Here is a 60,948-nt window from a genome sequence, read left to right on the forward strand (position 1 = left end):
TTTTTCATGTATATAATCAAACAACATATTGTCATGTATTCATTCATTCAGTTTTCTTCTCAACATTATGTGAAATACAACACTCTCTCTCTAGCTTGATGTTTGGTGTATCAATGGAGTTTGATTAGCTCACTTTTATCGGTATACAGAAAAATATTATTCATACGACAGTTCGACAATATTTGTTTGCTCGGTTTAAGCATCTTTTAAGTGAAAGTTGATTATACAGTATTAAAAATATAAAGATTCTTGCAAGTAAAGATAGTTATAGACCACTATCTCATGGATTTAAATTGACGTTACTGCCGCAAATCAATCCAAAGAAATTGGAGAAAATAGTCATTAATATAACTCTGCATGGATTTGAGTTCATACGTCCCGTCATGATTAATATCCGTATTAAGGACAAGGATATACTCTCAGATATTTTTTTCCCCATACAAAATTTTATATATATATACATACACACACACATATATAAGATCTTAAACTCCATGTTTTATATATAATATTATTTTTATCTTTATATATATAGATGTTGAGTCATGTTTTTGGTTGCTTGACATATGTGGTTGACATCAAAACTGTAAGTGGCGAGTGGAAGAATAGAGATCTAAAAATCGTGACAGATTAGCAAGTTATTGAAAAGTTGCTTTACATCGTTAATTACATGTATAAATTTATTTTCTTTTTTTCACTCATGAATTATAATCCAATTTTGCAATTTTATATATTAATATTGGTATTGCATTGAGATATTTTTAATTTAAAATTTATTTTATTCCACAAATATTAATTTTGATTCATTAATGCAATTTTTATAGGCCGCCGCAAATTTATTTTATTTTATAAATATTAATTTTGAATTATTAATATAATTTTTATACACCGTCGCAACGCTCAGCTTCTCAACTAGTTTAAAAATAATGGATTGCAATGAAGTAGGACTGGCCTCCGTAGTTGAAGATGGGACTAGTTCGAAATCCTTTGTATTAGTTTCTTCTTTCGAGACAAATTTATATATGGCTTAAATACTCTCCGGCCATGCAAGTTTGGCCCGAAATACATACAACCAGCTTCCGGTAGATGTACATCCCGACCATAATTCCTTAAAAAAAATCAAACCGGAGCTGAGTGAAGTACAGTCGCTTGAAAAGAGAGTGAGCGTGGGCAGGGGGTAGGCGAGGAAGATGCAATCGTGCAGAACATGTTGTATTATCTTTTCTTTTTTTAAGGAACATTGTTAACGTCTTATACTGCTGTGCACTGTGAAAATTTATTTTTTGGGTACGGAAATGCGACACATACTTTAATGCTCTTTTAAAAAATAAACTTAAAATTTGTTTAAAATAATTTGTTTCCATATATAAATTTAAAATCTTGTTATTTGAAAAGATACTTAAAAATTTTGAAATTTATTTTACAGAAGCATTAAAGTATGTGTTCTGTTATATATTATTTTTATTCAAAAAATGATATTTTAAAATTTCAATTTTTTTAGGACCATTAAAGAATGTGTCCTGATCTTTATGTGACATGATTTTTTTGTTGGATTAAATATAATATATATTTATAAGATGAAGCAATTAGTTTTAGGGGAAAATTAAATGTACACAATTGTACAGCCCACTTTTACGACCAACAAATCGTGATCGTTGGTTGGGTGTTGCGTACATCAGTGACTTAAAGTCACTGATCATTGACTTTATATCACTGATGTCCCCTCCATAATTCCTTTTCCTATTATATTCTTACCGCAATAATAACAACAGTGAGTTCAAGTCTCTGATGGTGTATACATTAATAACAACAGTGAGTTCAAGTCCCTGATGTGTACAATGTTATTTACATTTTTACTAAATGATCCATACTTACGGATGTTAAGGTCTAAATGTATCAGTGATATTAAAGTTGACGATCCGTATGTTTGATTATGGGACAAATGCCACAACAGCAAAGCTTTAACATAAACCTTTCTCTTATATTACAGATCAAGTTTAAGACTTTAAGGTAAAGACGGTGTCTCTTTCTTTCCCTCGTGGAATAGGCCCCACAGCTCCTCCTCCCACTTTTCCCCAATTGTTCAAAACTCAACTCCCTCCCCCTCTCTCTCTCTCCCCGATACTGATTCTTTGTGCAATCGCCGATTCTCTCCGGCGTCTTTAATCGCCGATTCCGATCATCTCGCCGTCAATCCATCTCCATCTCCGGTTCTGCCGCCACCAGTTCCTAAACACCACAGCAGTGAAAAGTGAAGGGGATTTCAAGTCAGATTGTTCTCATTTGTTCGTAAGAATTTTGCCGGGTTGTCTTTAGATTCTGATCTCCTTACTCGTCGGAATTCCGATCTGATGATGTTTTACGGGCTTTATTTTAAAATCGGTAACATCATTCTTTTATTTTATTTGTATTCAAATTCTCTCCGCCTCTTTGGAAGGTACATCTTTTTATGTTTGTTCTTGTTTTTTGTTTGTTTTATTAGTTTTCATATTTTACTATGATAGTAGATGTACATGTGCAAGTTTATTTCTCTTCTCTTCTGGGTTTTTTTGGGTGATTGGATTCTTTTGTAAATTTTGTTGAAGTTTGTTCGGATTAGGTTGTGAATTTTGTTGAGGTTAGTAGCCTATGTTTTTCTAACTTGTTTTGTCTTGGCCAAATTCAGTGTGGTTGGTTACAAAATAGTCGAAAACGGGGTTTTGTTTTAATATTCTATATGTATTCTTTGTGTTCTCGGTAGTTCTTGGCTCATGTATGTGTTTAGTGTGTGTTTGATCTTTCAACATTATAAGTTTTATTTTTTAAAATTGTTTTTAGTTGCATGTACGAATAGATTATTGATTTGTTTTGATTTGAATAGATTATTGATTTGAATATTAAATCTCTATAATTGGTGCCATCTTTAATTTTATTTAATTGGCTTCAATAGTAGTAAATGATATATTTAATTTTAGCTATATTAAATCTCTAGTTGAATTGCTTAATTTGTGCTAATTTTTTGAATTTATTTGACTTGTTTGATTGATGATGATTTTTGAATTTTTGTTTACTGAGTAATTGCTAATATATATATTTTCTAAATGTTTTAAATTCATTAATTTTATTTGACCGTAATAAATTCATATTATGGTGAGATATTACATTAAGTAGTGATTGACTCTTTTAAATTGAATTGATTGATGTCATAATTTTTTTATAAATGATTTAATTGTTAATTGTGCCTTGATTGAGGCGAATTTGTACCATTCATGGGTGGCCATAAATGATGGCGTATATTTTGGCTTGTAAGAAGCAATCAAATATTTTTTAATTATTTTAGTGTCTAACCAAAGATCCTTCTTTGGTTAGACTTTTTTCTAATTTTTCAACTCCTGTAATATAAACACACACTTCTGAAATACTTTATTATTGGATATATTATCCTTTATAATTTTTAACTTATATAATTTTGTATATGAACTTATCTTCTTTTTTTTCGTGTGTTTTTTTTTGCAGGATCCTTGGGAGGTTTAAATGGGTATTTTCCTATCAGACATTAAAGCATTATTATCTAAGCGTCCGGAGATATCTTGCATGTCTTTCGGTTAGATGATAATCTTTTTTGAATGAATGAAATTCCCTGTAGCGGCTTATTGTATCTCGAGATACAACTCATCTACGAGTATGTAGACCCTGACAAAAAAAAAAGTATCAGTGATAGTATATGAATTTCAGAAGAAAAAAAATAACTCTATTTGTATTGAGATTTTAGCAGTCAAGTAGTAGTTTGTTTGACTTGTACTATTATCGTGTACTTTATCATGTATTGCTGTTTATATTTTTTAAAAAATATTGATCAATGATCTAATCGTACGGATGCGAAGATGTATAAATTTTGATGCTAATTAAGAAGAAGTTTCAGGAAAAAATAATTATATTTGGATTGAGATTTCAGCAGTCAACTAGTGTTTTGAGTTGTACTAGTATCTAGTGTTTTATCATGTATTACTGCTTACATTTTTTTAAAAATATTTCTGGATGATCCAACCGTACGGATGTAGAGATTTATATATTTTGATGATATTAAAAATTGTTACATATTTGATGATGTCACAGGTATCTAACTTGTTTATTGATTTATTCTCTTATACCTGTGTTTGTCTTGGATTGTGTTCTCTATATTATCATATATAGTGAGTTTATTCGGCCTAACAAGTGGTATCAGAGCGAGGTTTGTTGATATACCTACAGTGAGATCTTAATCACACAATCATGTCTGAGAAATCACAAAACAGTAGATATGAGTCTCTTAGGGTTCCGGTCCTCAGGGCATCTGAATATTCTGTCTGGAAAGTAAGAATGATCATGTTTCTGGAATCTACAGATCCAGAATATCTGGATAGAATTTATGATGGTCCACACATGCCAACAAAGCTCTCTGTTGCAGTGGGAGATGAACCCCAGAAGATGATTCCTAAAGAGAAGAAGGACTATACTCTAGAGGACATCTCATCTATCAGTAAAGATGCAAAGGTGAAGCATCTGTTGCATAGTGCTCTGGACAATGCTATGTCCAATAGAGTAATTGGGTGCAAAACTGCAAAGGAGATATGGGATGCTTTGGAAGTCAGATGTCAAGGAACCAAAGCCATCAAAAAGAACAGAAGAACCATACTTACTCAAGAGTATGAACACTTTGATTCAAAATCTGGTGAATCACTGACTGATCTTTATGATAGGTTTGTCAAGCTGCTGAATGACTTGTCTCTTGTGGACAAAGAATATGATTTGGAAGATTCAAATTTTAAATTTTCTGCTTGCTCTTCCTGAAAAGTGGGATTTGAAAGTAACCACTATAAGAGACAATCATGATCTTGAAGAGATGTCTCTGGATGAAATTTTTGGAAGGTTGAAAACTCATGAACTTGAAATGGAGCAAAGGAGCAAACGACATGGTGGGAAACCCAAACTAGTTGCTCTAAAAGTTCAAGAAGAATCAACTGTGAAAAGCAAGGGAAAAGCTCATGTCAAAAAGTTTGATAATGAGTCATCAAACTCTGATGTTGACTCAGACTCTGATATGCCTTCAGACTCTGATGACAGTGATACTGAGATGATGCAGCTGGCAGCACTGATGGTAAAAAGCTTCAAGAAGATGGCTTACAAGAACTTCAACAAAGGGAAGAAGTTTTCAACCAAAGACAGAAACTCTGACAGAAAGGTCTTCAAAAAGAATGAAGGCAAAGAAGAAAAATCTGGAAAATCTGATAAGTCTAAGTACACCTGCTTCAATTGTGGAGAGAAAGGCCACTTTGCAACTGAGTGCAAGAAAGCTAAGAAAGAAAAGGAACAGGCCTTCATCACAAAGAAAGGAAGCTGGGCAGACACATCAGAATCAGAGGATGAAGTCAACTATGCCTTGATGGCAAACATGGACAACAGCACTGAGACTGTTGAAACTAAGGTACCTCATTCCACTCTTGCTTTTGACACTGAAGATATAACTGAGTTAAGATTGTTTCTTAAAACTCTGCATGTTAGTTATAGAGATTAGACTTTAGAAAATGAAAGACTAAAATCTGAGAACTTAGATGTCAAGAAAAGGAATGATTATCTTGAAAAGGAACTAGTTCTGATGCTAGAAGTTCAGAAGGAAAGAGATGACTCTATCTTTATTAAAAATGAACTCTTAAAGAAAAATGCTTCTCTTGAAACAGAACTTGTTAAGGAAAGAGAGATAATCAGAACTTGGACTAACTCAGGAAAGACTACTCAGAATATCTTAGAAAGTGGAAACTGGAAGAAAGGGTTAGGTTACTCTGATAAAAATGAAGCTGAGTCATATAAACAAGAAACCATTAAAATTGAAAAACCTAGGGTAGTTCCAGTAAGATTTGTTGCAGAATCAAAGACTCAGGACAAATCAAAGACTGATACACCTAAACAGGTTAATATTGGTTTGATGACTCAGAAACAGCTTAAGCATAAGCTCAAGGAGGTTAAGAAAGAAAACAGGATTAAGGAACCTAAGAAAAATAGAAATGGAAAGGTTGGAATAAACAAAAGCAATGGTTATATGCCTATTCCAAATGCTCCTAGAAAAACTTGTCATAATTGCGGTAATCCTAATCATCTTGCTTCTTTTTGCAGGAAAAATAAGGACATAAATGCTATGTCTCCAAAATCAGAAGTTAAGACTAGGAATACTAGATTTAGACCAGAGAATCCTTGTTTTCATTGTGGTAGTTTATGGCATTCCATTTACACTTGTAAGGAATACCATAGTTTATATTATGATTATTATGAATTAAAACCTTCTTTGAGGAAAAAGATTGATTCTCCTAGTTCAGCATCTGTTAAAAAGTCTGTTAGCACAAACTCTGATATAAACTCTAATAAATCTTCCGCTGCTAGTGTTAACAAACTTAACAAGAACAAAGGATCCAAGCAAGTCTGGGTCCTTAAAACTAATCATTAGTTGTGTATGTGATTGCAGGGCAACAGGAAAAACATCCTAGTTCTGGACAGTGGATGCTCAGGACATATGACAGGAAATAAAGCCCTGCTATCTGACTTTGTGGAGAAGGCTGGCCCAAATGTTTCTTATGGAGATGGCAACATAGGGAAAACTTTGGGATATGGCAATATCAATCTTGGAAATGTCATCATTCAATCTGTAGCTCTTGTCTCAGGACTTAAGCACAATCTGCTGAGCATAAGTCAAATCTGTGACAGAGGATATCATGTCAATTTCCTAGAAGAACACTATGAGGTCATTAGCAAAAGAACTGGAAAAGTTGTTCTGAAAGGATACAGACATGGAAACATCTATGAAGCTAAGCTATCTTTAAACTCTGAAAGCTCTGCAATCTGTCTACTTGGCAGAGCTAGTATTGAAGAAAGCTGGAACTGGCACAAGAAATTATCTCACCTGAACTTCAATAATATAAATGAGCTTGTGAAGAAAGATCTTGTGAAAGGACTTCCAAAATCAGTCTTTACTCCAGATGGACTCTGTGATTCCTGTCAGAAAGCAAAATAGAGGAAGTCTTCCTTCAAAAGTAAAACTGAGTCCTCAATTCTTGAGCCATATCATCTGCTGCATGTTGATCTTTTTGGACCAGTAAATATAATGTCCATTGCAAAGAAGAGATATACTCTGGTCATTGTTGATGAATTTACCAGATATACATGGGTATATTTTCTACACAGCAAGGATGAGACACCATCTTTATTGATTGAGCATGTCAGACAGTTGAACAAAATCTCTAAAGATGCAGTAAAGATCATCAGAAGTGATAATGGCAATGAGTTCAAGAATTTTAAAATGGAGGAGTTCTGTAAAGCAAATGGCATTAAACAGGAATTTTCAGCACCTGGAACACCTCAACAAAATGGTGTTGTTGAAAGAAAGAACAGAACTCTGATTGAAGCTGCTAGAACCATGTTGGAGGAAGCAAAGTTACCAACCTACTTCTGGGCTGAGGCTGTGCAGTCTGCCTGTTTCACACAGAATGCAACTCTGATTAACAAACATGGGAAAACTCCATTTGAAATGGTTAAAGGCAGAAAACCAAATCTCAAATACTTCCATATTTTTGGATGTAAATGTTTTGTTCTGAAAAATCATCCTGAACAGCTAACCAAATTTGATTTAAAAGCTGATGAAGGAATTTTTGTTGGTTATCCTTTATCAACAAAAGCCTTCAGAGTTTACAATCTGAGAACAAGGGTAATCATGGAATCCATTCATGTGTCCTTTGATGATAAGAAAATTACTGGAATGGAAGATTTTGAAGATCATGAGCAACTGAGATTTGAAGATGAAGATACATTCTCTGATTCCATAAACTCTGACTCTGACACAATATCAGAGCATGTCACTTCTACTCACCAACCTCAAGCACATGTTGAGGGGGAGCACTTTCAAGATGAAAATCTGGATGAAAATGTTGCAGACTCGGCAGAAAACACAAACTCTGATTCTGACTCCTCAAACTCTGATCACTCTGCATCAGAGAATCAGGAGAACACATCTTCAGGGGGAGCATCAGAAACTCAGAATGCTCATGGAGATAGCATGAATAATGGGGGAGAGGCATCAGAGAACCAAAATGATAACCTAACAAGTGATACTGGCATGGATTATGGGGGAGGATCTAGTTCCAGGAATCAACTGCCACATGAAAGAAAATGGACAAAGTCTCATACACCAGATCTGATTATTGGGGATCCAGATGCTGGAGTACAAACCAGAACTGCAACAGCAAATGAGTGTTTATTCCATTCATTTTTATCTCAGACAGAACCAAAGAAAGTGGAAGAAGCTTTAAAGGATGCAGACTGTGTAACAGCAATGCAGGAGGAGTTAAATGAATTTGAGAGAAATAAAGTCTGGACACTTGTATCAAGACCAAAGAACAGATCAATTGTTGGTACTAAGTGGGTTTTTAGGAACAAAACAGACAGTGATGGTGTAATTACAAGAAATAAAGCCAGACTGGTAGCTAAGGGATATTCTCAACAAGAAGGAATTGACTATGATGAGACCTTTGCCCCAGTTGCCAGATTGGAAGCAATCAGAATTTTCTTGGCTTATGCAGCACACAAGAAATTCAAAGTGTTTCAGATGGATGTAAAGAGTGCTTTTCTCAATGGGGAGCTGGAGGAAGAGGTATATGTTGAACAACCTCCAGGATTTGTGGACACAAAATTTCCAGATCATGTCTACAGATTGGATAAAGCACTGTACGGACTAAAGCAAGCACCAAGAGCATGGTATGAAACTCTGGCTCAATTTCTTTTGGACAGTGGTTTCAACAGAGGTACAATTGATAAAACTCTATTTTATCTCAACCATGGTAATGATCTGCTATTAGTTCAAGTCTATGTAGATGATATCATTTTTGGGTCTACTAATTCTAAACTCTGTGAGAGATTCTCAAAGCTTATGCAGTCCAGATATCAGATGAGCATGATGGGAGAAATGAGCTATTTTTTGGGACTTCAAATCAAACAGACTGATGAGGGTATTTTCATTAATCAGTCTAAATATACCAGGAACCTGCTAAAGAAATTTGGCATGCAGGATAGCTCAGCTGCTACCACTCCAATGGCAACTGCCACTAAGTTAGATAAAGATACTGGTTCACCAGTAGAAATCACTAACTATAGAGGTATGATAGGCTCACTTCTATATCTGACTGCTAGTAGACCTGATATCATGTTTGCAACCTGTCTCTGTGCAAGATTTCAAGCAGATCCAAGAGAACCACACCTTGTAGCAGTCAAAAGGATTTTCAAATATCTCAAAGGAACAGTTGAGATGGGACTCTGGTATCCCAGAGAATCAGACTTTACACTGATTGGTTACTCTGATGTAGATTTTGCAGGATGCAAAATAGACAGAAAAAGTACAAGTGGGAGCTGTCAATTTCTAGGAGGAAGATTAGTTTCTTGGTTCAGTAAGAAACAAAAATCTATCTCCACATCCACTGCAGAAGCAGAGTATATTGCTGCAGGAAGCTGCTGTGCTCAGATTTTATGGATGAAGAATCAACTACTGGATTATGGGTTAACTCTGACTCAAATTCCTATTTATTGTGATAACCAAAGTGCTATTGCTATGACAGGAAATCCAGTACAGCACTCCATGACCAAGCATATCAGCATAAGGTATCATTTTATCAGAGAACATGTGATGGAAGGAACAGTAGAGCTTCACTTTGTTCCAACAGATCAGCAGTTGGCAGATATCTTCACCAAACCTCTGGCTGAAGCAACATTTACAAGGCTTGTAAACGAATTAGGGATGATCTCTGGTCCTCTCTAAACTCTGATACATTGCATGATACTATATCTGTTAGTTTTTGTTATTATAAACTTGATCTACAACTGCATCTGTTATTCTCTGATCTAGACTCTGATGATTATACTCTGATTTGATAAACTCTGATATTTAAACTCTGACCCGACAAACTCTGGTGACTTGAATTTTTCATGATGAAAGATACTCCTGTGAAGAATATGTTGCAAATTCCTGAATTAAGTCATAAACATCTCTAAAGTCTGATTTTTGTGATATTACAGCTGTGGAAACTTCTGACACACAACACATGGTTTAATTTGCTACTTAGACTGTCTTACTTCTTAAATATTAGACATGTAGCAGTTTTGCACCCAATTACCCTATTAGACATTGCATTGTCAAGAGCACTGTGCAAAAGGTGTTTCACCTTTGAGTCTTTACTAATTGACAGGATGTCCTCAGGGGTATAATCTTTCTTTTCTTTTGGAACCATCTTCTGAGGTTCATCAGCAAGCCCAACAGAGAGCTTGGTGGGCATATGTGGTCCATCAAAGATCCTGTCAAGATATTCTGGATCAACAGAGTCTAAGAATATTATCATTCTCTCTTTCCAGACTGGATATTCAGATGCCTTAAGGATTGGAACTCTAAAGGATGAAGCTTGTGATTTTTCAGACATGATTGTGATTAAGATCTCACTGTAGTAATCTTAACAGAGCTGGCTCTGATACCACTTGTTAGGTCCTATAAGTTCACTATATAATCTGATATAGTGATCACAATCTGTAACACAGTAAGACAATATAAGAGATTGAAAGTAATAAACTCTTATATTCACAAAGCTTTAATGGTTACAAAAACTCTCTCAGTGATTTATATTGTATCACTAAGAGCTGCTAGGGTTCTTAACAATGTACTCGATAACTCTACTCATCTAGAGTAACCCTAATCTGTGTTTATATAGACACAGTTACAAAATCAATCTCTGATTTGATATCCTACAAATCTGCTATGAATTCTATCAATCAAAGATTGCTCCAGTTTTCTGTTTAGTTTCCATAGCCAGTAAATCACTCCTCCGCTTCTATCCTTCCTTGAAGTATATCCGCTTCTGAGCTCTTTCCACGTGTAAACTCTGATGAATCTTGACTATGTAAACTCTGGTCAGACTTTATCAAACTCTGTCAGACTTTACTAAACTCTGTCAGACTTTACTAAACTCTGATCAGCTTCCAGATTAAACTCTGATGATTCCTGTTCTAAAACAAACTTTAAGAACATTAGTAATCATCAATTATATCTAACAATTATTATTTAAGAAATTTGACAATCTCTGTGACATTAGAGAATTCATGTAAACACACACCTCACTCCACTTCTGTGATTAACAATTTTTCTTTGGCTTCGGGTAATTTTTGACTGGAGTTAAATAAATATTTGCAAACTCTGAGGAGCAAGTGTCATTAAGACCTTGAATATTTATCTCTCATCATTACAAGATTCTATGATCACTCTTTGATTTGTCATATTATAAGACATTTATTTAAACTCTGGTCAATGGTCAGCTTCTGATCGAAGTCCGAGTTAAAATAAATAATTCTTTGTTCGAGTAAATATTAGTCTTTATTATCAAACGGTATAAAATCCTTTTGCATTCCTGAGTGGAGAAAAACACGGTGCATAATTGTTTTTATCTCGGAAATTGGTGCACAGTAATACATGATTACACTCCACCAACACGCTTGTCATGATTACACTCCACTACCACTTACTCTGACCACTGTGTATCTGCCACGTGCCCCACTAACGCAGAAATCAGATTTTCGTGTATACACTCATATATATATCGATTTTGAATTTTTAACTCTTCACTTTTCACACACGATTTTTACTCTCTCTCTCAAACCCTCTTCTCATTTTCTCTCAAACATTTTGTCAAACAACATACCTGCATAACCTCAAACTCTCATTTTCTTTTCAGAAATCATGTCGACAACTGCTTTCGAGTTCAATGGAGCAAAGTTTGTCACCAACAACTACTCAGCGATTCTGGATAACGATGAAGCACCCAAGGAGTTTCATCTTATTCAAGATTTCTTGGCTCACAGTGAGCTGATGTATGCTCTGACTCAGCCAGAGCTAATCTCTCCTTCTCAGGTTCTCACCCTCTGGAGGACAGCAAATTACGATGATGGAGGTGAAAATGGTTCTCCATCTCTCACCTGCAATTATGAAGGCCAAGAGTATGTTGTCTCACCAACAACCATTAGGAAGGCTCTTCATCTTCCTGAAGAAAAGAAATATGATGCTTCAGTACCCACTCAGACTTTGCGTGACATGATGATCTTTCTTGGGTATTCTGCAAGCACAGACAAAATGGGGGAACTTAAGCGTCCACACCTCTGCAAGGAGTGGAGCTTCTTCTATGACTGCATAACCAGGGCTTTTGGTAACAAATGCAGCAATTTTGATGCTATTCCCATCTTCAGTCAGCAGATCGGGTATTTTCTAATCCACAATCTCAAATTTGATATTGCCACATCTATATTGAGATTTATTGGTGATAGGAGAAAAGAAAATATGAATATTGTCTATTATTCAAGATTTTGTCAGCTCATATTTTCTTACTGCTTCCCTGATGTGCCCCTTCCTGAAAATGAAAATGAACTCCCATTTAAGATCACCAAAAGAGCTTTTACTGATCTGATTAAGAAGGATAGTAAGAAGAACACTGTACCTGTATTTGCTATTCCTGTGACTGTACAGGATAAACTGAAAATAGCTTTACCTGACAAGTATGAAGCCTTATTCTCTGATGAGAATATCCCACAGCCTCCATCTCCTGCTCATGAACCAATAGCAAAATCTGATCCCAAACCAACCTCTGGTTCTTCTCAACAAGGACCAGTTGAAAAATCTTCACCAAAAAGGATACTCAGATCCACCAAATCCCCAACCAAACCCTCCCCTCCTCCCAGAAAAAGAAGATTTCTACAGCAAATTTCAGATTCTGAATCAGAAGAAGACATTCCTCCTCCTCCACCAGTGTTCGCAAAAATCTACACGCAAGCGCACGTGATCATAAGTAATATATTTGTTCGTTCCCACAGAGACTGGTGAATTAAGAATACGCACCTATGCAACAATGTATGATCAAATTTCACTGCCACGACAATTAACAAGGATGGGTTCTTTTATACTAATAACTAAATTTACTAATCAAATTCAGAATAGGAAAACACATGGGATTCTAACTTCATTATCGAATTCATCTAGAATTGAATTTACTGATTAACATGCGACTGTTGATCCTAATCAGACAACACGAAAGTAATACATGCCAACTCTCGTTGCACACATATCATACCAATCAAAATCCGCAATTAAGACAGAAATCTCATGGACACCAACAAGGCTCAGACCCTATATCTCTATAGCGGTAGTGTAAGCAGAGAGGTTTAAAAACAAGTCGTCTATCGTGATTACACAGGGTGATAAAAATAGTTCAAGTCTATCACAAATTATGTTTCATTCACATAATCCTATGTTTACATGGCATAGTTCTGAATTCAATCATCCACTCTCGCTTCAGAAAGAATTAACAAACAACTTAGAAGTTAGCTGCGCTCCTAAGAAGAATAAGCACGGCTCATGCAAAGAAATCAACGTACGTCGCAAGATCAAGTAATTAATATTCGTTACTAGACTACATCGATAAATCCATTAGAATCCCATGAAGGCGGTTAGTTCATAATCGAACTAATCGACATCATGGGTTCTAATAAAAACATGATAACTAAAAGACAAGAATTAAACGGAATAAAAATGCTTGAATTAATAATAAAGATCACACGTTACAGATTTGATGTTCACGATCTCGCTTGAAACTGTCACTTCCTCGCGAAGAACGATCTAATACAAACTGATATTGTGCTTGAATGATTAAACTAAAACTACGATATTGTTCTCTACTCAACTACTTCTACGAGGCTAGGGTTTTACACACGAGAAATTAAATTACATTGACCAAGTCAACCGGGCCTCGACCGCTGCGAAAATCCGTCAGAAAAGCTCCAAAAATCGGCCCGGGGCACTTCTGCTGGGCGCGGCCGCGCTAAACTAGCGCAGGCGCGCTAGTGACAGCAGAAGGTAGCGCGGGCGCGCTAACAAGTAGCGCGGGCGCGCTACTGTCTGTCATGGTGGCCCTGTTTCTTCGTTTCTCGCTCGTTCTCGCGTGCATGTCCTTCCTCGCTCTAGTACCACTTCCGTAGGTGATCACGGTTGCATTTAGCATATGCAACAAGCCCTTTAAACCCCTAGATAGCTCTAGTGGACGAGTGTGCTCTCGTGAGGGTTTGTAGAAGATATACCCACAAAATCCCAAGTCGCGATGAATCCACAATTCTCTATTCTTGCAAATAATGCACCAAAACCAACCTAAAATGATAGAAAATCACTTCATCACCTCAACTCGTGACCTGCACAGAAAAACAATAAAAACACATTAAAAGACACTAAACACTTAAGTACAACCAACCAATTTAAGTGGAAATGAAGGCCTATAAGTGCGTATAAATACCACTTATCACACCCCCAAACTTAAACTGATGCTTGTCCTCAAGCGTCAACGACACTATACAATAATACAATGCAATGCATGAATGCAACTACTTGATGAATGAGTGAACTATGAAGTAATTGCCGTGCCAATTATAATACCTCAGATTGTGCTAATGTTCTCGAGTTTCATCTCTCTCGCTACCAAGTCAATTACTCTTCTATTTACAAGTGTGGAGTGCCAGTGTGTGCAAGCATGCTCTTTTATTGAGACAAGACAAAAACTACTACTCCCACAGAATCCCAATCAAGAATCGTAAAAGTTTAAAACTAACACCCCGTCACTCAAGTCCAACTAAAGCCAAGGTCCCAAAGAATATCCACACCCTTCTATTTTATTACCTATATATTTTTTTTTCTATTGGTGATTAATTGCTTGGTCTAAGGTCAGAGCGCTTCGCAGTGTAAATGCGTTACGAACACCACAAGACTTCACACACCAATTATTCACTTTATTCTAGTGGTTTATATTAACTGTGCAATGGTTGAGATCCCTAAAGATTTATGCACTAGTACCCATGTAGCGAGTGTTGGGTCAACAATCCCAAACCACGAAGGGCTTTAGGTTGTTAGGCACAAAGTCCCCTCAGACTTAATTACTCGAGTACTAATGAGCTCAACCTAGTTAATTATACCACTTATTTTTCTAGTGAATTTATTTACTACTATATTTTTTTTTATTTTTTTTTCTTTTTTTTCTTTTTTTTTCTTTTTTTTTTAGAAAGGCATATCTACCCCTCAGTTCCCCCAAACTTAAGATTTACAGACCTAAGCTGAAGGGTGCTCAATTCAATCCTAGAATTCATGGAATTTCGTCTAAATCCTATCTCAAGAACATATGTGAATTACAATTTCCAACACAAGCAATTTTCAAGTACTAACCTAGCATTGCAATTGAAACTACTAATCAAGAACTACGCACATAACTCATCATAGGCAATTAACTTGGCTTAACTTCATAATTCATGCAAATGCTCGTGATACTAACTACGACAATAAATAAAAAAAATGAGAAAAATAAAAATAAAAATAAAAAAAAACATGAGAAAACATAAAATAAACGTGAACTACATGAACTAACTAACACATGCAATAAAATATAATATATGCTCTTCCTTAGATTACCACCCCCAAACTTAAAATTTTCAATGTCCCCGTTGAAAGTGATAAAAAGGCTAGAGCACCCACATACCTACTCGGAGTCCGAGTCCTCCCCCTCCTCTGCTGGAGGTGAATCAGGTGGAGGATACTGCATCCCTGCTCCGAATACTGGCCATTGAACTGTGACCCCCTGTGCCTGGAAAGCACTACCTAGAGCCTGTGTCAAGTCAAACGCAAACCTCTGGTGGATGTCATGCATGGTGTCCATCCGTCTCGCTAGTCGGCGATAATGAACATCTCCCATCGGTTCGGAGCTCCTCTCCGTCTGAGAAGTACCAGCTCCAGAAGCTCTAGTCTGCTCCCTCCTCACAAATGCTGGACGTCCCCCTGGCATCTCATCATATATGTATCCGAGGCCTCGAGGGTGGGGAACTCCTCCATCCCACTCTGTCATCCGACTGATCGCCGAATGATCAATAGGTGTTGCCGGCAACTGTAATTGCTCGTTGGCTGGCCAACGAACACCACTCGATCTACAGAGCTTCGTAACAATTGTGCCATATGGAATGGCACCAGTGGTTCCTCCCTGTAAGAACCTCAGAATCCCCTGATGAATAACATGTCCCAGATCAATATACTTGCCCGAGACAATCCCAAAGAGCAGAATAGCTCTATCCACTGTCACCTCATGCCCATGTGAAGATGGCATGATGTTAGCACAGATGAAGGCGTTCCACGCCTTCGCATACCGGTTCAACGCGGCTGCTGGAAACGAAACATGTGCCGGCAAAGGAGGTGCAGTCATCTTCCAAGTCGTGTCCGGCACACACATATCATACACCAACCGCTCAAGATCAACCGGATCATCATCAAACCGACGTTTAGCACGCCCGATCCTCTCAACAACCCAATCTTCTTCATTACGGCGCTTGGCACGCCCCCCAATCACTCTACGGATCGCCTCCGCACTATAATCCACTCGGATTCCCCGCACCACCGTGAATCCATCGCGATTCTCCTTGGCATTAGCATAAAACTCTCGAATAATAGCCAAGGGAACCGCCTCCGGAGCCTCGCAAAAAGACTCCCAACCCCGTTCTTGAATCATGTTCAAGAGCTCACCATCTTCCGCCGTGGGTAAGAATCCCCTCTCCTTAACTATCGACTTATTCATAAGCCGTTGAAACTCGGTTCGTGCACCATCGGAAGTGAATTCAACCTCACCCATCGAGGAAGAATCGCTAGATGTAGGGGCTTGGGTGCTTGGTCCTTGTGATCTTCGAGCTCTTTTGGGTGCCATTGATAGAGATTTAGAGTTGCAAGAGGTTTGTGTGTAGTGGGTTTGAGAGATTTGATGGTGGTTATGTGTATGGATGTGTATATATATATGTAGGGTTTATAGAATTATAATAGGAATTGGAGATGGGTTTTGTGTTTATATAAGGATATGAGAGCTGAGTTAGGGTTATAGAGGATATATTTCGGGCTAGGCATGCAAAATTAGGATTGTGGGCTTTTAAAAACGAAAAGAAAATATTTTTGGGAGAAAATTCGGACTCCTGGGCAGTCAGTAGCGCGGCCGCGCTAAGTGTAGCGCGGGCGCGCTGTTCACTTTAGCGCGGGCGCGCTGGACACTAGCGCGGGGGCGCTAGTGTCTGACACCCGGGGCCAAAATTTCTCGATTTTTGTGTTTTTGAGGTTTACAACGGTACAAAAAGGTTCCAATGCGCGGGTTGCCTCCCACGAAGCGCTTGTTTAACGTCGTTAGCTCGACGTGAAGTCCAGAATTAATCCGATTCCGAAGAAGTATCCTGTGGAGGATACCTCGTTCCATAACCAAACGAATCCCAAGTAACATTAACATCTAGTGCTAAGAATGCTTCAGCAAGAGAGTCCGTTAATATATCAGCAAAGCGACCAATTCGTTCTTCCACCGCGTCAATACGCCTGATTATCCTTCGGTACTGTGCTTCATTCAATGTTGAATCAGCAGGTGATTGAATTACAGATTGGTTACTCGCATTGGTAGAGAGTAGAGGACAAGTGTCTCCACATGCATTAGAATTTGAGTCTGAGTGAGCTCTAATTCTGTGCCAATTAGTCATCTGAATTTCCTGAGTGACTTCGACCGCTTCATCATCCTCTGATTCTTCCTCTTTTGGAATTTTCCACTTTAGGTCTCTGTGCTCAGCCGCAGCCAGGTTCTCTATCAGTTCGTAAGCATCCTCGAAGCTTTTGCTCCACAAGTTTCCTCCAGCTGCCACGTCTAACTCTGCTCTACATTGATCATTAAGACCCCTGTAGAAATAATGAATTGCAATTCCAGGAGGCATGCCATCTTCATTGAGATTTGCGAGAATCTTCTTGAACCGGTCCCAAGCTAAGCAAAGATATTCTCCCGAGAATTGAGAGAATTTACTTTCGGTGTTTCTGATAGCTGATACTTTAATTAGAGGATAAAACCTGGTACAGAATATTTTCTCCAACTGGTTCCAGCTATTAGTAGTGTTTGCCGAGAGAGATAGAAACCACGATCGTGCTACATCACGTAGCGTGAACGGAAAGAGTCTCAGCTTCACCAGATCCTTAGGTCCTGTGACTGTACAGGATAAACTGAAAATAGCTTTACCTGACAAGTATGAAGCCTTATTCTCTGATGAGAATATCCCACAGCCTCCATCTCCTGCTCATGAACCAATAGCAAAATCTGATCCCAAACCAACCTCTGGTTCTTCTCAACAAGGACCAGTTGAAAAATCTTCACCAAAAAGGATACTCAGATCCACCAAATCCCCAACCAAACCCTCCCCTCCTCCCAGAAAAAGAAGATTTCTACAGCAAATTTCAGATTCTGAATTAGAAGAAGACATTCCTCCTCCTCCACCAGTGTTTGCAAAAATCTACACGCAAGCGCACGTGATCATAAGTAATATATTTGTTCGTTCCCACAGAGACTGGTGAATTAAGAATACGCACCTATGCAACAATGTATGATCAAATTTCACTGCCACGACAATTAACAAGGATGGGTTCTTTTATACTAATAACTAAATTTACTAATCAAATTCAGAATAGGAAAACACATGGGATTCTAACTTCATTATCGAATTCATCTAGAATTGAATTTACTGATTAACATGCGACTGTTGATCCTAATCAGACAACACGAAAGTAATACATGCCAACTCTCGTTGCACACATATCATACCAATCAAAATCCGCAATTAAGACAGAAATCTCATGGACACCAACAAGGCTCAGACCCTATATCTCTATAGCGGTAGTGTAAGCAGAGAGGTTTAAAAACAAGTCGTCTATCGTGATTACACAGGGTGATAAAAATAGTTCAAGTCTATCACAAATTATGTTTCATTCACATAATCCTATGTTTACATGGCATAGTTCTGAATTCAATCATCCACTCTCGCTTCAGAAAGAATTAACAAACAACTTAGAAGTTAGCTGCGCTCCTAAGAAGAATAAGCACGGCTCATGCAAAGAAATCAACGTACGTCGCAAGATCAAGTAATTAATATTCGTTACTAGACTACATCGATAAATCCATTAGAATCCCATGAAGGCGGTTTGTTCATAATCGAACTAATCGACATCATGGGTTCTAATAAAAACATGATAACTAAAAGACAAGAATTAAACGGAATAAAAATGCTTGAATTAATAATAAAGATCACACGTTACAGATTTGATGTTCACGATCTCGCTTGAAACTGTCACTTCCTCGCGAAGAACGATCTAATACAAACTGATATTGTGCTTGAATGATTAAACTAAAACTACGATATTGTTCTCTACTCAACTACTTCTACGAGGCTAGGGTTTTACACACGAGAAATTAAATTACATTGACCAAGTCAACCGGGCCTCGACCGCTGCGAAAATCCGTCAGAAAAGCTCCAAAAATCGGCCCGGGGCACTTCTGCTGGGCGCGGCCGCGCTAAACTAGCGCAGGCGCGCTAGTGACAGCAGAAGGTAGCGCGGGCGCGCTAACAAGTAGCGCGGGCGCGCTACTGTCTGTCATGGTGGCCCTGTTTCTTCGTTTCTCGCTCGTTCTCGCGTGCATGTCCTTCCTCGCTCTAGTACCACTTCCGTAGGTGATCACGGTTGCATTTAGCATATGCAACAAGCCCTTTAAACCCCTAGATAGCTCTAGTGGACGAGTGTGCTCTCGTGAGGGTTTGTAGAAGATATACCCACAAAATCCCAAGTCGCGATGAATCCACAATTCTCTATTCTTGCAAATAATGCACCAAAACCAACCTAAAATGATAGAAAATCACTTCATCACCTCAACTCGTGACCTGCACAGAAAAACAATAAAAACACATTAAAAGACACTAAACACTTAAGTACAACCAACCAATTTAAGTGGAAATGAAGGCCTATAAGTGCGTATAAATACCACTTATCAACCAGCAAAGAGACTGAGAAAGAAAATAAAGCCAACCTCTATTACTGATCTGACTGTGGAACCACCACAGTCAGAGGATCCTGAACAAGCTTTAATTCCATTCTCTGATCAATCTGCAGAGCCACTATTGATTGAACCTATTTCTGCAATGCCACTTGATACTGCTGCAGCTGACAAACAAATGTCAGAGTCAATCTCTGATCACAATGATCAGATAGAAGGAACCAAGTCTGTTGAAGAAACGATTGCAGCTGATACTGATATATCAGAAAAACCCTCTGATGCACCTAGTAAATCAGAGGATGCACAAATAGAAATGGTACTCCAGTTAATCCAAGATTCTCTGGTTCAACCTGATGATATTGTTGCAGCTCCTGCTCAGGAGATTCCCATGGCTGAAAACTCTGAGGCAGCTACTGAAGCTCTAGAGTCACATACTCTGAGTGTTTCTCTTGCAGACATTGATGATGATGAAGGAACAGAAGTCACATCAACCCCCATTCAAGCTCCTGGTATACACTCTATTATCTCTGAGCCAGTCAGAGAAACTACACCAGAAAGGGTTGATTCCCCAGTTAAGACAATGTCACCAGTCAGGGAATCCACTCCTTTTATAGCTCCTGCAGTTCCAGGTTCTCCACTTCCATTCTCTGAGCCTGTCAGAAGGAGAATCTGCCACTTGTCTTATAATCACAGGATGTGCAGAACCATGTCACCTTCTGTTGAGGACAGACTTACCTCTATTGAAGCTACTCAGGTTTCAATGAATTATACTCTGGCAGATTTGAGTGCTTCTGTGGCACAACTGATACAGGTTCTCACATCTGCTGATGTCAAAAAGGGGGAGAAAACATCCAAAGACAAATGCAAACCTGATCAGCAAATGAAAAGGAAAAAGCCAGATGATGATGAGGAAGAAAAAGGGGAGATGAGCAAACAGCAAAAGCTGCTGCAGATCAAAGAAACAAAGAAGAACAGTAAAGAAGCAGCAAGCTCTGATAGACCACCCAGAGAATCTCAAAAACAGAAATCCTTGGAATTGACTGTTGTAACTCAAGCTCATAGTATAAGGAAAGCAGTCAGAGATTCAGATGCTGTATCTAAAGAGATAAATCTTGTAAGCTCTGAGGTGGAAAAGAAGAAAGAAAAATTGGTTGCTGAAGCTGAAAAGTTGATTGAAGCTGGAGACCCTGAGTCTCAGAAATTTTGTCAAACTCTGAAGTTCAGAGGCAAAGAAACCACTCTTTTCTATAAATCTCCCTCCTTGCAAGCAATTGATGAAGCCATGGCAAGGAAAATCTTTGAAAAAGAAAATCCAGGAGTAGATATTGAGGCCATCAGACTTGAAGAAGAAAGATTGGCTGCTGAGAAGAAGAAGATCAGCAAAACAAAATCTGATGAGCAAAGACAGATTACTGATTCCTCTCAGAAACAGAAGATTCCAAAGCAAAAGGGAATAGTAATCAGTGAGGTAAATTACACTGATATCAATAGACCAAGAACCAGATCTCAAACTCAAACTCTGTCTGAGTCTGACTCAAAAGACAAAGGAAAGAAACCAGTTGATGTAGTTCTCCCAGTTCCTACTATGCCAAAGAAGTCAATAATTACATTAGCACCAGAGAATCCTACTGAGAGGATGATCAAGCTGAGCAAGAATATACACATAATTGCTAATGTCTCTGATCAAGCAGAAGAAAAGGAAGCTGAACTGGTCAGAAGAAGAAAAGGTGAATTCAAGTCAATTTCTGAGAAAATTTTAACCTCTGACATTGCTCAAGTTAAAGTTCCAGTAACTGAAGAAAGGATTGAAGACACTAAAGTTTCCTGGTTGAAATTAAACACTGAGAAGACCCAAGATGATCTGAAGAAGAAGAGTTTATATGGGAGTCTTGGTACAAATTTATACAAGGAAAGTGTTAGGTCCAGAAACGATTGTAGAAGGGGGGGGTTGAATACAATCGTCACAAAATAATCGCGGCGGAATAATCTGATCGGAGTTTAACTTGTTAATCAGATTTTAATTAATTAATATAACAATGTTTTAAGTCGTTATATAATTAATAAGGTTCGTTTTAATGTCCACTAAAGTTCGTAGAATAAATTCGACAGGATGTATTCTAGTTTAGTGATTAAAACAACCGAGTGATCAAAGCACAGAAAACTGTGGATATAACGAATAGCAAGTTACAAACAACTTGAAAGTTTACAAAGCTTTGAACAAGAACAAATGAAGAGGTTGAAGCCATATTTATAGGCAACACCTTGAACTTGTATGACAATCATGGTATGACCATGCTACAAAGATCAGTATGACAATGTGAGCTAATGTCATGCTACAATTGAAATCAGTATGACAATGTGAGCTCATGTCATGCTGCAATCGGAATCGGTATGACAATGTCAGCTAATGTCATACTACAATTTTCGGTATGACAATCCATAGTATGACATATGACTTGGAGGTTAAGTTTGGATCAGTATGACAATGCAAAGTAATGTCATACTACTTAACTTCGGTATGACAATACATAATATTGTCATGCTAAGCCAAATCGGTATGACAAATTGTAACATTGTCATGCTACACAATTCGGTATGACAATGTGCTTGTCATGCTACACAATTCATTATGACAATGTGCTTGTCATGCTACACAATTCGGTATGACAAACCAGGTGCGGTATGACAATCTATATGATTGTCATACCGTGCCCAAAATCAGTTTTAAATAGATTTTCTTTAATATAATTAATTCAATAATTATTCACTTAATTATATTAATCATATAAATTCATAAATTAAATTAATTCAAGTGTGAATGAATTTAATAAATAAATTACATAACTTATATAATTATTTGAGATGTGAATAAATTAAAAGAATAATTATATTGAGCACAGCCTTCAGCAGCAGGTCTTCTGACTTCCTTTAACAGATCTGATTCTTTGTCTTGATTGAACGACCACCTATTGTTGATGCAGAATATTTAATCTGAGTAGCTGACACACAAATGTACTGTCTGGTTCATCTGTATCTAGCTGAATCAAATATTCTTTAACAATTAAACATTGGAGAAGTGGCTTGTTCGTCGAGTCTTTGTCTTCGTAGTTCTTCTTCATAAGTAGAAATAGTTTGGAATCTTCTGAATAAATAAAGTATTAAAACTTTATACCTTCTGGACTTCTGGACGTGCTACAAAATATTATGTGTACACTGAGGCTTGAACATATTAATGAACTTCTTTCAGTGGTGTGCAGCAGCATCCTGAAATTCTTCAGACATATGATTTTAATAAATCACTTGACGTTCTTCGTACGGATTCCTTCAATAGTGCTTGCTAATTTACTTTCTTTCTTATCAGAGTTGAGTTAATACTCTTAAATACAAATAGGCTTAACATATGCCTTTCAATCTCCCCCTATTTGTTTGTTAACATAACATGCAAATTATCGAGAGGATAACTCAACTAACTGATAAGACAAAGGATTAAACATGAATTGTAAATAGCAAAAAGTTTCTGGTATTTCATTAGACATTCACCAGAATTCAAACAAGTACATTAGATTACATAAGGATGTTCTTACTGAACATATATTACAATTTCCTTAACAAATCTAAAGATCAACTTCTCCTTCTTCGATATCTGAACTGTGAAGGACAGGAGTTGACGGTTCTTCTCTGGTTGGCACTTCAGATGTAGTGGATTCACCACGCTTCTTTCGTTCTTTTGCCAGAGCCAGTTGATGAAGTACTTCCAAATCCACAGGGTCTTCGCGGAAGTCTGATGGCTGAGATTTTGTAACATTTTTCATCCTTCGAAAGTATTGTGCAACATTCTTTCGAGTGCAGTAAGCAAGAATCACATCATCAGCATCAGACTTAGCTTTAGAAGCAAAGCCCTTGGTTCTTAAAAGAGTGGAGGCAAGAGCAAGTTGTTTAGCTGGATACTTTGGCAAGGCTTCTTCGTTGAGATAGACAGTGCTGAAGATCTCCTTGTGAACGAACTTAACACAGTAAGGATTCCTGACAACCTGAGGACTGTTGAATACAGCTTGTTCCAGCAGTTTGTCACGAAGAAGTTCATTCAGGTTGGAGCTTCGCCTAACCTTGTTTCGAAGCACCCAGAGCTCAGATACAGAGAATGATTTCAGAGATTCGACAGATAGTCTGAAAGAACCATTCCTCTGTGTATAGACAATTAGCTCCCATTGCTCTAGCAAATTGTTGACCCCCACAGTCACATAATTTAATTCCAAAGCAAAGGCATGCATAAAGACATCCTCGTCAGGGTTTACCTCTCTAAGATCATAGATCAGAGATAAGAACTTGTTGTCGTCGAAAGGCTCCCTTTGAGGTCCATTAAAGATTCTTCTTGCAATGTCCCAGCTTTTTCCTTCTTTCCTCCTTATATCAAGATTCTTCTGCTTGAGTGCAGCATCATAGATTTTCTGTTTCTCGATCTTGATTTGTTCTTCTGTGATCAACTTGTCCTCTAGAAGTTTTTGGAAATCACGAAGCTTACGCTTCCTAGCTTCATTTTCAGCTTTGAACTTCCGGACATTTTCTTCGTGTTCAGGATCAACAGGTTCTTCATCCTGGAATAAATAGCTCTCCTCAAATTTACCTTCTTCCTCTGCTTGACGGTAAGTAGCATCGAAGACGTCATCATCATCCATGTCTTGTGGAAAATCATCATAATTATCAGAATTGAAGACATCCTCAGATTGATGTAACGGCTCCTTGCCTTTTGACTTTCCAGAATTGTCAGGAGCAGATTCAGAAGTATTCCCTTTGTTGCTTTGATTTGAACTATTTCCCCTGTCACCTTTGTCTCCATCTCCTCTATCTCTTCTATTCTCCCCCTTAGTTGAGGGATCCTCTCTGGAGGTATCAGCATCTGACTTTGAGTTCCTGAGGAGGTGATCAAGTTTACTGTTGATATCATCAAATCTTGACATATAAAGAGCATGGTTAGATCTCATCTCGACAGCCAACTCATGTATTTCTTCTTTAAGCGCATCCCTGGAAGAACTGGATGGCCTTTCATCTGCTTTCTTTTCTAGGGTCACCAACTGTGCACCCTTTAGTTTCTCATTTTCTGCAATCATTCGGGCTAATTCAGCTTTCAGCTTAGCCATTTGTTCCTCCAACAGAGCTGTGTTAGTGTGTGCACTCACCTCACGTACACTCAAAGCTGTTTCACTAGCCTTACGTGCATGTGTATCGCTCGGTGTTTGCCTTTCTTCACTCATAGTATTCACTCTTCCAGCTGTACCTGTGTAAACTACCAATGCCCCCTGAGATGGGTTCAAAGGTAGTGGAGGAACAAATTGTCCTCCGAATGCCTGCGAGGGCAGATTTACTTGCACGCTGCCAAGTTCCTCCTGATCATTAAAGAAAGTGCGATCAGTAAAGTTTTCATACATATTAATTGGATTTTGAAAATCTGTGCAATCAGTAAACATAGTAACCTGTGTATCTGTTTGGTCTTGCACTAGCGTGAGTGCTAGCGCAGTGCTTGACTCTGTACAGGGTACCGTGGCAGGACGGTCAACTTCAATGGCATCATTCTGTTGAGAGAATGAGTCCAGAGACTGTTTCATTGCCTGTTCCAAGTCCAAGCCTTTTTGGGAAGGCAAGGATGAGGCTGCAGTTGTCTTCAGGGTTTCCAACCGAGGTTTCTTTATGGAAGACAGAGCTGCGGGTTGACTCGACAAACTGCTTGTACTCCTCTTTCTGGCAATCTTACGAATAGGTTGAGTAGTAGTGATGATTGTTGTGTTTGCAGAAGAAGGAGTAGGTTGAGCAATGTCATCAGCTGGGATATGAACCTGTGTGTTATCAGGTTCATTGCTGGTAATCTGGAAAACAAAATCAAGGTCACAAACATAATCTGACATATCAATATTAAAGTTAGAAGAGAAGTCAGAAAGTACCTGAGCTACCTGTAGGTCCTTTCGAAAGGACTGCAACTCTGGATTTGAGGTAGAGTCAGCAGGTAGTGGTTGTGAGGTTGATTGTGTTTGTGGGAAAAAGTGGGTGTGTTGTTGTTGTGGTAGTGGTTCAGATGAAGACGGTTGGGTTTCGAAGAAGTTGTATTCCTGACGTTCGTCTTCACCTGTGTGTGTTTGATGCAGAGGGGAATGATGTGGTGATTGGTGTGGTGACTGATGTGGAGATTGATGTGGTGATTGGTGTGGTTCAGGTTGTTGGTGTTCTGGTTGTGGTTGAGGTTGTTGCTGTTGCTGTTGCTGTGCCACTTGAAACTGATGCAGTTGAGGTTGAGCATTGAACTGTTCCAACAAGTATGGAGTTACGACCAGGGGTACATTTTCATGCTTTCTCTTGTTGGTCAGAGATTTCATCAGTTTTGTACAGACACGGGGAGTTGGTGCAATTGGAGAATTGAAATAAGAGTTCTTCTCCGCGTCTGTCATCTTATCATTCAGAAAGAGCATTAAGAACCGAGGGAAAAAGCACACCACTTTGGGATTCTGTGCAACTGAACGGCTGCTGAGTGGTCCCAACTTCTTTAAAATCGACTGAAGAAGCAACTTGCCAAAGTTGATTCGTCGATTGTAAACAATACAGAATCCAATTATTTGTAGAAGGGAAGATATGATGTTGTAGTTGCTTCGAGTGGTAGGTGAAAAGACTTTTGCCAGCGTGTCGAAGAACAAGTCCCACTCAGGTTTAAGATTCCCTTTCAGCATCCTCGGTAAATAAATCTCTCCTTGATAAAGAATGGTCTGAAAGAACTGGACAAGCTCAGCATCTGTAGGAATCTCAGCAAAGTTGTTGCGTGGAAATCCAAGAATTCTATTTACGTCATCCACAGATATAGTGATACTTCGTCCACCACCAATATTTCCCGAGACCCTGAAGCTTTCTAGTAATGTAGTGTTGATAGCAGAGGAGTAAAAATCTTGGAGTGGTCTAATCTGCAAATCAGCAGCTGCAGTGATCGCCGTGCTGACTAAGCTTTGACTATTAAGGAATCTCACCCAAGGTCTGAATCTCACTAAACTGATATCAGGGTCTAAGTACCCGTTGTAGTTTGTCTCCCCGATCACAAATTGGCCAGCCATTTTTATAATTAAGAATTGAATTAAGCGAGAATTTTTCAAATAAAAGGTTAATTCTCAAATATCTCGCAAATTTCAATTAATAATTAATTAACAATTAACCAATTAATTAATAATTCGAATTAAAAGATTAAACTCGAATTAAAAATTAATTAACTTGTAAATGACCAATATTAAGTCCACAAGGTTCAACAAAGTCCCAAAAACTCCAATTAGCCAAACGAGCCCTTAACTTAATCAAAAACCCCCAAAATTCGAACTCAATCTTAGGGTTTCAAACTCAGTCGACTCGAAATAGGTGAAAATCGATCAATACTGATAATGCACGGTCACAAAATCACGGAATCGGCACTAAATCGTTCAAACTCGTTCAGAAACGGGCAACTCGGTCGAACTCAGTGACTCGGTCGAACTCGGTTTGATCAAAACAAAATCGGGCAGAGTAACAGCTTGGAAATCGAAGGATTAGTAACCAGCAAGCAAAATCGTGCTTGAAATCGAGTAACCAGCAAGTTTTATGGCAAGAAACTTGAAAACCGATCGGAAAAGGTGCGTGTATGTGTGTGTATCGACTGGGGAAGATGAAGTAGCTAGTATGACAAAGCCTGTATATGTCATACGGGTTTAGACTTCGGTATGACAATCTAATGGATTGTCATACCGAGGTTTTGAACGGGGTTGGTGGAAAATCTCGGTATGACAATCATATTGATTGTCATGCCGAGTTGAACCGAAGCTTGTATGACAAACTTCTATTGTCATACCGCAAAAACTAATACCAGAATACAAACTCAGTATGACAATCTTTTAGATTGTCATACCGAGTTAATTAAAATTAAAAACGGAAAGTATATAAATAAAAAGATTTTTGATTTTCTTTGAAATAAAACCTTTTACACATAAAATCAAAAACCTAATACAAATAATATATAATATATTAAACATATATTTTGTATAATTCAACTTTAATTAAGGAAAAATATTTATGAATTTAACTTTAATTCATTAAAATGAATTAACTTAAAATCTAATATTTATGCTTAATTAATTTTGAAAAATACAAAATAGACACAAATAATTATCTAAATGCTTGAAAAATAATACAGGGGAGTATGCAGCACTTAGAAAATTAACAGAAACATATATGAACATGCATAATTACTCAGAAAATTATCAGATAATGTACAAACAATTATATAAAATCTAATAAAATACATATAATTACACAGAAAATTCACAAAACAAAAAAAATATATATTAATATATAGAACAAATATATAATATATACAAAGAGAATCATGGCATATTTAACATCCCTAACTCACAAACCAACTTAGAGAAAGTGGATTCATCAAGTGGTTTAGTGAAGATGTCTGCAATCTGATCAGCTGTGGGTACGAAATGTAACACCACAGTACCATTCATGACATGTTCTCGAATGAAATGATACCTGATATCTATGTGCTTGGTTCTGGAGTGTTGCACTGGATTGTTTGAAATGGCTATGGCACTGGTGTTGTCACAAAATATAGGAATTTTGTCGACAGAAATACCATAATCATTTAATTGATTCCTGATCCAGAGAATCTGAGCACAGCAACTGCCAGCAGCAATGTACTCAGCTTCAGCAGTAGAAGTGGACACAGAGTGTTGCTTCTTGCTGTACCAGGAAACCAACCGACGTCCTAGAAATTGACAGCTTCCAGACGTACTCTTTCTATCAATCCTGCAACCTGCATAATCAGAATCTGTATAGCCGGTTAAGTCAAAACCAGTATTCTTAGGGTACCAAATACCTAAACCAGGTGTACCCTTTAGATATCTAAAGATTCTTTTGACGGCTATAAGATGTGATTCCTTAGGATCAGCCTGAAACCTAGCACATAAACATGTTGCAAACATGATATCTGGTCTACTTGCAGTAAGATAAAGTAATGAGCCAATCATACCTCGATAGCTTGTAATATCAACTTTCTTACCAGATTTATCCTGGTCAAGCTTTGTGGCAGTGGCCATGGGTGTCTTTGCCGGAGAAGAGTCTTCTAGATTGTACTTTCTTAGAAGATCTCTGACATACTTTGATTGGCAAATGAATATTCCATCTTCCTTTTGGCTTACTTGAAGACCAAGAAAGTAGGACAGTTCACCCATCATACTCATCTCATAATTACTCTGCATTAGCTTAGCAAACTTCTTGCACAAGTTATCGTTAGTAGAACCAAATATAATATCATCAACATATATTTGAACAAATATCATATCATTATCATGCAATTTGTAAAAGAGAGTTTTGTCTATGACACCTCTAGTAAATTTATTTTCAATTAAAAATTCAGAGAGGGTGTCATACCATGTCCTTGGTGACTGCTTGAGCCCATAGACAGCTTTGAATAAGAAGTACACAAAATCAGCAAACTCTGGATTTTCAAAGCCAGGGGGCTGTTCCAGATATACTTCTTCTTCTAGCTTTCCATTCTGAAATGCACTTTTCACATCCATCTGATAAACTTTGAAGTTGGAGTGTGCAGCAAATGCGAGAAATATTCTGATGGCTTCAAGACGTGCAACTGGAGCATAGGTTTCATCGTAGTCAATTCCTTCTTCCTGAGAATAACCTTTTGCAACCAGTCTGGCTTTGTTTCTTACAACAATGCCATCACCATCTAACTTGTTACGGAAGACCCATCTAGATCCAATTGTAGACTTTCCTTTTGGTCTTGGAACCAGGGCCCAGACTTCTTGTCTCTCAAATTGATTGAGTTCTTCTTGCATGGCAAGAACCCAATCAGGATCAGCAAGTGCTTCATCAACTTTCTTTGGTTCTAATTGTGATAGAAAACCAGAGAATAGACATTCATTTGTCGTAGCACTTCTAGTCCTTACACCAACATCAGGATCACCAATAATCAGATCAAAGGGATGATCTCTGCTCCAAATCCTTTCCCTTGGAAGTTGTGTCCTTGATGATTCAGCAGTATTATCATTAGGCTGATGTGTATGACTAGTTGATCCACCAGCTCCCCCTGAGTTGTTGCCAGGTTGACTTGATGATCCACCACTAGCATCAGTGGAATCTCCAGCATTATTGCCATTTCCTCCACCATTGCCTGGATCATCATCATTGTTGTCATCACCTGTTGCAACCTCAGGTGGCACATCATCATCTGAATCAGAATCTGGATAGTTGTCAAACCTCAGAGATTCAGATGGATCAGCAGATTGTAAACTTGGTAGTTTAGTGTCATCAAATGTTACATTGACACTAACTTTCACTGACAGAATATCAATTACAAAAACTCTATAAGCATTGTTTGTATAACCAACAAAAATTGCTTCAGATGCCTTTGGCTCAAACTTGTTCAAGTTCTCTTCACCATCCTTGAGAACATAACACTTGGCTCCAAATACATGAAGATGTTTGACATAAGGCTTCTTGTTGTTATACAGATGAAATGGAGTTTTCATATGATCCTTGTTGATCAAAGTTCTATTCTGAGTATAGCAGGCAGTAGACACAGCTTCAGCCCAAAAGTACAGAGGAAGCTTTGCTTCAGCAATCATAGTCCTTGCAGCTTCGATCAGTGTACGATTCTTTCTTTCGACGACTCCATTCTGCTGAGGAGTCCTTGGAGCTGAATACTGCCTCCTAATTCCCTTTTCAGAGTAAAAGTTGATTAGAGTTTGATTCTTGAATTCTGTGCCATTGTCTGACCTTACAGCTTTGACTGGCACACCTTTATCCAATTCAACTAACTTTATATGATCAATCACTGTCAACGGGGTTTCATCCTTAGAAGCCAGGAAGTAAACCCAAGTAAATTTTGAGAAGTCATCCACAATAACCAAGGCATATCTTCCTCCATCAATGGATGCAACATTCACAGGGCCAAACAGATCCATATGCAACAAATGAAGTGGATCTGTAATGGTATTGATGGTTTTGCCTTTGTGAGATGCTCTCTTCGCTTTTCCTTTCTGACAAGCTTCACAGAGATCATCAGTTGAGAATTCCAGGGAAGGCAACCCTCTCACTAGATCTCTCTTGACTAGAGAGTTCATGGTTTTGAAGTTGAGGTGTGAGAGCTTCTTATGCCATAACCAACTATCTTCAGCAGACGCTTTGGCGTAGAAACAGTGAACTTCGTTTCCTGGTCCTGAAGATAAATCAGCTACGAATATATTGCCCTTCCTTATGCCACATAGTGAAGGACGCTTATCCTTGATATGTTTAATGATACATATCTCCTTTTCAAAATGAACATAATACCCTTTGTCACAAAACTGACTGACACTTAGGAGATTATGTTGAAGTCCTTCAACTATAGCAATATCTTCTATGATGATCCTTCCAATTTTGTACTTGCCATATCCCACAGTACGACCTTTGCTATTATCAGCAAAACTCACTGTAGGGCCAGCTCGTTCTCTTATGTCCTCCAGCAGGGATTTATTGCCAGTCATGTGCATTGACGCTCCACTGTCAAGCACCCAGGTAACACGAACAACTCCACTGGCACCCTGCAAAAGACAACCTGATTAGACAGTCTTTGGGACCCACACTTGATTGGGTCCGGCAGTCTTAAAGAACTGATTTCTATTAGGTAATACAACAGAGCCTCTTGGGCTGATATTTGGCTCACTCTTGACTGAACTTACTTCCTTAACAAAAGCCTTATAAACCTTGGTTTTAGGCTTTGGAACATAAGTTTCCTTCCTAACTCGAGTAGGACTAGCAGTCTTTGATCTAGCATGCTTGTGGTTTGTGTGTTGTCTTGGTGTCGTGTTTTCATTTTTAGCATGCAAATTTTTAAAATAAGCAGACATAGTATTGAAAGCACAGAGCATATAGTTATCAACACCACAGAATTTATGACATGAATCAAATGTAGGAGCAACAGGAATATCAGTCATCACAGTAGGAACATCAACAGATTCTACTCTCACTTTGTTAACAGTTTTAAAGTTCTCAGTAGAATGACATCTGTTATCTCTGTTCTTACTGTTCACGAAACTATTAGGCTTGTTGAATTTGGTTCTTTCAGAGTTGACACCTAAACCAGCTTTAGGCAACCTAACATTGCCTTTCACTTTGATTGGTTTCAGGTTTGTCAAAATCTCATCTCTCTTCTCATTACTCTCTTTCAATTTAAGGTCTTCCTGTTTGAGTTCATATCTAATGACAACAGGAGTCTCTAAAAGAGGTTCAGCTTCTGAGGTTTTAAACAAAGGTTTAAGGGAATCTTTCAAAACAAAAGGAATCCCTCTTTCCTCAGCACTCTTCTTAAAAGGAGTAATGTTACTAGCCTTACCTACGGATTTGTTATAGTCAAAACCTATTCCAACAGTTCTCTTGATCTCTTGTTTATCATTAAGTTCTTTGACTATAGTGGAGGCATCCTTAAAGGCTTTACACTTCACTTTCTCTTCGTCTAGCTGAAGTCTTAAAGCAATCTCACCTTTCTCTAGAACTTTGACTTTAGCACATTGTAATCCTAAATCCATAGTCAATTGTTCTATTTTAGGTTTTAATACTTTCATCTCATTTATCTTATAAGCATGAATTTCTAAGACTAAAGTATCAATTTTAAGATTGGCAGCTTTCATCTTTTTAATAGCATCATCTCTTTCAAGTCCTAATTGCATAAACAGTTTAGGGCATGTAGGATCTACCTGAAAGCTTCCAGCAGGAGGAGGTGAAGATGATCCAGTATTAGCCATGAAAGCAACATTCCCTAGCTGCTCCTCTTCATCACTATCTGTATCATCCCAGCTTTTGCCTTCTGCCAGATAAGATTTGCTTTTGAAACTTTGACTTCCAGAAGTACCATGATGCTTTCTAACCAGTGCATCATACTTCTGCTTCAGCTCATCATACGAATCTTTTCTTTTTCCTTGAACCTTGGGCTGTTTGCATTCAGTTGCAAAGTGTCCAGGTTCACCATAATTGAAGCATTTGAACTTGCTTCTGTCCACCATCCCAGTCTTGTATCCTCCTTTGCTTGTAGAAGATGAATAGCCTCCCTTCTGAAACTTACTAACAGTAGGTTTGTATTTATAGGAAGGGTTCTTCCGGAATCTCATGTTTCCAAACTTCTTGGCAAACAGTGATAGAGATTGCTCTTCTAACTGTTCAAGCTCTTCCATTGTATAGAACTCTTCGTCACCACTGGAAGAAGCAGTCTGACCCATCTCAGGTACAACAAATTCCTGAGTGGTTTTAGAAGGAACAACAACATCCTTCTTCTTTTCTTCCAGTACAGGTGACTCAACAACTAGAGCTCTCGAATGGTTCTGTGTTTTACCCCAGCCATATCTCTGTTTACTCTGAACTTGCTCCAATTCATAAGTTTTCAAAACTCCGTAGAGTCTTTCCAGAGAAATCTCATTCAGATCTCTGCTTTCCCTGATGGCAGTGATTCTGTGTTCCAGATGTTCGGGAAGGGTTAAGAGAAACTTCATGTTGACCTCTTTCTTGTCGTAGAATTTCCCATTCAGATTTAAATTATTTATCAAATTATTAAGTCTGATAAATACTTCTGAAATCCCTTCACCGGGATGGGAACCAAACTGTTCATACTGAGCCATCAGTATCTCTTTCTTGTTTTCCCTAACTTCCTCTGAGCCTTCATTGATAATCTCTAACGTATCCCAGATTTGCTTGGCGTTCGTACAATTTACAACAGCATTGTACATCACTGGATCTAGAGATTCAACCAAAATAAGTTGAAGAGCATCATCTAAATTCATCTGTTCACTCTCTTCATCTGTGTACTCAGAAAGTTCTTTCGGAATGATCTGATGAGGTATTAACACACCATCCTCTTCGTGTGCTAATATGACATTCATCGGAGTAGTAACACCTTTGTCCAAAATCCCGATGTATTTTCTGTTCGCGGTGCGGAGGAATAGGAACATGTGCCTCTTCCATAGGCCAAAGTGTTCCTTGCTGAATGGTGGGATTTTAATGCTACTGATCTTTTGTGTACTCATATTTAAGGATTTGAAGTGAATAGTGTTTGGATGAGATTTGGATTTTTGAAAGAAAAATATTTTAAATCAGAATTAATTTTTGGAATAAAATTAATTCGAATAAAAAATATTTGGACGTCACAGAGTGTGTATAGGATCTGATACGGAAAAATGGTATCAACCGCTCTGATGCCAATTGTTAGGTCCAGAAACGATTGTAGAAGGGGGGGGGGGTTGAATACAATCGTCACAAAATAATCGCGGCGGAATAATCTGATCGGAGTTTAACTTGTTAATCAGATTTTTATTAATTAATATAACAATGTTTTAAGTCGTTATATAATTAATAAGGTTCGTTTTAATGTCCACTAAAGTTCGTAGAATAAATTCGACAAGATGTATTCTAGTTTAGTGATTAAAACAACCGAGTGATCAAAGCACAGAAAACTGTGGATATAACGAATAGCAAGTTACAAACAACTTGAAAGTTTACAAAGCTTTGAACAAGAACAAATGAAGAGGTTGAAGCCATATTTATAGGCAACACCTTGAACTTGTATGACAATCATGGTATGACCATGCTACAAAGATCAGTATGACAATGTGAGCTAATGTCATGCTACAATTGAAATCAGTATGACAATGTGAGCTCATGTCATGCTGCAATTGGAATCGGTATGACAATGTCAGCTAATGTCATACTACAATTTTCGGTATGACAATCCATAGTATGACATATGACTTGGAGGTTAAGTTTGGATCAGTATGACAATGCAAAGTAATGTCATACTACTTAACTTCGGTATGACAATACATAACATTGTCATGCTAAGCCAAATCGGTATGACAAATTGTAACATTGTCATGCTACACAATTCGGTATGACAATGTGCTTGTCATGCTACACAATTCGGTATGACAATGTGCTTGTCATGCTACACAATTCGGTATGACAAACCAGGTGCGGTATGACAATCTATATGATTGTCATACCGTGCCCAAAATCAGTTTTAAATAGATTTTCTTTAATATAATTAATTCAATAATTATTCACTTAATTATATTAATCATATAAATTCATAAATTAAATTAATTCAAGTGTGAATGAATTTAATAAATAAATTACATAACTTATATAATTATTTGAGATGTGAATAAATTAAAAGAATAATTATATTGAGCACAGCCTTCAGCAGCAGGTCTTCTGACTTCCTTTAACAGATCTGATTCTTTGTCTTGATTGAACGACCACCTATTGTTGATGCAGAATATTTAATCTGAGTAGATGACACACAAATGTACTGTCTGGTTCATCTGTATCTAGCTAAATCAAATATTCTTTAACAATTAAACATTGGAGAAGTGGCTTGTTCGTCGAGTCTTTGTCTTCGTAGTTCTTCTTCATAAGTAGAAATAGTTTGGAATCTTCTGAATAAATAAAGTATTAAAACTTTATACCTTCTGGACTTCTGGACGTGCTACAAAATATTATTTGTACACTGAGGCTTGAACATATTAATGAACTTCTTTCAGTGGTGTGCAGCAGCATCCTGAAATTCTTCAGACATATGATTATAATAAATCACTTGACGTTCTTCGTACGGATTCCTTCAATAGTGCTTGCTAATTTACTTTCTTTCTTATCAGAGTTGAGTTGATACTCTTAAATACAAATAGGCTTAACATATGCCTTTCAGAAAGCCCAATGCTCACCAGAGTAAGAACTCATGGTACCAGAGGGAAAGAAGCTTATGACACAACTGGTCTTGGTCACAGAAAAGAAAAGATTCAAACAGGCTCAGCAACTACTTTCAGAGATCCTTATCTTCTGACTGAAAAAGTAGGAGAAGCTGTTACACAGAAGGATCTTGACAAAGTTGAGTCAGTACAGATTTTGATGGACACTCATGATGGGCCAGAAGATAAAGAAAAGATTGCTATATTTCTGGAATCTGGCAGAGTGTATAGAATATCAGAAGCTGATTTATTGCTGAAATCTCTGAGAGAGCTGGAACATTTTCACTACATGTTGGAGATCAAGAATAAAGCTACTCAGAGGTGGTCAGATCTGATGAAGAAAACAATTAGTGAAAAGAGAAGATTCTATGGAATAAAGTCTGATGATGAATATATTCCACAAATAGCTCAAGATGATGGTTCTGAAATTAGCATGGAAAAGAATAGCTCTGTAATGGAGACTATTGCAAACACCAGAATCTTGGGTTATAACAATGAAGCAGACAGGCCTAGAGTCATTCAGCTTGGAGAAGCCATGAAGAGAAGCAAGGCTAATGCCTTGAGATCAGCTATATACCAGACAGGAGATGAAGATGAAGAGTTAAAGACTGTCAAAGCTCAAATGATACAAACTCTGAAACAAATTGAAGAAGATCTGATTACTAAGTTTGTTAAGGAGAGCTATGGATATAGACTGATTGAATAATTAGTTCTGCTATGTTCTGTAAGTTGTAATTAGTTCTGCCTACTCTGTAAGTGTCAATTTATTTATGCAGATTAGTTACTTCATGCATTTGTCCTTGATTGTTTTTGACATCATCAGTAAATATATAGAACTTGTTCATTCTGTCTAATGCACAAGTTGGGGGAGATTGTTACATATTTGATGATGTCACAGGTATCTAACTTGTTTAGTGTGCAGAAGCAAATATCAGAGTTTAGCTGGAAATCAGAGTTTAACGACTGACAGCTGGATCAGAGTTTAAGCAATGATCAGAGTTTGCAGGCGGCTGATTTTCAGGAGCATATCTGATTAAATAAGGAAGATAAAGATCAAGAGAGATTGTACAGATCAGGACAGCAGAAGGATAGCTACTGATTAGATTATTTTAGGAAGCAGATAATTATAAATCAATCAGTAGATATCATGTAACTGTGTATATAAACACAGCTTAGGGTTTACTCTATATGAGTTAACAATTGAATATCATTCGAGTAACCTAGCAGCTCTTAGTGATAACATATAAATCACTAAGAGATTATTTGTAAGCTACTGTGATTTGTGAATAAGAGTTTATTGATTTATTCTCTTATACCTGTGTTTGTCTTGGATTGTGTTCTCTATATTATCATATATAGTGAGTTTATTCGGCCTAACAAAAATGTTTCATAAAAAAATAATTTTATTTTGTTGAAGAGATTAGCAGTCAACTATTGGTTTGACTTGTACTAGCATTTAGTGTTTTATCATGTATTACTACTTACATTTTTTTAAAAATATTTCTAGATGATCCAACCGTACGGATGTGGAGATTTATATATTTTGATAATATAAAAAAAAAGTTTCATAAAAAATAATTTAATTTGGATTGAGAGTTTAGCAGTCAACTAGTGGTTTGACTTGTACTGGGATCTAGTGTTTTATCATGTATTACTGCTTACATTTTTTAAAAAATATTTCTGGATGATCCAACCGTACAGATGTGAAGATTTATATATTTTGATGATATTAAAAAAGTTTCAAAAAAAATAATTTTATTTGAATGAATAGTTTAGCAGTCAACTAGTGGTTTGACTTGTACTACCATCGAGTGTTTTATCATGTATTACTGCTTACATTTAAAAAAAAATATTTCTGGATGATCCAACCGTACGGATATGAAGATTTATAGATTTTGATGATATAAAAAAAGTTTCATTTAAAAAAATTTCTTTTTCGGTGTAGAGTTTAGCAGTCAGCTAGTGGTTTGAGTTACACTAGCATCTAGTGTTTTATCATGTATTACTGCTTACATTTTTTAAAAAATATTTCTTGATGATCCAACCGTACGGATGTGGAGATTTATTTATTTTGATGATATAAAAAACAATTCATAAAAAAATTATTTTATTTGGATGAAGAGTTTAGCAGTCAACTAGTGGTTTGACTTGTAGAAGCATCTAGTGTTTTATCATGTATTACTGCTTACATTTTTTTAAAAATATTTTTGGATGATCCAACCGTACGGATGTCAAGATTTATATATTTTGATGATATTAAAACAATTTCAGAAAAAAATAATTTTATTTGGATGGAGAGTTTAGCAGTCAACTAGTGGTTTGACTTGTACTAGCATCTAGTGTTTTATCATGTATTACTGCTTACATTTTTTAAAAAATATTTCTGGATGATCCAACCGTACGGATGTGCAGATTTATATATTTTGATGATATTAAAAAAGTTTCAAAAAAAAATAATTTTATTTAAATGAATAGTTTAGCAGTCAATTAGTGGTTTGACTTGTACTAGCATCGAGTGTTTTATCATGTATTAGTGCTTACATTTTAAAAAAAAAATATTTCTGGATGATCCAACCGAACAGATGTGAAGATTTATAGATTTTGATGGTATAAAAAAAGTTTCATTTAAAAATATATTTTTTTCGGTGTAGAGTTTAGCAGTCAACTATTGGTTTGAGTTATACTGGCATCTAGTGTTTTATCATGTATTACTGCTTACATTTTTTAAAAAATATTTCTGGATGATTCAACCGTACGGATGTGGAGATTTATATATTTTGATGATATAAAAAATAATTCATAAAAAAATAATTTTATTTGGCTGGAGAGTTTAGCAGTCAACTAGTGGTTTGACTTGTAGAATCATCTAGTGTTTTATCATGTATCACTGCTTACATTTTTTTAAAAATATTTTTGGATGATCCAACTGTACGGATGTCAAGATTTATATATTTTGATGATATTAAAAAAAATTCAGAAAAAAGTAATTTTATTTGGATGGGGAGTTTAGCAGTCAACTAGTGGTTTGACTTGTACTAGAATCTAGTGTTTTATCATGTATTACAGTTTATATTTTTAAAAAAAATATTTCTGGATGATCCAACCGTACGGATGTGAAGATTTATATATTTTGATGATATTAAAAAAGTTCAATTTTTTTTATTTGAATGGAGAGTTTAGCGGTCAACTAGTGGTTTGACTTGTACTAGTAACTTGACATTTATCATGTATATGTGTTTCTATTTTTTTGAAAATATTTCTCGACGATCCAACCGTACGGATGTCAAAGTCTATATATTTTGATGATATTAAAAAGTTTCATAAAAAATAACTATTTTCCGTTTGAAGTCTTAACAGTCAACTAGTGGTTTGACTTGTATATGTAAGTAGTATTTTATCATGTATTGTCGTTTCAATTTTTTTGAAAATATATCTCGATGATCCAACCGTACGGATGTCAAAGTTTATATATTTTGATGGTATTAAAAAAGTTTTAGAAAAAAATAATTTTTTTTGTTTGATATTTTAACAGTCAACTAGTGGTTTGACTTGTATTTTGATTATTTGTAAGTAAAATTATTTTTCAAAAATATGTCTGGATGATAATAAAAAAATATAAATTATATTATTAGTTATAAGTGATGAGTTTTTATGTCAAGCAAAATAATCATCTAAATTGAAAAGATAATATGTGTTGTGTTGAACTTGTGCAAAATTCCATCCTTTTCATTTTATTATTGTTCTTAAAAAATCACGGACTTAGTTTTTTTCGTTAATTATAGATATAACGAAGCTCCTATACCTTATGTTAATCAAATGCTAAACAAAAATCAACATTTTTTTTGAGTTTTACTTAAAATCATGTCAGTGACTTGAAGTCACTAGTATTTACTTGGAATTTTTTTTTCCCGTGTCGCTTATTTGTTACTTGAGATTCTTTCCAAACCTCTAAATCAATGTCCAAAATTACAACAGTGACTTGAAGTTACTGATTTTCTTTACTTAGAATTTTTTCCAAGATTACGCATTAGTGACTTCAGCTCACTAATGTTCTTTACTTAAATTTTCCAGCCCTCTAGTTTTAGGGAGCTACTTTAACGATTTCATCAGTGACTTAAGGTTACGAATATCCCCAGAATTACATTAGTGACTTCAAGTCACTGATGTTTTTGACTTAGAATTTTTTTCAGCCCTCTAGTTTTGGGGAGCTACTGTAACGTTTTCATCAGTGACTTAAGGTCACGGATATCCCCAAAACTATAACAGTGACTTGAAATCACTGATGTTCTTTACTTAAAAATTTTTCCACCGCTCTAGTCTTGGGAGCTAATATAACGATTTCATTTCATCAGTGACCTTATTTATGATTTTTTTACTAGGTAGTTGGGGTGTTGGTACATTGTTGGCTGATGTAAATTAAATGCAACATCAGTGATCTCATGTCACTGAAGGTGAGAGGGATAATACCGACATTTTAGGTTTTTCGCTCAACATCAGTGATTTCCAGTCACTGATTAGTGACTTGAAGTCACTAACGTAGCTATTTAATATTTTTTTCATGCGTCCGAAAGATCATGTCACTGATGTACTTCATTTAATGCACACCATTAGTAACTTCAAGTCACTGATGGTGTACACCTACCTTTCCTGTACAATTGTGTACATATAACCGGCCCCGTTAGTTTTATTAATAGCATGCCCATAAAATCTCATGTTGATGCCCGGGGTGCTATGCTTAAGGTGTGAAATCTATAAAAACAGGGAACTGAGTGAAGTGGATGTTTGTTTTTTAGGTTGTTAAGTGTTTTTTTTTTATTTTTGAAAATTCAGTCCATGTTTTGATCCAGGCTTGCATGCCTGCAGATGGTTGGATAGGATGATGTCCTTGTGTGATGTCCTCAGAGTTAGCTCTCAGGCAACACTGTTGGGTTTTGATAAATTGGCAAAAGATGGAAGGAAGAGAGCCTCAGTTTTGCATGCATGCTGCTAATCATACCTCTGGAATTACTGAGAAATAATAAAATTGCGTATTAATCCAGTGCTACTTGTAATAGTGGAGAGTTCAAGACTAGCTTTGCAGCTCTTATAGCCTCTAATTATTAAAGTAGTAGAGCCGTAGAGGGTTAGGGTTGGATCATCTACCCTAACTTTCTTCTTCTGCTTTTAATATCTATTTAAGTATTTTATTATTAGTACTTCGATGTGTTAGGTTCCATCCGGTTCATGTCTTCGGGCATGTCCTATCGTTATTTTATGTCTCCTTATGATTGGATTATTTTGTAATCAAGCCTAAGTCGTTGTAAAGGCCTTCGATTTTAACGATTCTATATATAATATTATTGTCGTTCAAAAAATAAAAATAAAAAATATCATGTTATATATTATTTCTATTAAAAATTAGATATCTTAAAATTTCGAAATATATTTTACAAGAGTATTAAAGTATGTATCCTGTTATTTATTATTTTTATTTAAAATTAGATATTTCAAATTTCGAATATATATTATAGGAGCATTAAAGTATGTATCTGATTTTATTAATTTTCATATTAAAAATTAGATATTTTGAAATTTTGAAATATATTTTACAGAAGCATGTAAGTATTTTTATTAAAGATTAGATACTTCAAATTTCGAAATTTATTAACAGAAACCAGTGTTACAGAAATCGGTAATCGCACATAATCGGTTGAGCTACCGATTCAAGGATTAATCGGAAATCGGGAATTAATCGGAAGGATTAATCGGAGTTAAAATCGGGTTTATTTTAATAATAAAATATTATTTAATATTTAGTTATTATTATATTAGCTATTTAGTAACTAATATATTTATTATATTCATAAACTCTATAGTTATTCATATTTAAAGTAATATAGTATTTTAATTTTAATAATTTATCACATATACTTCGATTATGAAATATATATAAGGATTAATCGGATTTCAAAAATCGGATCGGTGGCCGACCTTGCAGGGGATTAATCAGGGATTTATCGGTTAAATCGGGGATTTTTGGAACCCCGACGGAAACTAATAATAACAGATACTAGATGCAATTGTGCCGAGCGCCAACTAATAACTAGGGGTGTACACGGATCGGTGAAACCGACCGAACCAACCCAAACCGACTATATTTCGCCCGAACCAATCCGAACTTTTTTGACCCGATTGATAATTGGATTAAAAAATGAGTAACCCGATTTAATTGGGTTGGATACGGGTTTCGATTTTTTTTAACCGATCCAACCCAACCCGATTAAAAAATATTAAATTACATATAAAAATTATTCACCCCACCCTAGTAACCCATAATATATTAGCCTAGTCCATTTAACTAATTGTTGATTTGTTGTGTTTTGCTAATTGTTGATTTGTTGTGCTTTGCTAATTGTTTCTGTTCAACTTAATTTTTAAATTTATTGATGTAATTCTGAAATTTCTGGTATCGAGCTTAATTTGGTATCGAGTTTTAATTGTTTTGGTTAGTAGTGCAGGTTTTTTAAAATGTTATAGTGCTTAATTCATTTTGTATACACCGGGTATTTCACCTGCTTGTTGTAGTACATTTAGCTAAGGTTTTATCTTTTGATATGTCGAAATTTGGTTTTGCTAGATTATGGATAAGAAATTATTTTATATTTCATAACCCGATCAAACCGATCCGAACCAATCCGAACCGAAGTAATACAAATTGGTTTGGGTTATGAATTTAATTTTTATGGTTTGGGTTGAGAATTTGAAAACCCGATTTAATTGGGTTGGGTCGTTAAATTTTTTTAACCCGCCCAACCCGAACCGTGTACACCCCTGCTAATAACTATCCATTTAAAGAAAACTAGTACATGACTACAGCTTGCTACAGTTGCTTGCGAGTGCTTTTCAACCGCACGTACGCCTCAAGCTACAGTGAACGGCATCTCCTTCTGCAGCTGCTACGAACCGAGAGTGAGCATCACACGAGGCTCACACAACTTACCTTCCATCATTATTGTCATCTTTATCTGTATCAAGCTTTGACAGATTGGTAGTGGCACAATTACTACGTAAATTGCATAGCAACGGATCTGAATCATCATCTGTAGAACAGTGGATTATCCCGGCACTGGCTAGAACAATATCTGATTTCTTTGTTGATATTTCTGCCAGATCATTCTCTTCAAAATAATTTTCTAAGTTTTTAATTTGGTAGTTACCGACAAAATGCTGCAAAAGATCCTCTTGCTTGCCTTCGTGGCTTATCAGTCCTCCATCAAAGAGAGCGACCGGAGGTGGCTTCTGAGAGATTACATTAGGTCAGTGGCGGAACCAGAGGGGGGCTAGGGGATGCTAGAGCCCCCCCTGAACTTGAAAAAATAGTGTATATTTTTTTTCCAGCCCCCCCTAAGTTATTGAGATGTCAATATAATTTTTTTTAGCCCCCGTTGGATTATAGATATAGAGAGACTTGCTTTCCAAATTTCAAGGTATGATATTTTGATCGATTCTTGGATAAATTGTTATTCTTTAATCTTTTCGTATCTGTTGTGATTTTGTGTAAAAAGATTGTTAATTGAGGGTTCTGGATTTCTCAAGAATTAGAGTTTGAATTTTGAACTATTTTACATTTGTTCTTTTGAATTATGATGGTCACTTAGTTGTTTTCAAAAGACTTTGCACATAATTACATTACTCTTCTTATATGTTAAAATGTGCATGGACCCTCTTCTAGCAGCTTGTATAATCTTAAGAAATGCTCCTGCACTCTAGATAAAAAGTATCGATTTGAAATGTTCTCGAACATGATTCCACTTCGACCTGGATCACCAGGGATCACGTTCGAGTTCGCTGATTTTGGTGATCCACCTTTAACGTAAGCGATATTACAAAGGAAGATAACTTGACACTATCTTGATTGAAATTGTTTTTAGAAACGTACTTTAGTAAAAGAAATAAGAAAAGAAAGGAGCTGAGAAGATGATACAGATGAAAGAAAAGACACACGAGACATGCCTTTTTACAAAAAAGATTTAGATTCCCTTATAAATATGTATTGAAGGTCCTTACCATTTATTAAGTAACCTTAAAATTCATTTTTTGATTAACTTACTTCTCTATTTTCGGGTAAAATAAATATTTTAATCATGAAATCATAAGTAGACTATATATTGTTAGTGAAAAATCACTAAAAGAGATCAAGATATCGAACCGCGAACCGGATTCGCTGGTCATCGTACCCGATTCATAACAACTGGCATTTTACGTACCCGATCGTCCGTACCTAGTACCCGAATGACCCGTGAACAACACTGTTTGAGCCCCCCCTAAATCTAAGTCCTGGTTCCGCCACTGCATTAGGTTCAGGAAGGTTTTTGCTAAAAGATGATACACCAGGATCCTTGCAGTCAGAGAAGTCAGCAGAATGCACAGCAAGTGCTGTACCACAGGATGTACGTTTTGGGATGTGATTACTACTCAGAGAAATATTACAAGCTGCAACTTCAGCATGAGATGCAGGATGTTTGTCAGCTTCTAATGAGATTGAATTAGCAGAGCACCCCAACATGTCATCCTGAGAAGAAATTCTGCCACAGTAGTCTATGTTATGCAATATAGTATCATGCTCTGATTTGTTACCAAGAGACATGTTGTAGCTATCACTCAAAGCTGAGGAACAAGACGCATTAACGAATGTCCTCATAGAGGATGGTCCTTTAGAAGTACCTTAACATCTTCAGCAACATTGGCTGACATTGCTTCTAATGCACGCAAGATGCATTTTGATGGAGGTAAAGCAGCTTCAACATCTACTGGACGGCCTATAATTGGACTGACCCCCTGATGTGGTGGATTGTTTATAGGAAATTTGTTGGTTAACAATGAATTATCCAACTCCTCCATACCGCGAGATCGAAATCTTTCAAAAGGACTATCTTCCTCAGAGTCCAAGGGGGCCTTTAGCGGCAATATCCGACAATACAAAACTTCAGAAGATTTCTCAGGATGGACCAAGGAAACTGTAATAGATCTGATAGTTTTGCACACAATAATCCAAAGAAATACTGATGGAATTCAAAAGAAACGATTACAAACAGAAATACGAGTCACTTGACACCACTATCACTCTATTACTACCCAGATATGTATTACTACTTTCCCCAATTAACTACTGGACTTTCGAGATGCCAGCCTCTCCCAAACCCTAATCACAGACTTGTCAATACTCAGCTGCTTCTTCCTTCTTCCTCTTTCTTCATAGATACTCTGCTGGTGAATTTCCTTCTGTGCCCTTGGGCCTTCTACGAGCATAGACTTTAGTTATTGGGCCTTGACCTTGGACCATGACAGAAACTTCAGAAGATTTCTCCCGATGGACTGGGGAATCTGATTCCTCCACTTCAGATGATAATAGACCCATTCGGGCCCTAGCTCTTTTGAGCAATGGAAAATGCTCATCTCCATCATCATTGATGTAATCCACATCCCAACCCTTATTACTACTAGGTGGAGTCTGACAGGCTTTATGCTCTTCAATCTCTGATGCTGGCTCTTTCTCAAGTCCAGTAAGTTCATTAGTACCACTGTTAGCTTGTTTTTTGATAGGCTTTCTTTTTTTCTTCACAATAACAGCACTGGACGGCAAGTCAAGCTTATTACTAAGCTCAGTATCTCCCTCGGTACATTTAACAACAGATTCTGTCTGCGGCAGTCCATAACCAGACACCATAGTGCTCCCCTCATTGAAACTAAGAGAACTAGAGCCAACCGTGCCAATTACTGAATCATTTTTTTCATAAGTGCTGCAAAAAACAGAATCAGGTGAACCAACATCTTTAAGTTCAGATACATCTGGTGATTTCATAGTTTGCCTCCTCCTACACGAGGGACTACGCATCCCATACCGGCCTCCGATCCCTCCACCTTCTATAATCTTGCTAGACGGCTGTATAGAGTTCCGAAGTTTGTAGGAATTCACCTGAGATGAATTTCTTGGCCGTCGATTAGACATAAACCGTTTCTCCGTGAATAGTTTCTGTTCTTCTTCAACTCTATTATCTTCCCCTGTCGGCAGGAACATCTCTTTTGCATTGACATTACAAAGAGGATCCTCAGATGGCGTCACTTCCTTAATACGGAAAGTGTCTTGTTTATCTACAGCTGAAGCCCCACTAACAAGAAAGTCATCATCATATCTAACTTTTTTAGAATCAATACTAATTGCTTTAGAACCTTCATCCTTCACAGAAGAATCAGCCAAAGAATCTATAGAATTGCTACCATTTGTCATATTTACTTCACCCATTAACGGACAATTCGTACCTTTGTCTTCATTTCTTGACTTCTTAGAATAGGCAATGATCTCAAGTACTGCACGATGAAAATTAGAACCTCTAGTATGACGATTCACTATAAGATAATCCTTCTTTTCTTCCGAATACGCTTCAACATCAACTGGATTAATGAATGCACTACATGGAGAAATAGACCAAAAAAAGGTTAGAAGGGGGAAAAACAAGCTAGTTGTATGATGGCCATCAAGCAAAGCACTTTCATTTGCAATAGTTGCATATCCAGAGAAGATCAGAAAGGCACTTATTCTAGGACCGTCTATAAACTCTCTTCCTTAAGTTTCCTGGTTAACAAACATAGGAAAATGTTACCCATCCCCAATATATTGATCATTACTATTTCTCAAGTCTCAACATAGGATCCTTAAGTTGCCTGTAGTGTAGGTGTTTAAGATTAAGAACCTCGGTTAATTTTTTCCTGACCTGTACCTCAGCTACCTTAATCACCACTTTATGATGGTTGGCACGATAATTACAAGTGGGCCTAAAAAAAGATCATTTCAACATATGTATTCTATGATATGGGTAGATGAATTTGTACACAAATGAAAATCTCGTGAGACACAGGAAATTTCCCTTTATAGACAAAAATCAAGGCTTACGGAGCTATTTCAACGATGACATAAAAGATAGTACTCTAGGGGTGGCCACGCTGACTTACATTTGCTGGGTGCCGAAGAAAAACACGAACACCTTTTCACAGTCAGCTGGTAAACCATACTTCTCCGGCGCCTCAACCTACCAAAAGCAACCAAGCAACTAGTTATGAGCTTTGAATTTCGTTAGTCATACAATAATTATCTCATGTGCATGAGGCATGTCACTTCCTCTACGTATGTTATGATGTAAAGAGCATCATATGACCTTGCACACGAGACAAATGCATTCGCCCAATTAACAGCAACATTTTACTGACATTTAATGCCTAGCCTTCTGTATGGAAATCTTCCGCCTACCATTTCTTTTTCCGCTTTTAAAGTTCGAATCTTCTATTACCTCTTCGAAAACGCTTAATTTATTAGAGTCCAGAATTGCTTACCCATTTGCCAAATCGCCCTTTCAATGTCACAACCCACTACCCAGTTCTCTTAGAAGAACCACCAGCCACATAATAGTAAAAACATATACGGCATTTATGACAATTCACGTACCTCCAAAAAAAAAAAACAAAAAAACACATCAACCTCCCCGCCAAATCCATAAACAACCCTAATTCAACCCCCTAAAACTAAACAACATAAACAATTCAAATACCACTAAAAACCGAATAAAAAAACACATCCTAAACCTCCCCGCCAGATCCATAAACAACCCTAGTTCCAGCCCCCTAAAACCAAACACCATAAAAAATTCACACACCGCCAAAAACCAAATAAAACAACACACCCTAAACCTCCCCGCCAAGTCCATAAACAGTAAATTAAAACTTAAAACCAAACCCTGATCAAAACATACCCTAAACAACACAATGCAACTAAATTCTCCATCTTGACACTAAAGCTCTCACATTTACCATAAAGTAAACATCTTAACAACAAAATACACATCTTCACACATAGAAACACACAATTTACACACATTTACAATAAAGTCAGCATCTTTATACATAAAAACACACACAAAAAAAAAACACAATTTACACATATACCTTCGCAGGCCAAGACGGATAGCCCGTAAGTTTGGCAAGCACTGGATCACCGACTCTCCATAGACGCTTACGGTTTTTCGAACCTTTTCTTCGACCCATCAAGAAGCCAACACTAGCACACAATTCAATCAAATTAAGCTCAGTTAAGTACAATTCAAGACACAAAACAACTTAAAGGTGCGATCTTTACCGGAAAACAGCCGAAAAATTCGCCGATTGTGGCTATGTGATCAGTGCATAATCAGGCAATGGGCGCCTGAAAATGAGGTGAATTTGTGAAAACCCTAATTTAATCAGAACAATTGGGTGTTTATAAGCTCCAAAACCCTAATTTTATTAAGAGAATTCTTTGGGTTTTTGTAAATTGTGAGTATGTGTGTGAGAAAATTGGTGTGAAATCAGAGAGAGTGTGTGTGTATGCATGTATAATGTATTGTGTTCTGAGGGGGAAACGGGGTTTTTGGGCCTAAGAGGTGGGCCAAAGGTATTACTTGAGATTTGGGTTTGTAATATCACTAATTTACTTGGGACAAATGGGGATTTTGGGCTTGTAAAATCAATAATTTACTTGGGCCAAAAGGGCATTCTAAAGTTTAAAAATAAGTAACTTGGGCGGCCTTCTTTAGTTTGGTTGCTTTATGGATATAATTTTATAGTTATACTAGCCTATAACACTTGCGAAGCACGGGTGGCCATATTAATTCTATTTTATTATTTGTAAGCTTAATATCATTTTTAGTGTATTATTATTAATATAACTAGCTTATAGCCCCTGTAAGGCATGAGAGCTTTTAATTATTTATAAACTTTTTAAATATATTATAAATTATGTTGGTATAATTTAATGATTTGTTTGTAAGTCAGAACTGTTGTAAAAATCTATAATTTTTATATGATGTTGGTATAATTTAATTTTTTATCTTAAATTTTAGTTGAATCTAATCCAAAATATTAGTTTTCCATTGTTGTGAGAGGAATTGATACAACACCCCCAGAACCGTATAGCACAATTATAGGGATATTCGTTACAATTACGTAAAATACGGCTAGCTTTTAGGGGCTACCGTTAACATAAACTAAAGAAAAACAAATGTGTTTAAGGGCTGAGCTTGCAAAGAACCAAACAACGAGGCCGGAATTATGGAATTCCTTCGTTCAATTGCCCGGAAATGTACGTCACAAAGGTTACACGTGTCTCTCTTTAGAGTGTAGAACTCGTGAGTAAATGAATCTGAATCCCTTTGCAAGGTGCCTACATACCCTATTTATAGGGATCAAGCCCATGTAGTTCTCGATTTAGGACTCTGAAGAGATAAGCTCTTATCCCCTCTAGTTTAGGATAAAACAACTTCCTCTTGTGGTTATCTAGCAGTATCCCACTCCAAGTATGTCACTTGAAGCCTTCATCTTGCATGATTATCCGAATTACTAATGAATTATCTTCCCCCGATCGTAAATATCTCCATAATGCACGTATTTATCCCCTAATTTGTAGATAAATGATAGCTGATATACTCCCAATATACTTCCAATTCGTCCTCCTAGAAACAAGGAAGAAGAGTCCTTCTTGGAGTCTCCCTGCCGTTCTCCCAGGCGGCGGAAGCCCTGCCAGCGGCATTCCCTAACTGCAGCCCTGTAGCTGCAAACCAGGATGCACTTACCGATAACCCTTACCAGAGGTAACCCCTAAAGCGCCTTCAGATGCAACCCCATTCTGATGGCATCCATTATTATGCTTCCATGCAATGCGAGTCCGTATACCTTCTTGTACACCTTTAATGGTTCACCCAGCCATGGTGAAGCCCAATATCATTTACCAAATAACTCCCGTCGCCACCTTCTTTCCTGCCGCCTTCTCAATCAAAATTTAGCTTGGTGGGAGTCACCTTGCTAGCCTTCTTCGACCTTGCTAATTTTCTTTTCAGGGAGGCAATCCTCCGACTCATTCTCTTCATTTTTACCTTCATCTCCTCGCATGTTAATGCCCCGCTCGGAGTGTCGCTATTGTCTTGCGTACCGCCCTTCGGCGTCTTGGGATTTTCTAAATTTTCAGGAATTTCTGACATCTCTCCTCTCTAATATCAGTAATTCCCTCATTCTAACGCCAAAAAGTGTTGTGAGAGGAATTGATACAACACCTCTAGAACCGTATCACACAATAATAGGGATAATTGTTATAAATACGAAAATCACGGCTAGTTTGTAGGGGCTACCGTTAATACAAAATATAGAGAAACTAGTGTGTTTTAGGGGCTAAGCTCGCAAAGGTCCAAGCAAAGAGGCCGGAATTATGGAATTCCGTCCCGCAGTTGCCCGAAAAGTATGTCGTGAAGGTTACACGTGCCTCCTTTTAGAGTTTAAAACTTGTGAGTTAGAATCCAATCGTTCCTTTACAAGGTGCCTACATACCCTATTTATATGGATCAAGCCCATGTTGTTCTTGAGATATATACCACGAAAATATGAGCTCTTATCCCCTCTAATTTAGGATAAATGAGCCTTCCTTTATAGTTATCCGGCGGAATCCCACTCCAAGTATGTCACTTGAAGCCTTCATCTTGCATGTTTATCCGATTATTTGCACTAGATTTATATATATGTTGTAATTATCTCCAAATAAGCATGATTATCCTTTAATTGGTGGATAAATAACAGCTGATAAACTCCCAATCCACCTCCAATTCGTCCTTCCAGAAACAAGGAAGAAGAATCCTGCTTGGAGTCTGCCTACTGTTCTGCCAAGGCGGCGGAAGCCCTTCCAGCGGCATCCCCTAACTGCAGCCATGTGGCTTCAAGCCAGGATGCAGTTAGCGGTAACCACTAGCAGAGGTAACCCCTAAAGCGCCTTCGGGTGCAACCCCATTCTGTTGGCAGCCTCCATTATGCTTTCAATGCGAGCCCCTAAGCCTCCTTGTATGCATTCAATGGTTAACCCAATCATGGTGAAACCCAATATCGTTTACTAAATAACTCTAATGATCCCAAATAAAGCCTAAACAATATAATGAACTATAAAATATGCCCAGGGAAATTTTATGGCACAACAGATTGAGTGGTGGAATGAATATGGTTGGATTATAATATTTCTAAGTTATAAATTGTAATTTATTCAAAATATTATTAAATTAATATATATATATATATATATATATATATATATATATATATATATATGTATTTTGAAGTCATTAATTTCATTTTGTGTTAATAATTTACACGAAATGATATAAATAATAATGCAAATAAAAGAAAAAGATTTGATTCCTGAAACCTAGGTTTCATACTCACCTCCCCTTGAGTATGTAATTCTCGTACTTTGTGGGTTTTGAGGAATGAGTTTGATGTAAATAAAATTCTCAATCAAACACCAAACACAAAACTCATACCTGTTATCAGAGAAGTCTGAACCAAACGACCATTTATAACTTTTATCATATCTCGCGTTTTTATGATTGATTTTCATTTTTACCCGCAATGATACCACAAAAAGTCATATAAAGTTCAACTTTATTCTTTCGCGAAGTTTGGGCTTGTTACGTGACGGAATAGCCTAACAGTTGAGATGAGATAATAGCCAAGTAGTACTAGGAATCTAGGACATCTGGAAGGCAATAACTAAAATTTTGAAATGCCCATGTTCTCAGACCAGAATGAAGTTCTCTATGGGAAAAATCAAATCCCCGAGGAGAGAATCTTCTACTTAAATGTTCTGTTTAGCATTAATAATGAGGCTGTTTGGGAAGCGGAATCAATTTCTGCTTCTGTGTTTTTCTTGACCCGTTTGTGTAAAGAAGTAGAAGCACTTTTAAGAAGCTGAGAATACTAACTTCTCTCTTAAAGCTTGCTTCTTTTCCAAACACTTTATTCACTTATTTACTTCTCATTTCTACTCCACTTCTTTACTTTATGCATGGAATCACTTTTTTTAAGTTTGACCAAACGGCCCCATGACTTCACACTTCTTTTTTTTTGATTACAAGGAATCAATTCATTAATTAAAAGCCATACGGCATCTACAAACACAATCGAAATTGGACAGACGCTGAAGAATATCGCTGTTGAATCTTTCCTTCTTGGAGAGGCAACTGAGCGATTTGAAGATGATTTGAATATACACACTTGTTTCCATCTGATTGGTTTTCACCTGAGTGTTCCGAACAATCTACCATAGATGCGATCCCATAACAACCTTCAAATCTGAATCAAACCCATGAAAATCATTCACACTTCTATTTTCGACTCCCAATATCTGTAAAATTTGTATAGCATTATAGATTTGCACTGTCTCTTGTACCTCGAAATCATGTGGAGCTAACTATGGTGTCCCCCCAACTTACCTAATGTAACCACTTTGTGAAGGTCAGCAAGAATGGATAATCTATTTAATTAGTGATTTAAACTAATCCAAGATTAACCTAATCATAATTGTCTTACAAACACACAGCCATTGGCAAGGTTGTCTCTTGTACCTCGAAATCATGTGGAGCTAACTATGGTGTCCCCCCAACTTACCTAATGTAACCACTTTGTGAAGGTCAGCAAGAATGGATAATCTATTTAATTAGTGATTTAAACTAATCCAAGATTAACCTAATCATAATTGTCTTACAAACACACAGCCATTGGCAAGGTTATATGAAGAATCTAAGTCCAACCACAGTATCCAGGAATATCATGACACTGTAGGGAGGAACAACAAAAGGATACTTATATACATTATTAAAGGAATAGAAGACAAAACCCGGAAAAAAAATTTGAGAACAAAAGAATGGCAAGCTCTTTTCACTAAAAGATCAAATCGGGGATACTACAGTATCAATCAATTAATGGACATTCGTCCCTTTACACAAAAATTGAAGGGGAAAATGTGAATGAAAAAGGAGAAATATGAAATAATGGCAATCAGCAATGAAGTCATGAAGGAAGGGTGGGGGAAGGAACTACAAACTTTAAACAGATATGGAACAGATATCTTCATACACTTGTCTCATGTTAGGCCTTTCATTTACAGGAAGTATGCACCGTATTGATATTGAGAGCAATTCATCCATGGCTTGCGAGTGTTCTTCACCGCCTGCAATATCTCTATCTATACAGTCCATACCTCGCCCTTCTTGATCACACAATCGGACCCAATCTGTAAGATCGACTGCACCAGATTGACCTGAGATTATGTCACCAGCACTTCTTCTAGTCAACAATTCCATCAACATTACTCCATATGCATATACGTCAGCCTTAAATGTGGGGACTGGTTTACTTGAGGTTGCTAGTTCGGGTGCACGGTATCCAAGAGCTCCAAGTGTCAATATTTGCTCCGCAATGCCAGCTGGTGTCATAAGTCGGTGGAGGCCATAATCTGTAAGACGGGCATCATAATTTGAGCCTGAGAGTACTACATTTGTTGGCTTTAAGTTTCCATGAGGCATCCCTTTTTCATGTAGATATACAAGACTTCGAGCAACATCAACAGCAACTTTAAACCTTTGATTCAATGATAACAACGAGTGCCTCCGAGGTGTTGACTCTGCAAATGAGATATAGACTGTTAAGGAAACTATGTAAAAATCCTTGGTGATTAGATAACAATTTATCAAACGAGAAAGTGCATAATTGCATGTTAATATGCATGACTTCGTAAAAAGAAGACATAACATTATATTTATCCTCTCTTCCACCAATGTGATGACATTATATAAAACCGCCGGACTTTGTTCTTCTAGTGTGCTGCAAATTAGGAGGCTGAACCTCTTTTATATTAGGACCCATCAATTGTTAGTATCAAGGTGTCATACACCTACTAGGAAAACACAATTCAGTAAAGCCTACAAACACTATATATTGCTGATCAAAGTACCTAACAAAGACTTTGTATCATGTATTAGAATCAACACAGAAGATCTATTGGATATCTAAACCAAGACTATTCAGTATCTACATGGCCTAACTAAAATTTTGACACATAAAATGACTGAATAAAATTTTCATCTTTTTCCAAAATCCCTTAAATACTTCTATGCTGTCAAATGTGAGGTAAAAGATGATACACGTTTCTGAGCTTGATCCCATAATAAAGATAAAATTAATTCTGGAATGGAGATATACAAACTCAACGATCATAAAACTGAGCAGGAACTTGATTAGGTCAAAAGAGAAGCTTCAAATTTGGAATCGTATTAAATTAAGAACATGATGCAATCACCATTTCCTCTCATAATCAAGTAAGCTTAGATATATTCAACGGCTGCCTATTTGAATTGAAAGAATCAAGTAAAGTTAGATGTCTTCAATGTCCGCCTATTTAAATTGTAAGATATAGATTCATGGCATCACTTCCAAAGTGCTATCAAAGAAAAATATTTAAATTATGGAAGCACTTCTTAATATTACATCCACACACATGTGCATAGAAAGAAATTTTATGTCTGAAACTTGGGAGTCAGGCGATTTAAAGACAAGATAAAAAATCATTCGTTGACACTCGAAAGAGAAAAGGCTCGACACTAAAGGAATTTTTTTGTTGTTTTTTTTGGGGAAGGGGGAGGGGGGGCACTCTTTGCAACAAATATAATATAATCCTGCACAAGATTAAGACTTAAAATTCAATAACATATCTCTGCTCGCATGTCTAAATGTGACTGCAAGACTCAAACTGGAAGGAAACTGTGCATTTATATAGATTGGGGAAAAACAAGTTTTGATTACTCATTTGTCACAGACATTAATATAAAAGAAGGCAGAGGAAAAGAATCAGGTAATGACTTGTTAGCTCTTACCATACAGATGTAGAGCCACACTATCTCCGTCAACATAGTCTGCCAAAACAAGTCGTTCTTGTTCTCTTGGACCCCAATAATAAGCTCGTAATGGAACAACATTAGGATGCCTTATTGCACCAATCTTTTTAACTTCCTTTGCAAATTCCTTTTTGTGTCTGACCAATCCCACTCGCAGCCACTTCACAGTTAATATAGGCCCACTACCTAAGGTAGCCTTGTACAATGTGCCATGACTACTTCTACCAAGAACTTCTGCAGGTGCTCGAGATAATTCCTCAGCTGTAAATGCCAATGAACTATCAAGGAAAAAAAGTTCTCCAGCCAAACGGTCCGGTGAATATACATCTAGTGTTATAGGTTGTTCAGTTGCCTCAACAAATCTGGGTGATGAAGCTATGGATGAACCCGAAGAGGACTTTCTTGCTGATGTTGCAGGATAACTATCAAGCAAGTTAAGATTAGTGGACCCTGAAGTAACAGCACTTCCTGCGGGAACAACATGCTCAACAATCTCGGTAACAAACTCTTTCTGCCCTGATAATGACCTTGAGTTTGATGTTAGCAAGTGATCATTTGAAAAGCTTAAAGATGTTGGAGGCGGCTCAGCATTTGAATGAAATTTGAAAAGTGAAGGGCGGCTAAATCTTCCAACTTTGCCATCTCTGCTAGCAGGTTGAGCACTAAACCCACTTCTTACACGGAAGTCTTGAAGTTGTACTCGATAATAAGCCAATAGAATGAAGGCTATCATTACAGCAGCTACAACTGAAGCAACAATAATAGCTATTCTGATATTAGACTTTGATCTGTGATTCTTTCCTCTACTCTCTGTCGGTGCAGGATCCCCTCCAAAGGAATGACCACCCTTGGGGACAATTAGCAGGGAATTTCCAGGATGAAATGAACTATCTGGGAAATTTGTTAGGTTTACAGGAACATTTCCTGACAAATCATTGTAGGACACGTTAAAGCCCTTCAAAGTCAAAGGAAGCTTATCCGGGATTTGACCATTAAACTTATTGTTGGATAGATCAAGATACTCTAGACCAACAAGTTTTTTTAATTCGTTGGGTAGATGTCCGGATAATTTATTCTTTGCAAGATTCAGCAATTTGAGCCTTCCCAAGTTCCCTATTTCTGCTTGCAAGGGTCCAGACAATGTGTTATTTGAGAGATCAAGTGACTCAATCAGCGGATAAGAAGGTAAAACCAATAATTCACTTGTATGAGATCCTTGTAGAGGAATTGGTCCTGTAAGATGATTTCCCGACAGATTCAAGTTGACCAAAGTCATTGAAGTAAAGAAACTCCGCGGAATAGACCCATCAAGCTCGTTACCACTCAGGTCAATTGCAGATAGCCTAGGATAAGTTCCCAGCGCAGAAGGTAGGCTACCAACAAGGGAATTATTTCTTAGATTTAGAATAAACAACCTTTGCAATTGAGATGTTAAGTTAGGAATGCTTCCACCCAACTTGTTTGAACTCAAGTCAAGAACTTCTAGAGTCTCTTCCCAGTTTTGCACAACAGATATATCATCAGATAGACTATTTCTGCTTAAATCAACAAATTGACAACTCCCAACTGAAGGTGGCAAAAAACCAGAAAGCACATTCAACGACAGATTTAATGTCCTCAGAGAAGTAGAGTTGATTTTGGGAATTGAACCTGCAGACATGAAATTATAAATATTTGCTTACAAAAGCAATTGCGAGAAGTGGGAACTATATCTAAAACTCCACAGATGAGAAACAATGAGACAGATAGACAAGTATTAATTACCATTAATATGCACAAACAGATGATGCGCTAATCATTTTCACAGCCAAAGATCAAAAAATTGTGACAGACTTTCTTTTGTATTACGATATGTTGAAAGCGACAAGCTAATAAGCACCAAAACAACGTAATGGTGTACAAGATGTATGCCTACATGGAAATACAGGCAAATTTTCACTCCTAGCCTCCGCAACACAACAAGTTTCTATTTCTAAAAAATTAGATTAAAAACAGAAGGGTTAAAAAATACTAGACGAACTGGTAAAGTAAGCTGATAATTCAATAATAGAAGCGATAGGCAGGAGGAAGGATTTCCTTTTGCTAAAAATAACAAGCATTAATAGTAAAATATTTGCAACTAACCGCCTAAGTACATTGTATATTGCAAAATGGAAGTCTTTGGATATATAAATTTGTTAGAACTTGGAAGTCTTCAGATACATAATTTTGTTAGAACTTAGAAGTCTTCAGATACATATTTTTACAGTTATGACGGTATCTACAGCTTGTAAGTTAATTAACTTCATATATTCGCTTCTTAAATCACCAAAATTGTTTTTTATAGTGAAACTTGACTAAATGTTGCAATTGCATGATATACACAGTTGTTATATCATCACCATAAATGATAGCCCTAATCTGATAATGCGCAGGTTCAATTTATTGAAACCCTTTACATGATATAAAGTTTGTTACCTAATGTGCGCCCATATGCGTTTGCCGCCAAAGAACATATAGATATTAATATGTTATTATTGTAAGTAAATAGATCTTATTGATGTGAGTAAAGTATTCCGGCTCACTTACAATTGACCTAAGGTCTCCAAGTATGTCATAATATTTCCCATTTAGGCTAACCTTCCTGTCTTCTTACATGGTGTTAAAGAGCTACTTGTTCAAGCCTCTTATATCACAAGCACACTCTTTTATAACTTTCTGACCTTATTTATTCCAAAAATTTTGTTATTCAGCTACATACAAGACAACAAAATCGTTGAGTTTCTGCTAGAATTCAAACAATGCTGTCAAATGGTTAAAAATCGCTAACCTCGAAACATCTTACACGTGGATCATAACCTCATATATATATATTGGGATCATGTAAAATGAATTTTTTACTGCAGAGCTTGTCCAGAGAGTAAAATTTTAGCAAATGTATCTTATAAATACTATTTTTTCTTAAACATTGGTCAAGTATGACAAACAAGGAAATGCACCTACAGTATCAAAGTGGCATTACTAGAAGAAGAAAGACTGCATTATATATTTGAGAAATCCAAACATAAACTTAATTAGATGAAACAACATATATCTCATATGTCTCATACAAAAATATAGAAAAGCTGCACTCTCACCTGAAAATCCATTGTGACTGAGATCCAATTCCTCCACAGGAATTGTGTTTTCCAACAACTCATCTGGAATTGACCCGTACAACTGATTATTCCCAAGCCTCAGAACATGAAGATTAGGCAATGACCCAAACGAAGGTAATTGTCCAGTCAACTGATTATCACCCAAATCCAAAACTCTCAAATTCCGAAACAAAACAACAGCATCAGCACTAAAAAACCCACCACTCAAATTATTATGACTCAAATTCACATACTGCACAGTATTAGCCAAGCCCGAGATATTTACCACATCCACCAAAACAGACCCGAAAAACTGATTAAAACTCAAATCGACATGCTCTACATTCCTAAACTCGGAAAACAACACACTGACATCACCCCAAAGGCCATTGGAGTGCAAATCAAGCACTTTCAACTGCTGCAACTTGTCAATTCCACTGGGAAAACCCCCAACAAAGTCATTTGTGGACAAATTCAAATACCGCAAATCCCACAGCTCATGAATCCTGGCGGGAATCGGGCCGTAAAAAGAATTATGAGACAGATCCAAATGCTGCAAACTAGTCATCAAACCTAATGCAGGTACAAGTCTTCCAGAAAGTGAATTACCTGACAAACTCAAATTCCTCAAACTTTTCAAGCCACTCAATGTCGAAAACTTCAACTCTCCGACTAAGCCCAGGCGGTCCAGTACCACGGCGGTGACAGAATTATCATCAGCTTCACAATATATCCCAAAGAACGAAACACAGACCGTGGCGTTTGGATCTGAATTGGACTTCCATGAGTTGGTCATTTTGCCCAGAGGATCCAGCCTTACGCCTTTCTTGAACTCCAGGAGTGATCGGAGCTCGTTCTCATCGGCGGCGAGTGATTGTGATGTGAAAATGAGCAGAGAGAGAGTTATTAGAGGAGAGAGAAAGTGACTAGAACTCATCTTCATTTTTGGGCACAATGTGTGTGTATACTGTTGATATCATAGAGAATTCAGACCCTAGTTTTCAGCGAGACTGAAGAGAGAGCAGCAATCTGTGTGATTCTACTAGAGAGAGAAGGGATATTATTACAGCAGCGAGCTGAGTTAAACTAGGATAGTTAAAAATTAATGAGATTTTGTTTTTTTAATAAAGGAAATGAGTTGTGCTTGGACAGGTTAAAAGTTGTGTAGTACTGTAACATTAGAGCAAGTCCAAGAGTGTCTTAGTTGATGCCCTAAATATAACATAAAATATCATGTCCTAGTATTTTAGGACATACTTTGCCAACTTGAACTCCAACAATGTGCCTTATTCTTACAAGATGTTTAATATTTTATTATTAAAGACTCTCTTCCATCATTAAAGCATAATATAAAAATAGAGAGAGAAATTGAGTGTTGATGTGATTTTATAATAAAATATATTATAGGGCAAGGAGAGAGGTGCCTCAAAAATAGGGCTTGAGAATGTTGTCCTAGTGATATAAGGCATCACTAGGACATTGTTGGAGCAACTTTTTTCATCAAATGCCCTAAATAATAACTTAGGACATGAGATAGGGCATCTCTTGGACTTGCTCTTAGGGTTTTATTTTTCTTTTACATATGGGGAGAGATGTGTGGGAGAGAGAGATGTGTGTGGGAGAGAGATGAATACGGTTAAAAAATGGCGGTTTTGGGGGTGGGGAGAGAGTGGTGGTTGGTGAGGTCCTGAGGGTGAGTTAACTACAGTCTGTAAAGTACATGCATACAACATACATACATGTACACATACATAAGAGCAACTCAAGCAGCTTCCCTATTTCATGTCCTAAGTCCAATTATAAGGAATGTGACATAAATTAGTGCTCCAGTAGTGTCTTAGAGGTGCCTTAAATCATTAGGATCCTCCTTCCATGCCTTATTAATAGCCATGCCTTATTTGATTTATTTAATAAAAAAATCATTTCTCTATCTTATTGTAACTTATTTTCTCTCTCTTTCTTCCATCTTTTATCAATCTCTTTCCAAATTTATTATTATAATAATAATAAGGAATGAATTATAAGGATCATTGTTGGAGTTGAAATACAAAATCTTGTCCTAAATCACTGGGATTCAATATTTTATAATATTTATAAGGAAGACACTAAGACACTGCTGGAGATGCCCTAACTACATAGGAACAGTGGAGTTTATATATATTAAAATAGGAAGAAGTGTTTTTGTGTCTCTCTCTCAGAAACTGACAAGCCACTCACTTTCTCACATGGCTTTGTGACGGAAATTTCCTCACGCCGTCAGCACCACCTCCTATCAATTTCATTCCACGTAATCTATCTTACTCCCTCCGTCTCATTTCATGTGAGCTTGTTTGACTTTCACCGTGATTAAGAAAAAAGTGGTAAATATAGTTGAAAAATGAGTAAAGTGGTGGGACTTATCAATATTTAATAATAGATTTGAGATACTGGAGGAAAGTAGCGGGTGTAATAGTGTTTATTTAATAAAAAAAGAGTATAAAATATAGAGGTAGTGGGTGTAATAGTGAACAGTACTGTTCAAAAATAATAAGTATTATAAGTTCATTTTTTTTAGACGTCCTAAAAATAAAATGAGGTCACATAAAATGGGACGGAGGGACTAAGAGGGGTGTATTGGATTGGGATTTTAAAGCATTTTTTTGCATTCATGAAATCCGAGGGTATTCGATTGGGATTGTTTGAAATCCATTAAAATCTAGAGGTATTCAATTGGGATTTTAAATTATGCTACAAAATCTGGTGGTATTCAATTGGGATTTTAAATTATGCTTTAAAATCCGATGGTATTCAATTGGGATTGTTTAAAATGCATTAAAATCTGATGGTATTCAAATGCTGATGGATTTTTTTTCATTTCATAAAATGATGGATTTTGTGGCATTCTTCAGTGTATTTTAAGTTTTTTGAAATCCCATCAAAATCAATGGGATTTTGAAGCATTGTACTTAAATCCTATCAACTCTGCGACATTTTATCAAGAATCCGCACAAAATCAAAATCCCATACAATCCATTAAAATCCATAGACTAAAAACAATCCATTAAAATCCCAATCGAATACACCCCCGTAAGTATGTATTTTACTCCATTGATTATCCTTTTTTCTCGTTTTCTACTTTCCTCTTTCAATTCATTAAGACCATGAATTTATCATATCGTATATTTCATTATTTCAACATGATAGGATACTCCACAACAGTGTCCGCATTCACTACAGTGCCAAGACAGCATAACAGCATGACCCAAAAATAATCATTACAGAGTAAACAGGAAGAAAGACAAACACAAGTCCCAAAGGAACACGTCGAAGTTCAAAAGGAACAAAACCAAGA

At 36.9% G+C, this 60,948-nt stretch overlaps 2 protein-coding genes and 1 long non-coding RNA gene across 3 annotated transcripts in view; 1 reads left to right on the plus strand and 2 right to left on the minus strand.

The window, feature by feature from the left end:
- LOC108210900 (uncharacterized) overlaps positions 1-99 on the plus strand; it is a 1,700-nt gene extending 1,601 nt beyond the window's left edge. The window contains exon 2 of the long non-coding RNA XR_010289975.1: positions 1-99. This exon is cut by the window's left edge and continues 97 nt beyond it. This is a non-coding gene — a long non-coding RNA (uncharacterized LOC108210900).
- A 44,612-nt stretch (positions 100-44,711) lies between these two features.
- LOC108213373 (protein HUA2-LIKE 3) lies at positions 44,712-48,121 on the minus strand. The gene is made up of 4 exons (XM_017385160.2): positions 47,895-48,121; positions 47,705-47,816; positions 46,718-46,794; positions 44,712-46,176 (listed from the first exon to the last, which is right to left on the minus strand). The coding sequence occupies exons 2-4, from the start codon at positions 47,801-47,803 to the stop codon at positions 44,961-44,963; spliced, it is 1,392 nt and encodes a 463-aa protein (XP_017240649.1). The 5' UTR covers positions 47,804-47,816; positions 47,895-48,121; the 3' UTR covers positions 44,712-44,960.
- A 4,336-nt stretch (positions 48,122-52,457) lies between these two features.
- Positions 52,458-58,973, minus strand: LOC108215124 (probable inactive receptor kinase At5g10020). Its single transcript, XM_017387475.2, has 3 exons — positions 57,618-58,973; positions 54,481-56,151; positions 52,458-53,231 (listed from the first exon to the last, which is right to left on the minus strand). The coding sequence occupies exons 1-3, from the start codon at positions 58,558-58,560 to the stop codon at positions 52,654-52,656; spliced, it is 3,192 nt and encodes a 1,063-aa protein (XP_017242964.1). The 5' UTR covers positions 58,561-58,973; the 3' UTR covers positions 52,458-52,653.
- Positions 58,974-60,948: the final 1,975 nt, after the last annotated feature.

This window comes from Daucus carota, chromosome 3 (genome assembly GCF_001625215.2).
Source record: "Daucus carota subsp. sativus chromosome 3, DH1 v3.0, whole genome shotgun sequence".
Lineage (NCBI taxonomy): Eukaryota > Viridiplantae > Streptophyta > Magnoliopsida > Apiales > Apiaceae > Daucus > Daucus carota.

Bases quoted from the DNA above. Each gene is read 5' to 3' on its own strand.
- LOC108213373 (XM_017385160.2), bottom strand. From the start codon at position 47,803: ATGGGTCGAAGAAAAGGTTCGAAAAACCGTAAGCGTCTATGGAGAGTC. The intron at 46,795-47,704 runs GTATATGTGTAA...TGCTTTTGGTAG, and splicing joins ATCCGTCTTGGCCTGCGAAG to GTTGAGGCGCCGGAGAAGTA. The intron at 46,177-46,717 runs GTAAGTCAGCGT...TTCTCCATGTAG, and splicing joins TTCTTCGGCACCCAGCAAAT to TGCATTCATTAATCCAGTTG.
- LOC108215124 (XM_017387475.2), bottom strand. From the start codon at position 58,560: ATGAAGATGAGTTCTAGTCACTTTCTCTCTCCTCTAATAACTCTCTCT. The intron at 56,152-57,617 runs GTGAGAGTGCAG...TCATGTCTGCAG, and splicing joins CAGTCACAATGGATTTTCAG to GTTCAATTCCCAAAATCAAC. The intron at 53,232-54,480 runs GTAAGAGCTAAC...TCTCATTTGCAG, and splicing joins TGTGGCTCTACATCTGTATG to AGTCAACACCTCGGAGGCAC.